The sequence below is a fragment of the Zootoca vivipara genome, chromosome 8, assembly GCF_965207765.1.
Source record: "Zootoca vivipara chromosome 8, rZooViv2.hap1.1, whole genome shotgun sequence".
Lineage (NCBI taxonomy): Eukaryota > Metazoa > Chordata > Lepidosauria > Squamata > Lacertidae > Zootoca > Zootoca vivipara.
This window is the reverse complement of record NC_142591.1, coordinates 64,340,245-64,411,919: the sequence shown is the minus strand read 5'-3', so window position 1 is coordinate 64,411,919 and position 71,675 is coordinate 64,340,245. Positions and strand designations below refer to the sequence as shown.

Sequence of the window (71,675 nt, the reverse complement as noted above, 5' to 3'; positions counted from 1 at the left end):
TAGACAGCGAGGGATTAATAGACCATTAATAGGCTCTTTCTTAGTTCTTAGGTTCTGAAAAAATTATTACATAATTGGGAAACAATGCAGTCCAGCGAAAGAGATATAGAATGAAGACAGCCAAGTTACAATCCCAATTTTATTCACTGAGTGGAGTAGAAACAGACGTATCTGTTAATTTCTTACTTTCCAGGCTAAAGTTCAATTCTCCACATTTGTGCATCAGTTTTTAATTATTTTATTTATTTATTTATTTGTTGCATTCATACCCACACTTTTCCCCACGGAGCGCAAGGCGGTGTAGATGGTTCTCCCCCCTCCTCATTTAATCCCTACAACAACCTGGTGAGATAGGTTAGGCAGAGAGACAGTGACTGGCCCCAAGGTTACCTGCGGCGCATCATGGCCAAGTGGTTCCCAAGAGGGCATCCCAGGGGCAACAGTATATGATGGATCTCCCTCTTGTGGGTGGAGAGAGAGATCCATGGGAAAGCAGGAAATCTACCCATGGAGGCATCCTCTTGCCAGCTGCACAGACTTCTGTGGCCATTGAGCCTCCAGTGCCAGTGCTCCATTGGAAAGGGCAGAGAGGAGGCACTTTGGTGTGGGTCGGAGAAAGATTGGGGAAGGCTTTTGATCTGCTGGATAACCCTTGGGATCATAGAATCATAGAGTTGGAAGAGACCACAAGGGCCATCCAGTCCAACCCCCTGCCAAGCAGGAAACACCATCAATGGGAGGGGAAATTGCAACATAGAACTGATGGTTAAAAGGGGGGATCATGTGCCTTCCCAAATGTCCATCCTACTAGCACAAGCTCACCAGGACTTATGATGATGATGATTAATTAGATTTATATACCACCCTTCATCATAAAATCTCAGGGTGGTTCACAGAATGAACTTAGGCAGGTTGTATGCTTTCAATTCTTCCTCTCCCACCCTCTCCTTAGATTGATTTGCCCATTGCCTAAGAAGGTGTCCCCAGTTAATCTTTTTATTTATTTATTTAAGAAAAATATATTGTTTTAATGCAAACAAGTCTTCAATCTACAGATGGAAAGTATCTTCTTGAAAGAGGCATACTCCCTGATCCCTGACACAAAGAAACGTCTCTTCCAGAATACACATGTGGATCGCCTAAACACAAAAATGCATATGTTGTTTTTTTTGTTTCCAAACTATTGTGTTTCCCTTAATTATATGCAGAACTAATCAATCGATTAGTTAGTCCATTAAGGCTCATACAACTTGTTTAAAATTGCTTCCATCAGGCTACAGCCATAATTCATCTTTATTTTTACATTCTTATCCCATCTTTTATTCAAGACGCTTGTACCCCTTGTCTTAATCTCAGAACGATATCAGGTAGGGTGGCTGAGGGAATATGATAAGTTTGGGTCATATGGTGAGCAATTAAACCCAACTTTAGGCCAAACTAAATGTGTTTTTGTTTTTGACTTCTTTAGCCCTAGTGTGCCAGATATTTAAGGAGCAAGCTGGGTCAAAGTTGTGATATCGGCGAAAGTGGGTTTTAATCATTTGCCACCTACACGATCCCCACCAGATCCCACTGAACTGGATTGGCTCTGCCACTGATACTAGCAAGCCGTTATAGCCATTAGTTATTTTTCTGCTGTTGCCGGTGCCATTGGCAAAACAAAAAGGGCTTTGAGGTCTGAATCAGGCCTTCAGGCCAGCAATTTGTCACCTCTAGACTAGACGGTTCCCCTTGAATGCATCCTATTCCCACCTTCAACACATCACCCATGAGCGGATGAAAACTGGAAATAATACTGACATTTCAATAGTACTAACATTCAGCTATAGTTTAAGCAAAAGGTCATGAGAGAAGTCATGCATATTGCGAATCCAATAATCACGATAAATTTAATATGTATGTGCTAAGCCAAGAGCCAAGGTAAACTCTTTGAACAATTGGCTCCGCTTCGAAGTCCAGCAATATAGTTTTAAAAGAATGGCAATATGGTTGTAAAACTTGTTGTGATAAGGAAACCCTATCGATCAGAGAGGCAATCTCTTCCCCTTGAAGGAATATAAGCCAATAAGCAAATTCATTTGTTTTTGGAAAGTTAAATAGAAAGACCTCAAAGGTATGTAAGAAGCGAGCTGAAATAATCATCTGGATCAGATTGAGCTAAATCTATGACAGAGGCAATGGAGCATTTGCTGCCTTTATGATGGGCCAGGCATTTAGTTTTGGAGGGAAAAATGAAACTGTGGTAAGACCACCACTCTGAGGGGGGGGGGACCACTAATAGCCACCCTTCTGAGGAAACGAAAGAGGGGATGTAGTGATTAGTGTCAGATGAAGACTCAGGTTCAAATCCTCACTTGCTCATGAAGCTCACTGGGTGGTTTGGGGCCATAAAGTATCTCTCTGGCTAACCTACCTCGCACGCTTCTTGTGGGAACTAAATTGGAGGACAGCAGGCTAGTTTAAGGGGTTCAGAGCAGGCTCACCAACACACACAGCTCTTGCATCTAGTAGAGGGGAATACCTCAAACTACCCAATGAAAGGACCGGCCCTGCTACTACATCACATTGGTTTCTGCTGCTATCCAATAGCGCATTCACACCCATCGACACTCTGCTATGCAATGCTAGAGGAGAGCAAAACACTGACGACTGGTAACATTTATTTATTTTATGGTTTATCATTTACAATCTTCATCTTGAGAGTCTACCTGCTACATGAGCCTGCTTGTACACACAACGACAACTTGATTGAGGACGATGTGGTCCCCCCCACCCCCCACCCCAAAATGCAGTTCATTATTTATACTAATCCAATTGGGTTAGCTCCTTCTCGGATAAGAAACTATTTTATTTATTAAATGGAAGAATTAAAATAGCCCACTCGGCCCCGTGACTCCTGCCTGCTTTGTTCTGCTGTAGTGTTTGATCGGGAGGCTCAAGAAAGGTTTTCCAGAGCTGCTCGCTGTGAGAGAAGCAAATACACAGCAAAACAGCTTGCTAACAGCAGCCTTCAAGAACTCCTTCAAGGGGGGTGTTGGTGTTGGATGGGAAACAAGGTACAGTTCTGTATGATCAAGACAGACAGACAGCTGACCATGTCTATTATTAATAATCTCCACCCACCCATCCAGATTTCAGTGGATACAACATTGGAAGGAGATGTTATAGCTTAGCCAGGTCTCTGCCTGAGACTTTGCGGACCTACTACCTGCCAGAATAAACCAGGGATGGGGACCTGTGACCCTCTAGTTGTTGCTGAACTACAACTCCCACCAGTCTCAGCCATCATGGCTATACCTGCCAAGTCTTCCGCAGAAAAATACAGGATCAGCAGCAGTAGCAGCACCGGAAGTTGTCCGGTGGCCATCTTGGGGGTGGCCACATAGGTGGTGGCCACATAGGTGGTGGCATGCATAGAAGCTATTTCCGGCGCCAGCGACGGCCATTTTCTGGTGCCCATAGATGGGCAAACTGGCACCAGAAAAATGGCTGCCGGCAGGAGCGGATTTAAGGGAGATTTATGGGAGAGGAGCTCAAACGGGAGACCACCGGGAAATGGTAAGGAAAAACGGGGGTTTCCCGGGGAATACGAGGTACTTGGCAGCTATGAGCATGGTCAATGGCCAAGGGTAATGGGACTTGTTGTCCCTGAGGGACCAGGGACCTGTGTCCCTCCAGTTGTTAGCGGAACATAACTCCCATCATCCTGGACCAGTGGATATACACAGTGAGCTGTGGCCAGTGTTTTAGTCCAACTGGAAGGTCACAGATTCCCCATATCTATCTGAAGCTTGAGGAATAAACCTTTCCCATCATTGCTTCCACTCACAGCCATCACAACCCACCACTGCCTACTGTGTATTCATTGTCATGTGTTGTCAGCCATCTTGGAAGCAGAAAGATGGGATATAAATATTTTAAATAAACAAACGCAACAAAACCACTACCATCATCCCATAGTTTATCTAGACCAGGCACGTCCAACAGGTAGATCGTGATCTACCAGTAGATCACTTGATGTCTGTGGTAGATCACTGGCTCCCCCCCCCAACAATCTCAACAACTTTGGCTCCCTTAAAAAAGTTCAACAGTGTTGGCCTGCACCCCCAAAAAACGGGGCTTTCCTTCCTATAAAAAAGCTCAGTAACTTTGACCTGAACCCCCAAAAAGAGGGTAGATCACTGCCAGTTTTTAGATTGCAGTGTCTTGGGAGTTGGCAACCCCTAATCTAGACTATGAGAGTACTGCTTTCCATAAGTTTTCTCTACAGTCTTTAAAATAACCCTGTAAGGCAGACCAGTATTATTATCCCCAAAACCCAGATGAATGGCATCTCAAAGACAGCCTAGCAAGTTCAATGCTTCAGCAAAATTTGAAACGGGGTTTCCTGGTTCCCGGAACCATTTTTCTCCTTTCAGATTGGATGAGATCCTTCCCTATTTGTTGGTCATATTTATGATCCTGTAGTTGTCTGTTAATTGTTTTACAGAGAGGCACATGCTTTGGTCTTCTCCCTCTGCCATTTTCAAGATGGCGATGGCTCATGCCGCCATAAGTCTATTTTCAGTGCTCATTGAAGGCCTTCGTTGTCCAACAAGCACCTTATGTGGAAATTTTTATCCAAGTCTGTAACTGTCTTGAAAATTTAATATATGATTTTTTAATGTTTTTATTGTTTGGTTCCTTTGAGATGCTTCATGGGAAGTGATTCGTAAGTGGGAAGAAATATACAAAATATTCTCTTTCAGCTTCCTTTCATAGGTTTATCTATGCAGTAACAACATTTAAAAAACAAACAAAGGGCATTTGGAAAGCCACTCTGGGGAAACTAACAAATATAAGCATGGTGATGTAGTTAACATTGGTTAATTATACATCTTCCGCTTGTCTTTGTTCTATGCATCTTTTAAGATGAGCGTTTTAATGAGTTAATGTGGCTGCTCTAGAATTAGAAGAAAAACATTGATCCCTTCCTCTCTTTCTTTTTTTTAAATTTATGTGCACTGTAGTTAGAAGATTAGTAGCTGTTGTAAAGGGATTATACAACCGTTAATCCTGTTCGGCAATGATAAAGTTCTTTGCTTTCAAGCAAGAAGGTTTAACACTTTTCTTCGTCTGAAATTGTCAAGAGCCCAATGAAGACAAATTATTTCCCCCCTTTCGGTATCAGAAAATAAATGAGCATATCCATTTATTTGCTGGTTTTGCTGGAAATGAACTCTCAAAACAGACACAGGTGAAACACACAGCACTACTAAACTGTCCTTGGCAGAAACTCAGCTTGTAGCATTTACAATGGGAAAGCTGGTGTCATGGGTTCAATAAACCAAAGACATTCTGTGCACAAGCCACAAACTTTTGACAGACTTGGTCATACCCTCCAACATTTCTCCAATGAAAATAGGGGTGTCGTGAGGAAAAGCAAGACATTCCGGGATAATATCAGAAACCAGAAAGGTTGCGTGCCGAGGTTGCCAGACATCCCCCCAAATAACTCACACCACACACAGAATTTTAGTTTGGGTTTTGGCATTAATTTGGCCACAACTTTATTTAAATACAATTAAATGTGAGTGTTGGCTTAGGTATTGGTTAATCCATCTGTCACCTGCCTATGACAGATCAGCTCCAACTTCCCTAGCAGTATAGGGAAGTCAAGTAAACACCCCATGGGAGAGGAGGTAGCTGTGTCCAGGCACTTTCCCCTCAACCAGAAATGCTCCCGAAGGCTCGTGCTCTGTAATGGCCCCAGCCCCGCCCGTTGCAGGGGTGTATGGACTAGAGCCCTGGAGCCCCAGGATTCCTTTAACGGAATACTTCTATGTGGAACAGCATTTTAATGAGGGGTAGGCACCTCCATACCATACCCCTCCACCAACCAGACTTATTAACCAATCCTAACCGCCAACCTAACAAGTTGTGACGATTTGCTAAGCAGTAGGCAAAAACCAGTGGCAACAGCCAATCAGCCAAATGGCAAAATTCCTACTGGGGCCTTGCAAAGCAAGCGACCCCATGAGAGGCAAAGCAATGTCAGGCTAAAACCATTAGGAAAAGGCGGTGGGCGGGAGGGAGATCCGAAGCACTTTGCAAAAGTGAAACTAGCTGCAGGACGCTGAGGTTTTAAGGGGCCCTTCCTGTCAATCAAAAATTGCTACATGCTTTTTACCCAAGCAACCCAAAGGGTTCCAATCACACACACTCCCTCTCATCCAACACCACCCCCAACCCGGGAGATGTCTTTTAACCCTTCCGCAACTCTCCCGGATCAGAGAACGCGCTCTCCTGTAAAACAGGGGCGCTTGGAAGGTCTAGACCAGGCATGTCAAACCTGCGGCCCTCCAGATGTTTTGGCCTACAACTCCCATGATCCCTAGCTAGCAGGACCAGTGGTTGGGGAAGATGGGAATTGTAGTCCAAAACATCTAGAGGGCCGCAGGTTTGACATGCCTGGTCTAGACTCAGGCTGCTATCCTAAAAACTACTGGAAGCAAATTTGCTAAACTCAATGTGGTTTACTTGTGAGCAGACATGTATAGGATTGTACTGTCAGACTGCAATTCTATGCACATTGACCTGGGAGTAAGCCTCAGGAACTTAATGGGGCTTGCTGCTGAGTAGACATGCATAGGATGGCCTCGGCCCAGTATACCTGAAGGAGCGTCTCCACCCCAATCGTTCAGCCCGGACACTGAGGTCCAGCTCTGAGGGCCTTCTGGCAGTTCCCTCACTGCCAGAAAAAGTAATTTCTTCTTCTGCATTCCAGTAAACATTTTGACCTTGGAGAAATGTCACTTGGTTCTTGTTTACTTGCAAATTCAGTTCAAACAGAAGGACACCGGAGGAAATCATCTGGTGTGCATAAGGAGCACTTGGCCAACATTTTTTTAAAGAAAAAATACACAGAAACAAGAGGGCCTTGAATTATTTGTATCTATGGCAAGGCAGGACAACAGCCAAATTGTAGACAGATGCAAAAGTTTACCATAAGCAGATGCCAAGAGGAAATGTGCCCTGTGCTTGTAAGGAGCAACGATAATTCAGTTTGCGAGAGAGCCACTTATGTGCAACAGTATTAAGTTAGTTACAGAAAGGGAATAATTCATGCTGCTGCTAAATTACAGTGGACACAGGCCAGCGCTTTCTTGAATCGTGGTCTCTGCATGACTGTAACCTACCAGAACTGTCAGCTGAAGTACTGGCGCAGGAAAGAGACTCTTATCACATTCCAAATGAGAAGCTGTGCAAAGGAGGATTTGCATCACAAAGGCATCTAATCACAAAGTCAGAAATCTCTAAAATTCTTTCATGCTTCATGTTCTAAATAATGTAATCACACAAAAGAACATTATTAGAAGAATGCACTCTGTCAGTCATCCGTTGGGTGGCTGCGGAAGCATTGCGTGTGTTCTCATGCATGGGCTGAATGCGAGTTTCTCTGCTTCTGCAACAATGATTGGCTCGTGCAGGTACACATCCAGGTGAGAGATGCATTTGCAGAAACACAGCACATGGAAGGTCCGTGCTGGTGTGGGACATGGGCTGAATTTTGCATAAAGTCCCATGGGCAACACCTACTCCAACAGAGTGTTGCATACATCTGCCTGTTACACAATAAACCAGTTAAGGAGGTTAGAAGCCAGCAAAAAGTATATAGAACCAGATTTTGGGGGCAGAATTCTGAGGGTCCAGTTTCTGCTAATAAATTTCTAATTGGACCATGAACTTTCTAGAGCTTGAACCTGTGTGGTATATGGGGGCATGTATGGGGTGTTAGGAGAGGGGTAGTACCTCTGGTGGGAGGGCACGTCGTACTCCTTCTGGGGTCATTTGTCCACCTTTGGTCTCCATCCTGCACTCAGCTCTCACCTGTGGCTCCTAGAAGCTGTCAGCACATACCTGCCAAGTTCCTCTCTGAAAAATAAGGGACCGGACCGAAAGTAGCATACCGGAAGTAGCGCGGTGGCCATTTTGGAACTGGGCAGAGCATGCTCAGAAGTGACTTTTGATGCTGTTCTGCCCTGTTCCAAAATGGCCGCCGCACCAGAAGTCGTGCTGCAGCCATTTTGGAACTGGGCAGAGCAGCATCAAAAGTCGCTTCTGAGAATGCTCCGCCCAGTTCCAAAATGGCCGCCGCGCCAGAATAAACCGGGGGAAACAAAAAAATCCATTTTTTCGGCTGGGGACAGCTGGGAAAACGGGGGTTTCCCGGGGAAAACGGGAGACTTGGCAGCTATGTGTCAGCATGCGACAGCGGCCACATCCCAGGAACAGCTTCGACTGACCAGCTAAAACAGAGGGGGGTAGCTGATGGGTTAAGGACTTCCCCTGCATGCAAAGAAAGGCTCCAGCAGATTGAGTGGACAAGACAGTGCTGTGGGGTCAGTGGACTAGGGGGCTAGTCTAGTCTCCTAAGTGTTCCTGGTAAATTTGAGTATTAAAGCCTGGCGTCTGCTTCCCAAAGCTCAGGAAGCTTCTGCATAATGAGGGAAGCACAATGCTCCGTTGGGGTCCAAGAGCCCTCCTGCCACCTTCCCCCCGTCTTTAGGAAGAAGGCAGCAGGGCTCCAGTATCTTATCCTCCTTCCCAGGAAGCTTCTGCCTGGCTTAGGGAGGGAGGTGTGACGCTCACATAGGCAATCATCTCAATTATGGATCTTCTCAATTGGCACCCCCTTTGCTCGGCACCTTGTGAGGGGGAACCGCCTGCACTGCCCTGAATCTGGCACTGCTGGGAGGTTGGCTGTAACCAGTGCACTGCATGCTGTGCTAGCCTGCTGAAAATTGTCATTCACATTCCTTTGCCTTCCATTCTCGTGTTGCCCTCACCCTCTTCTTGCAGGCAGCTAGACTGAAGAGGCAACAGTTCCCTGCCCCCTGCTCTCCTAGGGCAGGGCAAGGGCTGCACCCCTGTGGGCTAATTCAAGGGGCTGCATGGGAGTGGTGGGTGGGACCAGGAGCAAAAGGGGCGGGGACAGAGGGAAAAGAGGGCGTGGCAACAGGTCTGATTCCTGCATTTGTACAGTACACTAAAGTCCAACTGCACACAAGCCATTCAGCCAAACAAGAAGCACCATCAAGTTCAGTGGCACATTCCAGCCCAGGAAACGCACTTGAAGAGGGTGCAGAGGTAAGCCAATAAGGGTTTGTGACGTGGGCAGAGTCCCAAGGGCCAAGTAAAGAGGCCTCAAGGGCCACATTCAGGCCCTAGCTGGATGTTCCCCATCCTTTTCCTGCAGAGCCCAATACCTCTCTCCCTGCTTCAAAACTCAAGCTGGCAATGAACTTCAAGAAAAATATTTATTAATTCTAACCAGCAGCTCATCCTCCATATGCTGTAGCTAGTGAGGGAAAGAAAGCTGATGCAACTTGACAATACAGCTGATTGTTTCTGGTACTCAATTGGACGGGCTTCTCCTTCCTTTTCTCCTCCTGTGCTCATTTTCTTTTCATTGAGAGGGTAAAAATAATCTGAGATCTTGCATTCTTTGCAAGAATGGGAATCAGCTCAGCTTGGAAGCTACGGAGCTGAGAAATAATACCCAGGGGGAGCTCTGTTATAATCCTTCTACTCTACATCAGGCTAAGGAAACTAAAGGAAGGGAGTACTGGGTTGCCCTCTGCCAAGATGGGAGTGGTTCCCTTTTTGCCCTACCTCCCAATGCTAGAGTCATTTGAAAGACCCAGGCAGCACATGTACCATACATTTAAAGTGCACTCACACAGAATCCCAGAAACTGTACTTGACCCATTGCAGAACCATAGTTCCCAGCACTCCCAGCGTGCCATGCTCCAGTGGGCCACCAGCCATGCCCCTGCCTGCTCTCCACCCCCGGTAGCGGAGCATTCAGCTTCGCCACGGTAAATGGCCACTTCCAATTGGCCGTGGACAAATGGCAGCTCTCAGAACCTACAGCCTATTTGCTGTCAGGCTTATGCCCTGCTGGTTAGGCTTAGTAAAGGTAAAGGTAAAGGGACCCCTGACCGTTAGGTCCAGTCGCGGACAACTCTGGGGTTGCGGTGGTCATCTCGCTTTACCGGCCGAGGGAGCCGGCGTACAGCTTCCAGCAGGGCAGTCTCGAGCAGGTCGCACGCCCTGGCGCTGAGGGACGGAGATTGCTCTGGCGCCCCCGGCCTCGCAGGGCGCAGCATGGTTTCCGCGGTGCACCGTGCCACCGGGGGTCTACCTAGAGCCGGCCCTGGCTTCCAGGTCATATGGCCAGCATGACAAAGCCGCTTTTGGCAAACCAGAGCAGCGCATGGAAATGCTGTTTACCTTCCCACCAGAGCGGTACCTATTTATCTACTTGTACTTTGACGTGCTTTCAAACTGCTAGGTTGGCAGGGGCAGGGACCGAGCAACAGGAGCTCACCCCGTTGCAGGGATTCGAACTGCTGACCTTCTGATCAGCAAGCCCTAGGCTCTGTGGTTTAACCCACAGCACCACCCATGTCTCTGTTAGGCTTAGTATTAGCTCCCATTCCTGTGTTAGCTGGGGCTAATGGGAACTGAAGTTCAAAACATCTGGAGGTTGCCAGGTTGCAGAAGGTTGGTCTAACACTAACCGGCAGCAGCTCTCCGGGATTTAGGCTGTGGTTTCTCCATTGGAAAGTGGAGACAGGGACTGTGTGCAAACCCTGTATTTAAAAGCACCCCCTCCACACACAAAGAATCCTGGGAGTTGTAGTTTGTGAAGAGTGCTAGGAATTTTGGCTCTGGGGGAGCCAAGGTAGGTCTATTAGTACTAGCTGTGTCTTCTTTCATGTCAGCAGGGCAAGATGGAAGAGAGGAGGTTGCTGCAGCTGCAGCAGGGAAAACAAATCACATTAGCATTTACCTTCGGATTCTGTTTTGATGCTCTGCATGGCTTTGTGCTCATCCCAAACCTAATGCATGTTCGTTTTCAAACCAGACCTCCAAAGCCAGCTTGCCAAATGGTGCCAGCCTACGCAACATAATTCATCATTGCAGAAGTGCTTTAAGATCCTTCAGTGAAAGTGCCCAGTGAAGTGTGCTTTAAAATGGTATTTCATTATAGCACAATGGGACTGCCCAGAAAACCCATGAGATTCTAACTGGAAAGCAAGGCTCCTTTCCCCTTCATTCCAGCGCCTGGTGTGCTGATGAAATGCGGGACATTTCAGGGTGGCTGAAATTTTCTGGAGATGCAAAAAGGACCTTATTTCAAAGACACAGGAGACAAGCGGGTTTCGTTGTTGTGCCTGCAGAGATATTTACGTTTTACAAAGCTACAGTTCCCAGTGTCCTTAAAACTACAGCTCCCAGGATTCTTGGTATGTATGCAGCCATAGACTGCAGCAGTGTCTGCTCTGGAAAGTTACCTGGACACTTTGGCAATATTTCCATCCCTTTTCCCGCCACTCCCTTCCTTTTCCCGATACTTTAGAGAGGGGTGGGAGATTGTTGCACACGCGGTCTAAGGGAATGCGCTGGTCCCAGCACTTTCCAGATGTGGCAAAACAAGCTCCGATGTGCAAGTATGAATTATGAACCTACAATGTTTCCTTCCCTGGCACAGTTTCCGCACCTTCTGACGCCGCCTGCTTTTACAGCACACGCAGCAGAAAGAAAACACCCAAATCATAACATAGATAGTACAAAGGGAGCATTGAGGAACTTAAGGACAGTTCAAGCACAGGCCACAGCGTTTGTGCCAGATGGAGGAGTTACTGTATTGTGTGGCCTGCAGCCCTAATACCAACTAGTGCCACTGAACAGTTTTGCTACTGCAGGAATCTGCTCACAGGTGCATCTCTAATTCACACAGTACACCCCTCCTGCTGTCCAGTCGCAGGCAAGCATGGAGCTCAGAAGGCCTGTGAACTAGCAGGTGGTAATTCTGGAAGCTTCTGGCTGCAGAAGAGGGTTCCTCCTCATTGCCCTCCTCAGCATTGCCCCTACAGCTGTTATTAGGCCCCATCCACACCATAAATTGAAAGCACTATGATGCCACTTTAAAGAGCTGTAGCTCTCCTCCCAACCCAAGAATTCTGGGAGCTGTAGTTTGTTCACGGATGCCAAGAGTTGCTAGAATACCTTTATTCCCCTCCCAGAGCTGCAATTCCCAGAGAGGTTTAACAAGCAATCCCTCTTCGTAGGGAACAGTGTTTTGCATTGGACAATAAGGAGCTGTCATAACGTGCTTTGGGCACAGCCCACTGTGGAAAAGCAGCATATAAATAAACTCATCGTCTGAGAGCCGCTGAATGCACTGTATAAAATTCATAAGTAGAGGTACCACTGTACTTTTCTCGAGTTTTCTCTTTTCTTTTCCCAGTCACCATAGAATGCTGGCTTGACTGTTGGAGGGTGAGCAGGAATGAAATGGAGTACAGTGGTACCTCGGGTTACAGATGCTTAAGGTTACAGACGCTTCAGGTTACAGACTCCGCTCACCCAGAAATAGTACCTCGGGTTAAGAACTTTGCTTCATAATGAGAACAGAAATCGTGTAGCGGCGGTGCGGCGGCAGCGGGAGACCCCATTAGCTAAAGTCAGGCATCCCCAAACTGCAGCCCTCCAGATGTTTTGGCCTACAACTCCCATGATTCCTAGATAACAGGACCAGTGGTCAGGGAAGATGGGAATTGTAGTCCAAAACATCTGGAGGGCTGAAGTTTGGGGATGCCTGGCTAAAGTGGTACCTCAGGCTAAGAACAGTTTCAGGTTAAGAACGGACTTCCAGAACGAATTAAGTTCTTAACCTGAGGTACCACTGTATCCTGAAAAGGGGGGGGGAAGCTGACTGGCTGGTATCCTGAACAGCAGCACTCCACACTGCAGCATTCTGTTGAGTGTCCTCTCTAGTTTCTTTTTTTTAAAAAAAAAAAAAGCTTGTGTGTTTTTTCCCACTGATCTGACTCTGATCTCTAGCCTAGCTATGGAGGAAATGCCTTCACCGACAACTTTCCCCGGGGGTTTCTTTAACTTTTATTTCTGACTGCAGTGGTACCTTCCCTTCTCTCCATTTTCCTGCATTTTTGTTTGTTTTTAAAGTCAGGGGGAGCTGCCAACAGTGTGTAATGTCTTTTCTTGTCAAGCAAGGTCACCAAGACATTTTGAAAAATGGGCACGATGCCACACTTACCCTTATGAGTCAGCTGTCACTGGGACAGACAATCCCAAGTGAGACTGTCAGCGCTGCAGTAGGACACCGAGTGAAGGAAAAGGTACAATAAACATTTCTGCCAGTGCTTGATGTTACTTCAGAAAATTGCAGTATCCAACAGCCTGTGTGGTATTTCATTGCAAGTGTTTGCATTCACATGCTAGTAGGGGTCATAGTTCAAAATATCTGGAGGGCACCGGATTGGGGAAGGGTGATAATAGAATAAGGGAAGAAAGGAGCACTCTGCAGTAACAGGAATTAACTCACAGCCTAATGGCAGCAATTATGAGCAGCAATAATGGGATGTACTGTAATGTGGGCTGTACGTTACATACTCCATACAAAATGCCTTGGAACATCTTGGATAGAAAACTTTTCTGTGCATGGAAATTTGAAGTAGCCATAATGATGGGTCTGATTCTGCACACATGACTTAAAATCTTAACACGAGACTCCGTCCCAAACCATTCTCTCTTTAATGGGGAAGAGGTGTGGGCTTTCTGTACTGTATCACAAAGCAGCCACTCATGAACCACTGCATTAAAGCTGAAACTAGCTCTCATGCCTGTATTGATTTCAGTTTCAACATCGTTTTAAGTCCACTCCCGACCCCAAATGCAATTTAATATTGTCAATTGAAAGAAACCGCTGGGCTAAATGATCCAGCAGGACTCTTCCTGCTTTTAGGTTCTTGTTTTTCCTCTTATTAACCCCCCTCCCCCGCCTTGCTCCTTGACTCCCAGACCTTCGCCTTCGCCTCTGCCTTGCTCATTGACCCTGCAACTGCGTGCTGCTGGACCCTCAGCCCTGCACCTGTTCCTGCTTCTACACCACCATCTTGCCTCTGGTCCTGACGCCCGCCGACCGGACCGTGACACTGTGGCTACTTCAAGCCAATGGATTCTTGTCCAAGCAGCTCAAGAACTGTTTAGTGCAGCTTGTCAGACACTTGGCTCGGTCCAAAGCCCTTCCTATTCCAAATCAGATACTTCAGGTGATTTTTCTGAAGAATAGAAACTGAGAATAGAAATCAAATGCCCATAAAGGGCAGGTATTAAATACAAACTCACAAAGACAGTGCAACACAGAAAATGTGCAGAAAACTACCATATGCTTTATGGTAGGAACTCATTATTGCTCCAACATTGATTTTGTATTTTAAAACAAGGAGAAACAAAATCAGAGTTAAAACACTACATCCTGGAGTATTTTTCTGAATTGTATTGTTCAGTCTGCAGGCAAAGGGTTAGAACCGATCCTGTTTGGTCATATGGACCAGACCTTTTATCAAGAGACAAAACAGGAAGTGACAGAAGTTCTGTTGACAAGCAGAATCTATTTTCACAGAATTGCATGGATTAGAACCCATGGATTTTATACTAAAAAACAACCAATTACAGATAGCAAGCAGTCTGTCACACAGGGATAGGGAGCCTGTGGCCCTCCAAATCTTGGTGAACTATAACTCCCATCATCCTTGATCATTGGCAATGCATGCTGGGACTGATGGGAACTTGGGAGTCTAACAAGGTCTTGGAAGCCACCTGCTTTCTATGTCCAGTCTATTCCTCAAGTTTCCTTCCCATACCCAGATTTCAGGGAGACCTCTGAAACAACAATTATAGGTCTGCTACTTTGATTTTTTCTGTTCAACTATTTTGTTCTGAATAAACCTCTTTTGGTGAAAATTTAGTCTTTGTTCTTCTTCTTGTTGTTGTTGTTGTTGTTTAGTCGTGTCTGACTCTTCGTGACCCCATGGACCAGAGCACGCCAGGCACTCCTGTCTTAGCTGTTCTACTCAGCTGCAATTATTTTCTTAAAATTTCTGTCATCTCATTTAACACCATTTTCCAAATAACGCAACGTTAAGGGTTTTCTGTGTCCCATAAACACACACTTGAAGTTATCCTGCTTTCATCTGCAATCTTATGCAAAAAATTTACTTTCTACAATGCATTAATTCCATATGAACATTGCAGTACTTGGCACTTCGATACTAGTTGATAAAAGGAATCCAGTGTTTATAATTTTCATTCCTTCCCATGCATTTGTTTCCCCAAAGTGAAAAGCTAAGGATTACAGCCTTATACCAGAACATCAATCTGATTCTTGGATACAGAATGAGCTAAAGTGCTCCCCCTTGTGGGAGCAAAGCAGCCAGCGGCACCCCAAACTTCAAGAAGATATTTGAACTAGCCAACTATGGGAGTACATTAGAAGCAAGAAGTCTTTTTGTGGGTCAGATTTTCAGTTTCATCATTATCAAGCCTGCAGTACTAGAGATTCCGATTTCCTTTTTATTGTGAGGGGCACAAAGGGGTGAAGCATGTCTACTTCTAGTAGGGACAATGGTAATTCACACAGCATAGCCTTATTATCTGCTTAAATATTGTAGACAGAAGAAAAACACACAATCACAGCTTTAACTAAAAAAAAAAAACACCACCACCAAATTTATCCCAGGTATTCGGGGCTTTATTTTTCACAGGCGAGTAACCAAAAGCCGAGTTGAAACCAGATTCCATGTGTTCATTAGATACTGTCTTTTTATACATAACAGTGCTCCACCCAGGTTTAATACTGGCAGCTAGCAATAGATTTACTTTGGGTGGGTAACTTTTCTGTACTCTTGGCCTCGAGTGGTGTGTGTATATATGTATAAGCTTCTTCGCATCAGAGCTTTTTTGCAAATGCTATAAACCGGTTGCCACTGTTTGGGCTGTGCCACAGGAGGTTAGGGCTCCCCCATCATTGACTGATAATACAGCAGAGTCTCCAGCAGAACCAGGTCAACCTCTCTCTCTTTTCCAATAAGCACACAGTAAATGATTAATTTAAAAACAGCCACCACAAACTGGAGTGTACACAACTGGTGTGTGTGTGTGTGTGTGTGCGTGTGTGTGAACAGTGGGATGAGGGGGACATGAAGAAGGCAGAAAGCAAGTTTAAAAGCATATAAATGGGAGCAAATACATTCCTTCCAGAATTCCCAACTCAAGGGTGAGAGTGCTACAGCTCTGGTGTAGAGTTCAGTGGTTATGGGGCAAAACATTCGAGTCTGACCACATCGCATATTGGGACCTGATCAAAACCCGCTTTTTTTCTAGTGGTCCGGGTTCCATTTCCATAGAAAGCACAGAGCACACACATCACTCTGAACTGAGTGTGTACGTGCCACTTTGAGATAGGATAAGCGATGGCTCTACAGAAAATGCCGCATTTCACACAATACTTGAAGACTTTTACATAACCGATATTTATCAATAGGGAAACAACATTCGTATAGGGTGCTTTCCTTTCTATGGGCATTAAAGACTGTCCACCTTCCGAGTTCACTCATGGAAGGCATTTTTAAATTCCTCCATGGAAAAAAGTACAGAGCCCAGGATTCAAAGTGCGCATCTAAAGTACATCTGTGTGCACACAGATTTATGTTTATGATGTTGGCTTCCCCTTCCAGCAGCAGTGCAGCCTCCACAGGATGCTACTTCACATGGTCCCTGGATCTTTCGGAGCAGCATTTTGGGAAGGGGGGGTGCTAAGTGTGTGTCAGGGAGTTACTGCTGGAAGAGGGAGGCTGAAAAGCCCCAATGAACACAAGGTGCATTGTTTTCCAGCCACAGTAAAATATTAACACAGCTTCTGATTCTGCACTCTTATCTATGGATATAATTAACTGTGCATGTGAGCACTAGTTTCAGCTGACAAACATGGCTTTTGGCAGCACTGGATTATAACTAGGGCCACATCTCTACCAGTGTGAGTGGGAATTTTATTACTGACTCCAGCAGTCATATTTCTATGTGTTGCAGGCTCTGAAAAACAGGAAAGGCTCTTTGGGAGAATGGGCATTATTAACACTAAACTGAAGAGTGTGAAATGTTCATTCAGAACAGCCTTAACATTTTCTGACTTTGGTCTTGAATAAATAGAAAAACACACACATACACATTGGTCTCTCTTGAGTAACTGACTCTAAAGGGATTAAGACAGAAAACTAAGTGACCTTGAGCATCAACCAAAACAAAAACAAAAAACCAACCCATTTGGAAATTATGCAGCATGCTAAGAATACACGGATGTAAAAGTACACATATTTCAAAATATGATCCAGAAAACAACATTTGTCAACGGGGAAAGTTCCAGACATGTCTATTTTCCCCAGGCTGGTAACATTTAGCACAGTTGCAGCAAATAGGATATAGCAGCTTTTGATGCAAGAGTTTGCACATTCATGATTGAAAAGAAAAACAGAGCTTTCCATGGATTAGCAGCTGCATACTGAGCGCATTCAAAAAGCTGATCCTTTGTGGCACATAAGAAGTCATGGATTATGGTGGTCTTTTTTCTATTTACAGTCACTTTGCTTGTACGCTGAAGTTCTTTACAATGCTTCATATCTTGCAGTGCGTATCCCATGACATTATCACAGCAAGCAGCTCTTCCCAGCTGAAGCGCGATGGAAAGGATGTGGGTTCTCACTTAACCGGTCACCTTAGCCATGTCTTTTGGAGTAAGCAGCCCCACAACTTGATTGGCACACGCAAATAAAGACCAACTAAACACAGAAAGCAGAATCTATGCAAAACTGGCTTAATCCCAACAGCTTTAAGATTTGGGGGTTCAATACTTCATTATTATGATTATTTCATTTCTTGGGAGTGATGCTGTGAGACCAATTTTCCAATGGGTGGGGGAATTAAAAAACAAACAAACCAGGGAACAAAAACTGCTGAAGCATTCTGTAAAACTGACCCCTGGAAGAAGAGGACTTGGTTTGTATAGATGTGGGGGTTTTTTTAAGTGTTACACCACAATAATACAAGGGACATTGTATCATCCATGGGTAAGCTGCTGTGTTAGGCCAGGCAGAGATTTGCAAAGCTTTAAGTATGAATTTTGGTTTATAATTTGGATCATTTTGCTGCTGTTGGGAGCTTAGGCCTTTCAAGAGAAAAGAACAGTGTAGCTGCAGTGATGATAAACATACAGGAAACAGTGGAGATGTTAGAAAATAAACTATATATATATATATATATATATATATATATATATATATATATATGCGCCAATGGCTCTGGGCCTGTCTTCCTGCCCATAAGGGCTGACATAGCCCTGATTGTGTAACAGAATGTCGTGAACACAATGAACATTTAGCAGGGTTACAAAATTATAAAAATGACCTGAACAAAAATCATGAACGTACTTTTTAATACTTAGCGCCCTGCTGACCGAAATATGGAACTGTTGATTTTCCTGGGGGGGAAATCTAACAGCACAGAAAAGCTTAGGTGTCAGAATGAGAACAAAGGAAGAGCATCTTTTAGTCAAAAAGGTTCTGTTGAAAACAAACAAGAATGTAAAAAGCCCACAACTGAAAAACAAACAAAAAACAACAACTGGTTGCCAGTTAACTTGGAGTTATCGTCCTCAGTTAAAGAAAGGCCTTCAGAAGGCATCCACACACTACTTGAACAAAGACTATCACAGGAACCCTTCAGGAACAAGCAACTATTTTGCCTTTAAACATATTACTACAGTTTGGAGTGTCGAGTGCAGAAGATTTGAGCCAATGGATGGCAAGTGACGGCAGCGAATGATTTGCGATACACAGGTGAGCTCCATGTTAACAAGGTCCAAGGACTCTGGTTGCTGAAGATGTTGTCCCCGTCTCCTCCGCCTATTCTCTTGTCGACCTTCAAGCAGGGATTTCAGAACCAGGCCCAGTTTTGCTTCTTTGCTCTCAGAGGCACACTTCTGGAACAAATCTAGAAACTGATTCTCTCTCTTTCTCCTTCTCTCTTGTCTGCCTCTCTATCTCTTGCCAATTCCATTGGTTACTTTTGTTTTTGAATGGCGATTCCTCCTCCTAGATGAATGGCTCTCGCTGTTGCTTGAGTGTTTGGGCGGACTGTCTTCCATTCCTAACAAGCAAGTCACACACACACACACACACACACACACACACACACACACACACAGGTGAGATGTGGTTATTTTAAAGAGCATCTTTTCTTACCGGCAAATGTAAATCTCTGGATTTATTAACGCATACTACGACATTTTAGTTGAAACCGGTATGCCATCTAGTGGCTTAACTCCCAAATTATATTCCCCCAATTATATCACCTGTTAAGAAAACTGTTTACCTACAGTGTAACATAGCTGTCTCAACTCTTTCTTCAGTCTTGATATTAAGCTAGCTAGCAAGTGGAAACACTAGGTGCTGGAGCAGGACTCTGGGGCAGAATAACTCTATAGACCAGTGTTTCCCAAACTTGGGCATCCCGCTTTTTTTGGACTTCAATTCCCATTTTCCCTGCTCACTGGTCTTGCTAGCTAAGGATGATGGGAGTTGTAGTCCAAAAACAGGTGGAGACCCAAGCTTGGGAAACAACGACCTATAGGTTTGCAAGGCAGAAGCTGTGGGTGAGATCCTGGTCCCCACACTCTGCTTCCCAAACCCTGTGAAAATCTAGTGGGTGTGCATGTGAACTTTTGAGGATCCTCAAGAGTGAGGGGTAGGAGATGAGAGCAGGGCACAACTGTAGGCAGACGGGACACTGCTGTTGGTGGGATGGGGAAGAGATAAAGAGAAAGGCTGAGAAGAAAGAAAGCAGAACAAACTCTTTACTCAGCCAACCCCCAGGAACTGCAGCGAGCTTCTTTGCAGAGGCATCAAGCAGTAGAATTTTAGCTGTGTGATTCCACATTTAGCTGTGTGATTCCACCAAACTAACAGGACACATTTATCATGCAGTTGAGCGTGCCTACCTGGACACCTGCATGGAGAAGTCTGGTCGCCATGAGAACACAGTTGCTTTGGCCACTTCTCTTGGGTGAGAAGCAGCTGCATGGATGTCAGATCAGGACAGGGATGGGAATCAGCTGGGACCTCTTTCTCAACACATGGCAGCGCTCAACCCGTGTGCTTTTTGTTTTTTTTGTCACCCTGCAGTGCGTAGCATAAGGAGGTGGCTAGGTTTGAAGGCGAGACTTTCTCCTTGGGCTGCCAAAGCAGCCGATCAAACCCCAGGTTCCAAATTTAGAAGCTTTAACATTGAGAAGCTTTGGGAGGAATTCAACGCAGAGCTAAAATTTCTCCAGCGGCATGGGAATTTCTGCTTGCCCGGTGGAGCAATTTCCCCTCTCCTCCCTGCACACTGTCCTGGAGATTCTTCTGACAGCCCCAAAGCCAATTTGGGGGGGGGTGAAGAAGAGGAAGGGGAGCCCCGCTACACCAGCAGAATTCCTTGAGCACGCTTCTGTAAGTGTGGGGGGTCCGTTAGTTTAATCCAGGCATCCCCCAACTTCGGCCCTCCAGATGTTTTGGACTACAATTCCCATCTTCCCTGACCACTGGTCCTGTTAGCTAGGGATCATGGGAGTTGTAGGCCAAAACATCTGGAGGGCTGCAGTCTGGGGATGCCTGGTTTAATCCAACCCTTCATTAAGATTAAATAAACCACAAAGAATGGCAAAGGAAAACAAGGAAGGAGTGGATGGTGGCATTAACGGACAGAAACGTGTAGAAGATAAAACAACATAATTTAACACAGATGATGCCGGGAAAATTAGGGAACAAGGGAAAGGAACACTGGAGCCAAAAGTGGAAAAGGAAATAAACTCCCCAACAACAAAAAAAACTTATCCCCAACATCCAGGCAGCATGTTTAATATACCTTGGATGGGGTGTCAGAACAGTATTTGGAGCAAGAATACATTTTTTAAAAATGGGAGGGCGGAGAGAGAGAGAGAGAGAGAGAGAGAGAGAGAGAGAGAGAGAAGGAAAAGGATTCTGTGGTCACTAAGCATGTTCAGCCCTAACTGGGCTGCTTCTTGGAGGGCTCCTCCCTCTTTAGAGTTCCCTCACACCTCAAAAATATTTCTTGAACTTTTGCAAACGTTGTGGTTCCCCCAAATCTGCCCCCTTTGTGTGGGTGGTGCTACGTCAGCTGCGATTCAGAGAACTGAGATGCCCGTTAGCATATACGATTCAGTTTTAGACTATTTTAATTCGATCCCCTTAACAACTAAACACAAGAAAGAAAACATGCTGGTATGTTTCAAAAACCTAAATAAAATATACAAATGATCGTCATTTATTAATTTATAAAACCACTTGCCAAAATGGAATAGGCCACTAAAGCTGAAAAATATAAAGAAAAAAAAATGTTTTCAGCACTGTAATATTTTGTAAGAAAAGTTTATTTTGTTTAGAATTTTTATAGATTTCAAGGAAGTTTCTAAAAGATGGGGGAAAGGAATTGCCTGGAAATTGTATTAAGGGATCATATTACAGAAAAAAATGTGTTTTCATATAATGTAGAAGAAACACGTGTATAGAAAAAAGATTACATAGAGCTTTAAAAAGTATGTTGAAAATCAGAAGGAAAAATCTGTGTTAGTAAATGTTCTCTCTCTATATGTATATAGAAACAAGTGTTTCACTTACAATAAAATTTCAATTTTGTGACAAAGAACAACTGCTATATAAAGTGTGGGCTATTAAAATGCTCAACAGCAATTTTGTTTCATCCCCCCACTCCATATTGATGTAAGGACGGAGGGGCCTAGATCCAAGGAACCAGACAAATGTATCTGCATGCCAAAGAGGGCTTGAACTTGGGTTTCACAAACGGCAGCCCTACCCTGTAGCATCCCAACTCACAAAATGGGATGGGGATGCATTTCTTCAAAGAAGAAAGTCAAACTTCCAATGGGCATGAACGTTAGAGCATCTGAAATAGCTCCTTCAATCCCAGCCAATTTCACTATACAGCTGGGATGGGGATCATGTGGGCCTCAGAGGACTACAGCTTTCATTGTCCCTCACCGTGGACCACGGTGGCTGGAGCCGTCCAACAACAAGTGGTACAGGTACTCCACAGGTACTCCATCCCCCTGATTCAGAAGAGAGAGCAAGCCTCAATGCATAAGCAGGCATGAAGAGATCAATGAAGACCCAAGCCAAGTGTGATGTTCCCTTTGTTCGTCTCTTCTCTTTTGAGCCACTGTTTCCAGCGTGAATTATTTTTAATGTTAAACACAAGGCCACTGTTCACGATCCTTTACCTGCGTGTCTTTGAGGTGGCTTATAAGTGCCGGCGTTAGTACAGTGGTGCCTCGCTAGACGAATTTAATTCGTTCCACAGGTCTTTTCTTATAACGGAAAATTCGTCTAGCGAATCCCATAGGAATGCATTGGATTATTTTTTTTTGATTTTTTTTTTTGCCCATAGGAACGCATAAATTGAATTTCAATGCATTCCTATGGGAAACCGCAATTCGCTAGACGAATTTTTCGTAAAACGCATTCGTCTAGCAAGGCAGCCTCCACTAGAAAAATCCTTCCGTTAAGCGAAAATTTAGTTAAGCGGGGCATTCGTTAAGCGAGGCACCACTGTATAAGGGCGCAAACCCTCAGAGCATCTCTGGCGCGTGACCCTTTCCCCGTCGCCACACTCATCGGTGGCGCCATGGTGATGATGCCTGTCCTTGCTGTGGTGAGGCTCCTGGGGACCTTGTAGGCTGGAAATGCCACCTACTTACCCTAGAACCAGGGAGAATGCTACAAAAAGCACTGAGTGCCCCAGAATCTTCAGTGCCCTAGAACTAAAGTGCCCTGGAATCTTAAGGCTGACACTAGACCTATGAAGCCCAGTTGCTGCTTCACACCACTTGGGGTGCCCATTTTTCTAGGCATCGTGTACTGGCATGCTGCTGAAAAGTGGTCTATTAAACCAAATAAATAAATAAATAAGAGGGCCATTAAAAAAGCAACTTGGGAATTCAGCCAAGAAAGCTGCTGAAAAGGAAACAACTAGGGTGGGTAAGGGAGGGAGATGTTTGTATATCTGTGTGTGTGAGAGAGAGTGGACACCCACACCCATATATCTCCAAGGACTATTTGGCTGGGACAGAATGTACCATACAAACCACCAGTACCTCTAGTAAACTTAGAGTTAAGCCAGGAAGCATCTGGGATGTAGGAGCTGTCTTCACTTTCTGACAGCGTCTGTGGAGACAAAGAGGGATCATCGTGGGGCTTCCGCCTTTGCAATTATCTATGCTTATTGCCTCCAAACTCTATTAAATGTGCTTTATGCAGAGTCAAACACTATACACAGGGCATTTCCCTCTTGCCTTCTTTCTAACGTACACACTGGGCTATACAGGTCTAACAGCTAGGAGGGGAGAGAGAAAGGTCCACTGCACTTTGTTATGTAACCCAAACCTCCTTCCGGTGCTTGGCATTCCCATCTGCCCTTCCGCCCAGGTGCAATGACAATTAAAAAAAACTGCTCTTCCAGCTGTAAGACTGCAATGATAGGGATGGCTACACAGCAGGGAGTTAGTTGGGTCTGACTTCTGCTTAAGCAATGCAAGTCTTCCTGCAAAGAGTGGGCTTGTTAAATTTATGCATGGAAAAATGCCATGTTTCCCCTCATCTACATGGTGCTCAACACCATGTCAGCAGGGGTATGATAGAAGGGATAATTTCCATCCTTTTTTGGCAACAGAGCACCCACGTAGGATTTATTGAGGTGCACGAAATCATGAGCCAAGAGCACCCGTTTAGTGAGGAGGGAAGGTGTTGCAAGATCAAGTTACTATTCTTTGGGAGCGTAATAAGACTGGCTAGATCTACAATTCAGAGCTCAAGAACCCTGCTGCATCACGCCAAAAGGACCACTGAATTCAGCATCCTGAGTCCACTGGACCAAAAGCCTTTCAGTCTGCAGAAGGCAAAATCCGGACCCAACCCGTTAGAAATAACCAAAATCAATGCTCTTATAATAAAATGCCTTTTTTGGTCATTTCTCCTCTATATCAAAGAGCGGACCTTAGAATCTTGACACCTTACCCTCCCCAAGCTTTGGCAAAATAGACTTTTAACATGGCTTCCACACCAGCAGCTTTCAAAATGTGCCTTGTGCCCAGTTAAGCATTACCTTTTCTCGCTGTCCGTAGTGGTCTGCATACCAAACCATTCCATATAAACATAGGAAAGTAGTAACGGCCTACAACATTGGGGGAAAGGAATGAAAAGGAGGAAGAAGAGTCAAAACCTACCAGCTTCTACATTAATTCCTTTATTATTTCAGGGCACCACACTCCATTTTCAACAAGTTCCCTCAGGATGACTTACAATGCATCGCTGGCCCATGGAGGTGAACAATGTTGATGAACACTGAGCCTCTCTTCCTAGTGTATACATAGTACCTATTTATACCGTACTACAAACATTTTTATTTTACACTACCACCATGAACAGGGAGGGCTATCACCCCATAAAAACAAACAAACCGAAACACAACTATGTATATGAATTTTAGGACTGAATTCTATACTGGAGGCCTGCTGCTTAAGAGGCTATAGCAAATATTTGGAATCTCTGGCCTGCGAGGTATACTCTCATCTGTGAATGCTTCTTTTCTTGTCTGGATGGAGGATAGAGGTTACTGGGTAATGGTAAAATTCACATCGAAGGCTCTGTCCATTTTTCCTCTGGCCCCACACACCATTGGCATGTGGTCCCCGAAAGGCTGCCCAGAAGAGCGTGAGAAAAGTCCATCCCTGGCTATAGAATTTGGCAGAAGCTTCACTATGTCAGCAGAGCACCAGATATGCCACAGCTGGGATAGATTTCTTGGTGGAGGAATCCGCCACTTCAATTGTTATTTTTAAGCAATTCGTCTAGGTTAAACATTGCAGCCCTGGTCACAAAATTGTGTTAATGGGTAGATTCCCGCTTACATTTAGCCAATGGCCAAAGAGACATGGCAACTAACACGGTTGTCGTACCAAAGAGGAAGACCTAAGGAGCAAAGCATTGTGCAAAATAAAGAGCCACTTACCACACAAAGGAGCCAAAACACAACATATAATATCTGTGTTTTGGAGAAGAGGTCTTGACCAAATTTGATGCACACAATAGCTTCCAGGAAACCAATAACTCTGAGGGAATGGCAAAAGAAGTACAGACTGGTTTTAATTTAAGAGCATGCTATAATATCTTCATTGGGGGGGGGTCGGGGGTGTTTGCATGATTTTGTGAGCTGGTTTATAAATTTCTCTCATGGGTGGGTGGGGGGAATAACCTTAGAGCATAGCTGCCAAGTTTTCGCTTTTCTCGCGAGGAAGCCTATTCAGCATAAGGGAAAATCCCTGTAAAAAAGGGATAACTTGGCAGCTAGGCCTTAGAGGCCCATCCATAAAACAGCTCCCTTTTGAAAGCCTTTAAAATAAATCCTCTACCTTGGGTCAGGCTCCGTCCCCCTTTAACAAAAACTCCTTCCATTTTTTTGTTACAACTTTGCTCCACTTAATAAACAACCCCTTTGAGCATTTTTATATCTTAGTCAGAGCTGCTTTGTAATGCAAAGAATATACATGGGCTAGAATGGTAATTTGCATTATAAATGCCTCCATTTCTGTATTATCAGCAGGCGAATGGCAACATAAATAGTATGTTGTGAATGTGTGAACATGCCATGAGAGGAAGAGACTAGCTTCTGTTAGTCAATAAAAGTGGTATCTGGTGGCGTCATAGTTCAATAGTAGATCACATGCTATGCATGCAGGGAGTCCTGGGTTTAATTCCTAGTATCCCCCATTATAATGGGGGACCCAGGTGGCGCTGTGGGTTAAACCACTGAGCCTAGGGCTTGCCAATCAGAAGCTCGGCGGTTTGAATCCCTGCGACGGGGGGAGCTCCCGTTGCTCAATCCCTGCTCCTGCCAACCTAGCAGTTCGAAAGCACGTCTAAGTGCAAGTAAATAAATAGGTACCGCTACAGCGGGAAGGTAAATAGTGTTTCCATGCACTGCTCTGGTTTGCCAGAAGCGGCTTTGTCATGCTGGCCACATGACCTGGAAGCTGTACGCCGGCTCCCTCGGCCAATAACGCGAGATGAGCGTGCAACCCCAGAGTCGGTCACAACTGGACCTAATGGTCAGTGGTCCCTTTACCTTTACCTTTTATCCCCCATTATAATAGGGATGGAGAACCTATGGCTACAGTTAGCATGGCCAATGGTTGGGGTGACGGGAGAACTCCGGGTATAGGGCAGTATATAAATTCAATAAATAAACAAGTAAACATTTCAACAACTTCTCGAGGACCACAGATTCCCTAACCCTGTTTTAATTTTTTTAAAGAATGCATAAGTTTCTAATTCTCATGTTTATGATGATTTCAAAAGCCAGAGGGGTAGCTGAATAAAGTTTCTAGCGATGGAGGTCTTGCACAGAGCCTTGCCTCTCTCTGGGATGATCTAGTACAAGTGGCAGGATAAAATTATGCAAAACAGGAGAAATTTGCATGATTTATATGGGTTTCAAAATCCATGTTTTCTTAATGAAGAATTTAAATTATGGAATTTCATTTTTCTTTCTCTCTCTTTCCTTTTTAAGCATACTGTGTGCACACATGCATACCGGCCATTATTTCTCTTAGAGCAGAGGTCAGCAAACTTTTTCAGCAGGGGCCGGTCCACTGTCCCTCAGACCTTGTGGGGGGCCGGACTATATTTTGGGGAAAAAATGAACGAATTCCTATGCCCCACAAATAACCCAGAGATGCATTTTAAATAAAAGGACACATTCTACTCATGTAAAAACACCAGGCAGGCCCCACCAATATGTAACCCAGAGATGCATTTTAAATAAAAGGACACATTCTACTCATGGAAAAACATGCTGATTCCCGGACCGTCCCCGGGCCAGATTTAGAAGGCGATTGGGCCACATCTGGCCCCCGGGCCTTAGTTTGGGGAGCCCTGTCTTAGAGCTTCCTTTTTTTTCTTCCTTGTGTATTTTACAAGGATTTCACTGGATGAGCAAGTTCATTTAACTTACGATTTAAGATTACGCTTAAGGAAGGGAGCCTAATCCTTCTGGCAAGACACTAAGCAGCTTTCGCCAGATAGATGAAAATTCAGTTTACCACATAAAAAAAAACCCCAGTGAGATACCAGTAACTTGTCTGTTACATTAACTGTCTCTGATTATATTTGTGTCTTGAGCTCCCTGAAGCAAGAGACGATCTGAACTGATGCAGGATTAAAATCCAACTCCCTGCCCTTGCTTTGTAACAGAGAGCATCAGGCAATCAAAGAGCTATGGCCAGTAGTAAAAATGGGAACTGTAGTCCCATTTACTTCTACTAAGCATTGCGCAAGTATTTACGGGTGCATCTTACTTGCACATCTTTATGTTTTTTTAAATTCAAAAGCCATTATTTAGAAATAAAGACAGACCTCTTAATTCAGACCTTTCTCATATTCTCTTTCCTCTTGTCTGGTTTTTAAAAAAACCATTTGCCAATTGCTTTCATTCCCTCCCCTCCTGTCTTCCTCACACCACTGCCAAAATTTAGACCTTTGGGGTAAGGGATCTGTCCCATTCCCACCAACCTTCTGTTAACATATTAAGGGGCACACACAGTGAAGGTGTTAAAATAAAAAAGAAACGGGTGGAAGACTTGCCCCCAAATCCAGGTGCCAGGCTATTTGTTCCACTTCTTCTCTAAAAGTTATGGCTGTAATCCTTATATACTACCTGAAGGTCCCACTGAACTCAACAGAACTCTGAGAATACAACTACAACAGGCATGTCAAACATGCGGCCCTCCAGATGTTTTGGCCTACAACTCCCATGATCCCTAGCTAGCAGGACCAGTGGTTGGGGAAGATGGGAATTGTAGTCCAAAACATCTGGAGGGCCGCATGTTTGACATGCCTGAACTACAACAATATACTATTAAAGGCTCCATTCAAAGCATTCTAAAATGACAACAAAGCAAACCTTAGTCTAGATATACTACAGTCTATCTTTCAATTTAGAAATGAGGGATCTGGCACAAAATAAGCACGGAATACTGCCAAGTAAAAGCAAGTTATGTAGCAAAGGTGGTTCTCAGCCCTTAGCTCTGAATTTCTCTAAGGCACTTGCAGCAGAATGGATGTTTCCTGCATTGGACTTAGTCACACCTTGCTTCAGTCCCCTGAAGCGTTAGCTGTATGCAGCCTGGATTACTGTAATACACTCTATGTTGGGGTTGCTGCTTTACCTGGTCTGGAAGTTTCAAGCGGTGCAACATGCAGCAGCAAGAACATTTCTAGGAGCTGGACGCTTCAATTGCACCTATGCTGCACTAGTGACTTGGGCTGCCTATCATAGCTGCCAAGTTTTCCCTTTTCTCGCGAGGAAGCCTATTCAGCATAAGGGAAAATCCCTGTAAAAAAGGGATAACTTGGCAGCTATGCTGCCTATGTCTTTCCAGGTCCAATGTAAGGGGCTGGTAATAGCCCTTAATACCCTAGAGAGTCTGGGGGCAGACTGGACCTCTCCAAGCTTTAAGAGTGGCATACGGGGGTCCAGCTTTTTGGTCCACCCATGAAAGAAGTTAAGCTAGTAAATCCTGAGACAGGGCCTTGTACTTTTGGAACACCCACTGTAAGGGTGACCCCCATCATCCTGACATCCACCTCGTCAAGTACAGAGAGCCCCAGTGGTTCTGAAGCAGCCAGAGGGGGAGGGAGAGACTCGGAGGAGGAGAGAAATCAGAGGGAGCAACAATGGGGGCAGAGGGATGCAGGCAGACACTTAGGGATGCTGCAGAGCCAGGGAACCGACCGCTGAGGGAGGAAGCTGAAAGGACATCACTCCTTCCGGTGCCAGAAGTAAGGAGAGCGCCGCAACGCAGGTCAAGGGGGCGGCGTTTTGGGGTGCCCAGACTACTTTGCTGGCGTAGAGACAGACGTACGCCACTGCCGAATTCTGATTCAGGATGAGAGGCCATGTTTTAAGCTGTCTCTACACTGTAAATAAATAGCACAATAAATGTCTTTGAAGACAAACTTGACTCCGGCGGAGTTACTCCAGAGTAGCCACGACGACCCTCTGACACCCACCCTCAGAGAAAGCACAAATGAGCCTTTAAGAGACCAATAAAGACTTTTCTGTTCCATTCAGCGTTTGGATGATTTATTTTTGTGCTGTGTTTTAATAACTGTTTTATCTGCTGCTCTGATTTTGGCTTTGTTTCTTTCATGTGATTTTAGTAACATGGTTTTAGTATACCGTTATTATGTTGGGCTGCGTTGGAAATGAAACGACCCTAAAAAGGTGGCCTACCCTTTCCTGTTTAATTTTAATGCCAGTGGTGTTGTTCAACAAATAGTACATAGGAAAGCAGGCTTCTTCTTCTTCTTTGCCAAAAGTGGAGCAAAATTACGAATGAGACTTGGAGGATGGATCTGGCATGAAGTAAGTGATGACATGGGAATGTTCCTAAGCATGGCCAAGTCAACTGATTAAATTAGCCTGTTTAATTTTGCCAGGGGCATAAAGCAGCAGTTTAGAAGTCCCTCAGGGCCTATTAGCTCAGCGTGACCTTCTCCACAAGGGCAGACTATGCTGATCTGAACACTGCTATTTTTGTAACCTCATGAGCTGGAAAACTTCCTTTGAAAGGCTTGGATTTCTACACCAATTTGTTTCCCTTTCTCTTATGTTGTGTGCAGGAGAGAAAACAATCGGTTCCAGAGGATCACAGAAAGCTGGAAATAGCCTGGGGGTCATCTAGTTCATACCAAACCAGATTTCTTCACACACCAATATGCTCTGCCCCATTCCCCCCCCCAAGAATTCATGTGACAGAGTGCCACAAACAGAACCAACCGAGACTGTGTGCACACTGTCCATTTAAGGTACATTTAAAGCACAGGACTTCCCCCAAAGAATTCTGGGAAATGTAGTTTCTTAAGGGTGCTGGTTCTGTAGTTTCTTAATTGATGCTTTTGAATTATGGTGCTGGAGGAGACTCTTGAGAGTCCCATGGACTGCAAGAAGATCAAACCTATCCATTCTGAAGGAAATCAGCCCTGAGTGCTCACCGGAAGGACAGATCCTGAAGCTGAGGCTCCAATACTTTGGCCACCTCATGAGAAGAGAAGACTCCCTGGAAAAGACCCTGATGTTGGGAAAGATTGAGGGTTGGACAGTGTTCTTGAAGCTACCAACATGAGTCTGACCAAACTGCAGGAGGCAATGGAAGACAGGAGTGCCTGGCATGCTCTGGTCACGAAGTCGGACATGACTAAACGACTAAACAACAACAAGTACTTTTAAGCTCAAAGACCGCTCCAAGGCCTATCTAGTCCAGCATCCTGTTCTCATAGTGGCCAATCCGATGCCTATGGGAAGCCTTGTTGTTTCATCATTGACATAAAAGTAAAACATAGCTTATTAAATTGCTTCCATGTGGGTCTAATATTGTCATTTTTTTAAATATTTCGTATTTGATATTGGATCAGGACCTGTATAAAAATCCCCTATTGTATTGTTTATAAATGATTTAAATTTGCCCCGGTGATAAAAAAAGTGGATGATTTTTTAAAGTGTCAGGGAAGACGCTGGAAGTGTCATTCATTTTAACTCATTCAGTCCAAACCTGCCAGGCATCCTCATTTTGGCTAAGCTATGCTTACCTGCCAATCACCTGATGCATAGGCAGGTAGAAAGAAATACAAAATAATATGTTTTCTCATTTTGCATTTTTCTATTGTGAACTGCCCTGGGATCTTTGAATGAAGGACTGAATAATAATAATAATAATAATAATAATAATAATAATAATAATAACAACAACAACAACAACAACAACAACAACGATGATGATGATGCAGGGCCAAAAGGGACTTCAGAAGCACTGCATACTTATCCCCTATTAGTGGGACTTCAAAGTGCAGTGCAGGGCTGTTTGCAACTCCCTTTGAAAATAGTCTCGTGCTGTGCTTTAAAGTCTTGATAATCAGCTGACTATTGGGGCTTCAAAGCACCACACCAGTCTCTTTGCAATTCCCAGGGTGGCAATTTGGAGTCCCTATGATCAGCTGATTGTTGGGACTTCAAAGCACCACCCTGATGTTGGGAAAGATGGAGGGCACTAGGAGAAGGGGACGACAGGGGACGAGATGGTTGGACAGTGTTCTCGAAGCTACCAACGTGAGTTTGACCAAACTGCGGGAGGCAGCGGAAGACAGGAGTGTCTGGCGTCCATGGGGTCACGAAGAGTCGGACACGACTAAACAACTAAACAACAACAAGGGTGCTGGGAATGGTCAGCTCTGTTAGGGCTTTGGGAATTTTAATATCTATAGAGCTTTGAGAGAGACTGCCTCCCCTCTCCCCCCAGTGTTACGTTATGTTTTTCTATTAAATACTGTAATTGTTGAAATATTACTAAAATGCCAGCATGAACGGCCATGGTTCCTGCTCCCTGGGACAGCCTCTACATGTTTAGCAGCCTTCCTCTCTGCATTTGTGTCCCCTAACGTGGATGATGTGCTGGCAGAGCTGCCAAGGGATGCAGCTGGGGACAGCAACTTGGATGAAGTCAACCAGGCTTGGTCGGGGCCAGGATAGGAATCTGCCTTGCATCCCTATATCTGCCACCTGGAGTTACACAGAGAGCAAATAAGAACAACAAATAAATAGAAACGGAACCCCCCACGGAGCGTGTAATTGAAAGCTTTCGGGATGCAAAGTTGTTCTTGTCAATGAGTCAACACTACAACGGTCTCAATGTTTACAACTGCCACAAAAACTTACCCAAACACCCAGCACTGAGTTCCTACCCTTTTGCACTGTGTGTCTGTGAGATAAGCATAGTATTGCCTGGAAGTAAAAACAGAGGAGAAAATGTCAATGTAACAGATAGTTGCACATATAGGTTATAGTTAGCAAAAACAACTTGGGCCGGGGGGGCGGGGCGGGCTGATATTCAATTTTTGGAGAAAGCAGCTCAATTACTTGGAACATGGTAAAGGCTCAGCCATATTCTAGAACTCCAAAACCGTACCTCAAACCTCTCTACTGCTATCTTGGAGATCGAGTAAATGTGACATTTGTAAACCAATGACTGAAACTTGGTCAGCTATAAAGAGGGATGTACAACTGAGGATGAGAAAGTGGGCAGAAAAGTCAGCTAGCATGTCAGTGGAATGTCTGTTTGCCTGAATGCAGAGGGGCACAAAGCAGCCACAGCCCTAAGCTTAGATCGGCATTTCGGCATTTTCTGCCAACTGTCTCTATTTTAATATTTTAAGTTGTTTCTCCTACTTTTTCCCTTTTCAAATTGAGCTCCTGTGAGATTTGACTGAGGAAAGAAGGAATCAGAGTTTAGAAATTAAGAAGCGACTCAGGACAGAGATCTTTTGAACAATGGGAAATAAGACTTGTAATCCTTTGCACCCTTACCCAGAGGAAGCCCCACTGAATACAAGTGTGTTTTACTTCCAACAAAAAAACTGCACTGCATGGAAGTCTGTTGAATGGGAAACAGAGTTGTGTTAAAAGCTTTTCATGCTTGTAGCCGGGGGGGGGGGGGAGGAATTATTGAACACCTGGAATATACATTTGCCTAACACACTTGCTGTCATTTGACCTGCTGTTTTACAGGTGATTTTACATTCTCTGACATGCTTGCTGTTATTTAATTGTATTAGTTTTTAAGTGAGCAATGGGGTGGAATGCCCTATGGCCCTTTTAGGACATACCAAGCCAGGTTTCCCTAACCTGGCGCTCTCTAGGGATTTTGGACTACAAGGGCCACCATATCTGACCATTGCCCATTCTGAAAGACTGATGGACAGAGCACCAGGTTGAGGAAGGTTGCCCTAAACTTCAGCAGCAGTGAGCCTGGGGCTTATGTGCTCTCCGCTTCTCCTTTGGCAAAGCTGTGAGGAGGAGATCAGAAGCGCTGCTTCCTGTTTCCAGACTCTGGTTAGTTTGAACTATGGCTTTTTTCAAACAAGTCAAGATCAAACGGTGGCTTGTTTTAAACTAAGCAGAGTTCCCTGGTTTGGACATAATGGAACACCCTGGTTAGTTTAAATGCAGAGGCAGATGTTTCCAATCTCCCTCTCATTCGGGAGGGGATGAAGACATGAACACGAAGCTTGTTGCTGCTCATGTGTGTAGCACTAAATTATGGTTTAGCTTTACGTCCAAACCAGGTTTTTTTCCCATCTCCAAAAGTAAATGGGCTGGAGAAAAGGCAAGGAACCTGTGACCACCCAGATGTTGTTGGATTCCAACTCCAACCAACCACAGCTAGCTTGGTGAGCAACATCTGGAGGGCCACACTGGCTCCCCATCTCTGAGCTAGGCTTTTCAAGGTCCCCAGCTGCTGGCCAGCAATTTTACAGTGAGGAAGATTAAACAAACAACAAGTACCTCACAGTGGGCGCTGTGATAATTCCAATGAAGAGGATCCTACCCCAGCTTAAGGGGTGACTTGCATGGAAAACAAAGATATGTTTCAAGAAAAATGTGTTCAGCTCAGTCAACTAGAAGAAGAAACAGAAAGAAGAAAATAAGCTGGGAACCTTTGATATCCCAGACAAATAAGACAGATGCAACTCCTTAGCAACTGCTTACGGTCTGCTCCAGGACAATAAACACATGGCACTCCTGGTGGCCTGTGGATCAATATTGTCCCCATTAGGAACAGTAAATTATGAACTCCACAAAAAGAATTAAATTCTTTGGGAAGGTAATCAATACATTTAAATGCCTGTGTTTGGAAGCTAGATAAACATACTGCTTTGTTCTTCTCTCTGTGTGTACAACTATGGAGTCAATTTACTTTTCTTTGCAAAAGCAACGTTTTATTGCATCCGGCCCTACCTTTATATAGTGTGAGAAAGCAAATTTTTGTAGTACCAATAAAAAGTATCACACTTGTCAATGATTAAATTGATTTGTCTTATTTTTACCACCGTGAGGGCTACATCTGGATTTTCTGTGTCAGGCACCAGGCAGTTTTGGCATATCATATAATTTTATTACAACATTTTTTATGCTACACTCCCTCAAGGAAGCGAAGGGCAGCACAAACAGTTCTTCCCACCCATGTTATCCCCATAACAGTTCTGTGGAATGGATTAGGCTGGGAGACAGTGACTGGTCCAGAGTCACCCAGTGAGCTTCATGGCTGAGTCTGGGTTTGTTACCTGGTTCTCCCCAGTCTTGGTCTTACACTCTTAACACAGGTATGGGGAACTTGTGACCCTCCAAACATTGTTAGATTCCAAGTTCCATAAGCTTAAGCCAGCATGCCAACAGCTAAAATTTGGGAAGTTTAAAAAAATATTTCTAGCCTTTTTATAAACATGGGTTGTTGTTTTTTATCTTTTACTATTTAGGTTTCATGCTGGTTTTACTTTATGTTCTACTTTTTTTGTAAGCCGTTTTGAGTTACTTTTCATAACTAAGCAATTAATAAGTGCAATTAATGATAACAATAAATTGTGGTGAAATAAAAATTCAAACACATCTTTTCATATGGATTTGTTTAAAAAAACAACGCATTGCTGCAGAAAGGAGAAGGGGTGGATTTGTGAATGAACACATGTGAAACTAACGCAAAAAGGAAACAGCCTGATTCAGTCAACCCTAGCTGAGATTCCCGGGCTTTCTTTTCAATAGCTTTGCTGTTGTTGTTTTTTACCTGCCAGATAATCATGAAAAGGTACACTCCAGCTACTCTTTGAAATGAAGACTTGGGATCAAACCAGCGAACGTAGGTCCAGCTTGCTGGAGTGAACTGTAACACAGCTCTCTTGATTTTACCTGTGGTGGTGTGAATGTCCCTGAAAGCAGATAAGGACAACAGTAAATAAAGAAGGAAATCAACATTGCATTGCTATGTAACAAATGATGTAAAATAACACAGCTCTATCACACTGGGGTTTGTAACAAGAGGTAGTATGCCCGTTGCGGAGAAAGATGCATTTAAGAAGCGGACCGATTGTAATTAAGCAAGCAAACATTTGCGATCAGAAGAAACCTGCCCCAAAGCAAACTTTTCCACATGCGTGATTTGCTCCTCAAATGTAACAAAGCTGAAAATTGGGGGTGATAGCTTATATTAGTCATAGAGTAGACCCATTTAAATTAATGGACATGGATAACTTAAGAGTCTGCTTGGAGAATAACTTAGTTGGGAACATCCCTTAATTTCCAATGCTATCAAAACACCAAGCTTTCAAAAAAGCAAAAAAAACCTAAACAAATGCTTTTTTGAGGGAAAGTGTTTGAAAGATCTGAGAGTCTAGGCCAGGCATCCCCAAACTGCGGCCCTCCAGATGTTTTGGCCTACAACTCCCATGATCCCTAGCTACAGGACCAGTGGTCGGGGAAGATGGGAATTGTAGTCCAAAACATCTGGAGGGCCAAAGTTTGGGGGTGCCTGGTCTAGGCCTCCCTATTTAATTTAAATAATTGAATTATCATGCTTCTAATTAAGGGCAAATTAGCATAAAACCACACATTTACTAACCAGAACCAGCCAAACAATTTTTTTTTTTTGTATTTACGGTGCTCCTGAAGGTTGGGAGAGCATCTGGGGCAGCAGCCCATGAGGTGAAAGAAAGCGTAAGGCTCTCAGAAGCACCAGATTAAGAAGCTTAGAGTTGCCCCAAGCCCCATGATGTTCAGAGTAATTCTCTCCCTCACAGCTAGAGCTGAACACAAATCAAATTAACAACAACAAAAAAACAATCGTAATGCTGTACTCATTTCAAAATAATAACTGGGAAGTAACGCAGAAAGTGACTTCCAATGTTCTGGTAAAAGCAAAACACCATCAAATTAATTTAGATTCTTGTGTAATCAACTGTTAGCTGGATAAATGAATCCAGGAGTGTGTATCAGAGATTAGGAACCTGTGGCCCTTTGTCTATTGTAGGACTCCAGCTTCCATCAGACTCAGCCAGCAAAGTCCAAGAATATCTGGGTCACAGGTAGTGAGGTGCATCTGGAAAAAACAGTCCTACTTTTCTTTCTTTCACCATTATTGGCCATGGTGTGTGGCAAACACTAAGAGGTGCAGCTAGGATGGGGAACAGGAAACTTAACTGCGCATGAATAGAGGTACTTTCCTTTCATTCATGGCGTTCTTTGAATGCTGGCTTCTAGCAACAAATCCAGTGGATTTAATTATATTCAGAGCCGAGTGCCGGCACCGGCTTGGGGAGCGGGACGCCGGGCGCTGCCTGTTCAATGCAGTAATTCAAGGAGGCGGGCCACACCCGCAAATAAGCCTTGAATTTTAAAGGTGCAGCTTATTTGCGGGTGCGGCTTATAGTCGGGCCAATATGGTACTGTCAGCAATGATAGCGGGTTTTATTTCCTTTTTCTTCCTGCAAAAACAGCAGCGCTGAGTATGTAAGGCATGCAGAAAGGACAGCTTAGAGACTAAAGGTCCCAATCACATGGCTAAGTGCAAAGCTACAACATTCCTAACCCCCACTCCTAAGGAGTACAGAATCAAAGTTTAGAATGGAGGCTCTTTTCTCAGAGAGGTACACAGAAAGAAAATTGTTTTAGGAATATGCTCCTGGCAAAAGTTTCATAAGGAAAACAAGCAGGTGAAATGGGAGGCCTTTAAATACAGTTCTCATCTATTGCATCATAAAAAGAAATATCAGGAAACGGTTTACTGTTCAGAAGTTTGGCCCTCACACTCCAATTCTGAAATATTAACTATATATTATTAAAAAGCATGGGGGAGGTTTACTTGGATTTTATCAATATACAGTGGTGCCTCGCAAGACGAATTTAATTCGTTCCGCGAGTCAATTCGTTTTGCAAAAAATTCGTGTTGCGAATTGCGGTTTCCCATAGGAATGCATTGAAATTTCTTTTTTTGCCCATAGGAACGCATTAATCAAATTTCAATGCATTCCTATGGGAAACCGCGATTCGCAAGACGAATTTGTCACAAAACGAATTCATCTTGTGAGTCACACATTCGTCTTGCGAAAAATTCGTCTTGCAGGGCATTCGTCTTGCGAGGTACCACTGTAGTAAGATAACAGAAAGAAGGTGTAGGTTGCTTACTTATATGGGTGTCACTTTGGAGAGTTGATCCATACACTGTATTTTGGTTACACAATGCAATCCTACAAATGCTTACTCAGAAGTAACTCCCACTGTGTTCAGTGAGGCTTATTTCCAGGTAAATGTACACAGGATTGCACCATGAGAGGTAAAATCAGAGGCTGATGGAAATCAAATGTGAGCCCAAGGGACCATGAACAATCAGAGACTCTTCCCTTGCTTATTAATGGAAATAACATTGTAACACATTCATAATGTCATGATCCACCAACGTTGTCAAGGAAATGGATTTAAAAATAAATCGCAGCAATGATACCGATTTAGGAATCAATCACCCAAGACAGTGAACATAGAACATGAAAGCAGCCTTGCCGGATTAGACCAAAGGCCCATCTAGTCCAGCATCCTGTTCTCACAGTGGTCAACCAGAGGCCTATGGGATGCAATAGTTTTTAACAGTTTTTCCATGGGATCCAGAATTAACAGATTTTCCATGGGATCTGGCAGGTTGAGGTTACACACTCATGTTCCCCAGCAAGTGCAATGCAGATGCATGCTACCTCTAATACACTGGGGCTGGATCCAGACACCTCAAAGAAGCGTTCCAGTTAAACGCATTGTAAACTTGGTATGAGGAATCGGGTTGGCAAAAACAGAACTCCACAGCGCCACCTGGTGCCACAGTGTTATAATGCATGTACAATGCATATGCCAATATAGCTGAGTCCTGGGTCTATAGCGCCACATGCCTTGTGATTTCCCGGCTACAAAATTAAATCTAACATGAGGTTTTAGATTTGGGATAGCCCTGTATTACAAATTGTCACATCCAAGTAAATATTCAGCATTTCCTATTTAGGGATTCAGAATTATCGGCATGAATCTATTTTAGCAGCCTGCAATGGGACAACCTCCACAATTCACAATCTACCAAACATTACATTATATTTCAGAGTTTCCATACTGCAGGATCATTAATATAATGCTTATTTGCTTGTACTTGAGACCTACTTGAAGCTGGCCCAGTGATAGGTCCTCATCTCCAACCAACGACAAACTACCATGCCCAACCAGATGCCACCCCCGTTACATAGCAGGATGTCCAAAATGACTTGATCCCACCAGCATTCAGCAAAATTAGGCAGCAGGTGCATGAAGAACAGCTACGGAATACAGCAAAAAAGATTCTGGGTAAGAAATTCATTCAGAAAAAAAGGTATCTTATTAACATAAGAATGTGACTTTTACATAAGTTGCAGGTGCTGAAAATACAGGAAATATTTCCCATATGACAGGTGAATTCGACCAAAGTCTATCAACCTACAGCTTCAGAGGGCTCTAGATCAGTTTGCACTTCTTGGTGAGAAAGCATTATTGCACTTTCCCTCTGTGTGTTTCCAAAAGCTTACTGAGTTGCACTGTAAAATCAGTGTTGCAAATATTGCCTTTTCACTAGACGATTTAATATTACAGAAGGCACAAATTATAGGAGGAAGAACTACATGACTGGTTTTAATATAGGGAACATACTGAGACAAGCTGCACATAGGGTACTATATAGTAATACTGAAGTCTATATTCATCCAGTATATTTCCAAGTAATTGAGTAAATAAACTTACTTAAAATAGGCTGGCTTAAACATGAAATAAATCTGATTTGGCGATTCCAGACACTCGTGTGCAAGAGGAAAACTTCACATCTCGCATGTGTGTCAAATTTAAGTAGCAGACAATAAACTTGTGTCATGTTTGCAATGTGGACAAACTGCTAGGAAAGCCACATCAGTCATTCCCCACCCCAAGGATATTAAAAACTCCACACTGAGAAGATGCAACCTACCTCGGTTAGCTCCCAGGTGATGCTAATAGTCCAGCACAGCCCATAGCTACGGATTAACAAAGCCTTCATTGCCCAGCCCCAGAAATGTCCAAAAGCAAATATGTCAAAATGGCTGAGGATTCGCTCCCAAGTAATAACATGACAGTTCTCAGCGTATTCCTGTTGTTGGTTTGGAGAAAGGGGAAGGTGTGTGTGTGTGTGTGTGTGTGTGTGTGAGAGAGAGAGAGAGAGAGAGAGAGAGAGAAGCGGAAGTTACAAGTCTATTCTGGAATCATTTCGGAAGAAATAAAACTGCAGACTACAATATCAGAGACTATCAGATAACGTTATTTACTCGTCTTATGGTCCGCTATAGCTTAGCCTTGTATTATCATTAGTTTATATACCATTTAATGCCAAAATAGGTTTTTATGCACGCTGCAGCATAAAAACGAATTGCACAAGCATTAAAACATAAATATCCGTTAATTAAAATGCACAACAGAACAAAAGATAAGTGCATGCTTTTATAATGCTGGGTTGTAATAATGGACATGCCGATCCTTCGAGAATGGCTAACAATGTAACTCTGCACATATATACTCAGAATTAATCCCCACTGAGTTCAAGTGGACTTACTCCCAGATAAGTCGAAATAGTATTGGAGCCTAATTCTTTTTATATATATATTCTACTGGTCCTCATCACAGTACATGAAGGAATGAAACACCATAAAAACTCTGTTTTCTACATCATTAGGGATCATTACTGCCAGATATGGAATATTCTATGTTTTAACCAAAAAGGGGGGCAAATTCTGCAACCTCAATAAATTATACAAATAAGCATTCATTTACCTGCTCTGATTTATTTACTCAAGGAGCAATACTGAACACCTATAAATACCCCACTCCTGAAACACTGCCTTTGGTATGAACGAGTTTCGTTTGCCCTCAGTGACATGGAGTGATAGTCAGCTACATTTTATTCAAAGTAAACCCTCTGAAAATAATGAACATGACTAAATTGGGTCAGAGTAGGACTTAGCTCAATACCCCCCATAGTCACCCAGCCAAATTGAACAGACTGCACATTGATGTCACTGTTCTCAGGAAGAAGGGCTGTTTTTCAAACAAAACAAACTGCACTTAAGCTGCAGCCAAGAAGGCCGTGAAGAGACTCATAAATGAATATTCACACCACTGTGCAAAAACGTGGCAGGCAGGTTATGCCATTTCTTTGCGACTCTCTCACAATTTGGAAAGCGGGGAGAGATCTTCCTTCCCAAGAGAGATGCATTTTGCAAGGAGAAAGAAATGTTTGTAAGATGCACCCTCTCATATGCCTCATCCCTGCTAAAAAGGCCACAAAACTTTAAACTTCCTGTTAGAGAAGATGCTTCAACCTCTCAACCATATCCAGTATCTTTTAGTGGTGCAGCAATAAATCTGCTAATCCATTTGCATAGCTAAGCAGAGTCCAGTATGGTTTCAAATTGGATGGGAGACATGTTGAAATTCTTGCATTGCAGGGGATTGGGCTACATGACACTCTGGGTCCCTTCCAACTCTATGATACTAGGATACCATGTTTCCCCTATTTTAAGACACCGTCTTATATTTATTTTACCCAAGAAAATAAGACTATGGCTTATTTTCGGGGGGTCTTTTTTATTTTATTACTGTAAGTACCTCCTTACCGCGGCCAGCGTTGCTGCTGCTGGGTCCCGCAGCAAGCCTCCTCCTCCTGCTGCCGTGTTGCTGCTGCTGGATCCCGGAAGCGGCCTGCCGGGTCAGTGCCCAGCAGCGCCGCACGAAGCGCCCGTTTGAGGAGGCGGCCTGCCAGGTCGGCACTGATTAGTGCCGCATGGAGCACCACCTCCTCAATCCACCATGGCGCTGCTGGGCGTCGACACTGCAGACCGGCTCCTCGATCCGGCGCTCCGTGCTGTGCTGCTGGGCGCCCACCTGGCAGGCCACCTCCTTGATCCGGCACAGCACTGCTGGGCGCCGACCCTGAAGGCCTCCTCCTCCTCCTGCCGCGGCCGGCGTGCTGGGTCCTGCTGGCTGGGGCGCTCGACGGTCTCGCTCCACGCGGAAGTATGTCTTATTTTCGGGGTATGTCTTATATTTCACAAATCCTTAAAAATCCTGCTACGGCTTAATTTATGACCACGTCTTAAAATAGGGGGAACACGGTACTATTGCAGGATATTTGAACTTTCTTGCAGAGAGGACTGGAGAATTCCTATCCCTTTCCAAAGGGATAATGCATGCTATTCTAACACAGCAATATGGTAGTGCTTTATCCACTCTGGAACAAATCTATTTTCTTGCAACACTATCAATACACACCATGATGTCTGCTTCCCTTGTGGCGTATCGAAGATTAGGATCCAGCCAGTACATCACGGATTTCACCTGCTCAAAGTTAAGGAAGAGCAGGAAGGCCAGAAACAGAAAATAGAGAACACTCAAACCTGTAGGAAAACCAAAGTCAGATGTCCAAAATGTTTGTTTGAAGAGCAACAGCAAAAAATCACAGAAACAAACCATGTTATATCAATGTCAATGGACCAATTCAGATCAATAAAATCAAAGTGAAATAATAATAATGAATTATTCATAATTAAGCAGCTTCCGGAAGATTCTTCTCATACAATTCCATATGGCTGGAAATCTCCCCCGCCCCAGTGAGGTACATGTGTGAAAATGTGAAATGTTGCATTCACATGGAACAGAAAAAGGAGCAAAACAAATGAGTACTGGACCATGACCAGATTCTTCATATAACTTATCCACCATAGTTTATTCACAACCCTCCAGAATGTGGCAGTTCTTGATAAGTTGTTACTGTACTTCATTCTAACCTCGCCGTCATGGAGAGACCAAGCAAAGGTTAAAGAGGTCACACTCCAAGAGGAATTTAAGCATCCTGTGGCAGCCAAGAGGTTTATTAATCCATCAGTCATAAAACAGATGCAACCTTGGGAAGGTTTTTGAAGGGGATCCAAACTATTCATGTTGGAAATTCGGCTGTAATCATAATAGCTACAGCTGCTCCACATGCCAGCAGATTATAGTTGTACAGGGTGACATTTTTGAGAATACTGCTCAGTGCCTTAGGAGGCCGAGTCCCATTTTCCAAAGCAATTCTGGAACACTTGAGAACTGTCCCCAATTCTTTCCATATATTAAATATTAACATGGTTGTGAAATGTTCATTAAGATGGTGCAAGAAGGGAGGCTTGCTGTACCCTCCCACCACCCCATTCTTGAGAGCCCTAGAACTGCCATGATGATGATGATAAATAATAATAATTTATTATTTATACCCTGCCCACGAGCGGAGAAGTGATTTGGTACCAATGAATATTTGCATCTTGTTCTCCCACTGTTGTTCAATTCTCAATTTCCCTTTTTCAAAACTCCAGTATATTTGCATGCGGATACAATTAAGTCGAAATTGAGTTTACATGACCAAGTGCCCTTTGCAATACCAATTAAATTTGCAGTCACAGGAATTCTGATCAACATCAGAGGCCTTGATCTTAGTGCCATCTCAGGAGATCTGGTGAGTAAGCACTAGAGAGGGAAGCCTTCTTCTGTAATGATTCTCTGACTCGGGAATGTTTTCCAAATTATTTATTTGTTGAGCTCACTCTTGGCGTGTCTTTTGCCAGAAATTGAAATCACTTCTGTTGCAACAGGCATTTAATGCATACCACTTAGTTTTACTGTTGCTGATTTTAATTTGTAACATGTTTTGTTCTTGCTTCTCTTAGGTTCTTTCTTTGGTGTTAAGGGCTGGTTAACACTGCAAGTTCTTTGTCCTCCCTTTTTCACTGATTAAGTTATATGGTTCTATGATTATGCTGTATGTCAGTCACCCTGGGTACTTTTAGCAGAATGGCAGGAAAAATACAGCATTACTATTTTTTTGATGCTCTGGAACAGTGTGAAAGCACCTCTTTAAAAGCAACTTACCAAAAACCATACGCCATATTGCAGGGTGTGGGCGAGTGAAAGGCCCTGTAGAGAAAAAAGTTTTTCAATAACAGCAAACTGATGGATCAGAAAGAATTGCAATAGGTCATCTAAACATAATATGAAAGAAATGCAACCATGCCAGCCAAGAATCAATACTGAGCAAGCTTTATAACAAACCGAGTTTTCTATTTAAAGCCATTAAAGGAACTACTGAGACTGATCCTCAAGAACTTGTTGTTGGCGACACTGTAGAAATTACCATGGTATCCAAAGAACAAGGGCTCCCAATGTTGTGAAAACGGTACATAGAAAAGTAAGTGCCCAACTTCATACCGCAAAGCAGATGAGGATCTGCAGGAAGATCAGTGCTTGCCAGCAGGAATTCCCAGGTAGTGGGAACGTTAGTGCTGGCATATCAGGAAATTGGGATATATTAGCAATTGGGAAAGGCAGAAGTGAATGTGCAGGCCTGAAAATTATGAGTTTACAAGTGAAATGTTTGTGAGTGTGATGGTTCTGTCGAGGAGGAAGGGAGATACTGTGAGGACTGTGTGCGTACAAGCACACACAAATACACACTGCATGTCTTTTTATGCGCAGAAATGCATTATACACACCACTACAGAGGCCCTTGTCAAGAAAGCCAGGATTTCCAGTGTTGGGAATGTGGCCAGGGGTTGCCATCCCTTCATTTACTTTCCATGTTCAGATTTTGTGTCCTTCCCATTCGAGTCACACCCCCAGCTGTGGCCCACATTTACTTTGACCCATGGAATGAAGAACTGGGCTAGCCCCTGCCTGCCTGCATTTTCAGTGGAAGCTCCATTTCTTTGTCTGATGTGAATGTATCTAGGAAACTGTTTTTACATATACTGTACTATGGAGGCTGCTTAAGGAACACTGGGGCATTTAGCGCCATTATCTTAGGATCCAAGCCAATAACTCACTGAAGTTCACAGAACGAAAGCTTCCTGTCTTCCCGGTGCAGGGAGCTGCTGGGGGAGAGAAGAATTGCCCCAAACTGGGCAGACCTGTACATAGTTTGGATAATTCGGACCTCTCTCAGCAGACCCTGTCCCTCCTGTCTAGGGACACAGCTGATTGCAGGGGAGAAGAGGAGCCAGAAAACTTTCCTTCTGTGAACATACTTATCTTGGGATCCAAAGCAATTATTTCCAACATCTTGAAACTTGTTGTTAAGGACTTAACTGGAATCTAACAAGGAATTCATCCCATAGGGGAGGCAGCTAAAAGTCATGGGTCCCTCAATAAGGAGTCCCCCATCTACAACTGCTTGCTCAAAGCTTGTCCAAGGAGAACCCCTTTTTGTATCTCCAGATGTTTAACAAGCCTTGGAACTAGTTCTCCTTTTGCAACAGTACTCATCAGTATTGAGTACTGCCACCTCTTTTTTGTTTTGCTGCCCATGGCAGCCATTTTGTGCTGGCACCCATGACACTTGTAACAAGACAGGAGTACCTGTGCCTCATTTTTTAACAAAAAAAACCCCACTGCTCGGAACAAATCTAAGCGCAACGACTTTAATCAACCTATCAAATTTTAGGGACTTATGGAAACCAGCCAGCCAACTAAGATTACTGGAATCTGCTAAGAAATGGAGAGAATGAACAAGCATGTATGTAGCACAAGATTGTGATAAGGACAGTTCAAAGCAGGTTACTAATCTAGGACCCTCATGAAAGCCTGGAGGCCCAATCACATAATATACGTACCATTTTAAAGCTGCAAACTTAAACACAATTATTTAGGAGTTAAGTCCCTGTTAAGGAGTTAAGTCCCTGAGACTTACTTATGAGTAAACATGCTTGGGATTGTGCTGCAAGACTGACAGTACTTTTGTCCTGAGCCCTCAAATTTTATCTCCCCCGTTTCTGAGGTTTACTTTTAGGTCACTTTGGAAAAGCTAGTTTTCCTATTCTGACATTTGTTCCAAATAGGGTACACAAGAGCTTGAATGAAAATAGTATGAATTCATGTAGCAAAGGAACTAGGTGAATGGCAAAACTGGAGGAAGGGCACGCCAGGCAGGCCACCTAAAACTTCCAGCAAGCCCGTCATTAGATACCACAAAGGATATCAAGTGCCATGCACACAGGTTGAATTCGGGTGGAAAATCGTTCCTCTCGGCTACACCACTGAAATCAATACCTTTTAGAGACGCTACTGGGATCAAATACAAATCCAGATTATATGGCTCAAAGCAGCTTGATGTGAGGTGTCCGAAGGCACACATCTGCTCAACTTTGCAGTCTTTGCATTCGAGTTATTTATGTCTGCATTTATCAGGTGCCTGGCTTTGTAACTTATAGCTCAGTGCCCTCTGTGTAAAAATGTAGCCCAGTGCAATCCCAATTATTCCTAGAGGGTATCAGACATCGTTTGATAAATCAGCAGTTCAGATGATGGAGTGGATGCTTCTCTGAACCCCCCCCCCCCCAGCAACAGTGCACACTGGGAAGGTATTCTGGCTGCTGCTAAATGCTTCTCCTGTAACCTGGCTACCAAGGCAACTGGGCCAGTCTCAGAGGAGCGGGAACAAGTCCTCTTAGCAGCAGCTCCATCTCCCTGTGCAAGCGTTCCCTAGTATTCTGCCTCTTGCCAAAAATGCCCAGGACTGAATTCAGCTATAGCTTCGGTCAGAGAGCGCAATCAACTTTACTCACACCAAACAGTTACTATACACAGTTGCTTTTACTGGAAGAAAGCCAGTCAGCATCTGTTGCAGATAATGACCACGGCTACTATCTATTCCCATACCAGACACAATGAGATCACTCTAATGTTTCCAGTAAGAGAGGCAGGCGCAAGGTATTGAAAAACTGAACACTGGGATTCAGCTAAGCAAGATTTATGGGATGCCACTTCCCTTTCCTCTCTCGAGCAGTTTACCTAGGTACAAACCACCCTCTTTTAATCGAGTGTTAATAAACAGGGATAACAGTTGCAGTATGGACCTTCCGATGTGAACCCAGGTCTCAAATGAAAAAACAACAACAATGCTTGTGGGATGAACTGCATAGCAAGTTAGCCTAGTCCAGAGGTGGCTAACCTTTATTTGGTCACATTTATACTTGGAGAACCTTCTGGGGCTGCATACCAGACACGGAGGTGGCCAAAAGAGAGTGCGCCCAACCCCATACTTTTGCACAGGTGTTCTCTGCCCCAGCTCAGCTAATCCAAGTTATCATTCCCTCCCTGCTCTCCAAATGATTGATCCAACAACCAGGGTGGGGTGTTTTACATCCCCATTCCCCTTTAGGGTCCTTTGTTGGGAATAGAAGTGTAAACCTCTCTGCCCACCCCAGTGCTGCGTCTACTTTATTATTCCCCTCCCCTTTTTGTTTCTGCCACTAAAATAAGTGGCATCTTGAGGGATACATTTGCATGGGGGCAAGGGCTGATCAATCACTGTCCGGTAGAAAAGGAAAACTGACGAGAACATCTCAGGCTGCTGCAGTCCTCACTGAATATAGTGAGAGTCACTTCTGAGTAAGCATGTGTTTAAAAATCAAGCTGTTAGTGTCTCAAGGCTAATAGGAACATGCCTTGAGCCTCTTCAGTTTCAACTCAGAAGTTGCCACAGTTCAACAGTAGTGTACATGCTTTGCATATAAAATGGTCCCAGTTTTAATCCCTGGCATTTCCAGCTAAAGTGCCAGTAGGTGCAGAACGGAACTCTGTTGGAAATCTTAGGAGAAGTGCTACTATTAATTTAGATGGACCATTGACCTGATTCAACATAAGGAGTCCCCCCCACATTATAAATGAAAATGAAACACAATTGTTTTGCTCTGATTCTAAACATATTTATTTTGAGCAGGGCATTATGGATTTGCAAGGAGGCTTACATCCAGATAGGCATGTGTGTGATCACACCTATTATTTGCATTTAACCACCCCATATCAGAGCACCTCCTCGATTACCATGCAATTATGTGTAGCTTTTCCCCCTCTTTCTTTTTAAAATTCATTTTCTTTGCTGAAGAGGTCAAAGAAAGGGCTCACATTGTTTCACACAACTAATCAAAAGGACAAAAGATTTATAAATTTTAAACTCATTTTCTTTAGCTGGAAAAAAAAGTTGCTTCAATTTTAAAATGCCCTAGTTGGAAATCTTTTAAAGGTAGCAATAAAATGCATGTTATTTCTGTTAAATATTATTCCAAACTGGCTTTTGCTGGGAAGTAGGGGGAAAGTTGACAAACACCTTCCCCACACCCAGAAAGCTGTTCCCTACCACCTCTTTTTCAGGAAAGCAGCACTCACAGCACAGGAAGGGAGAAAGCAAGAACATCCCCTTTTATAAATTAAAGCATATAAACATGCACAATTATAACTAAAACACATCAACAGAAGACAACAGAAAAGGCTCTATCTCAGCTTTTCCTAAACTGGGGTCATCCAAATGGGACTCCATCAGCCACAGCCAGTAAATAAATTAGGGCAGTTACCGTCCAAATCATACTGTAGTATTGGAAGAGACCACAAGGGTCATCTAGTCCAACCCCCCTGCACTGAAGGAATCTTTTGCCCAATGTGGGGTTCGAACCCACAACCCTGAAGTTATGAGGCTCATGCTATACAGCAGGCACCAGGTTGGGAAAGGCTCTTCTATGGGAGCTGCCTTTTCTACCCTGAAACTGCATATGCTGTGTCCGTCAAGAGAACTATAGCATGCAAGACTTTATTTATTTACTAACTGCAATTGCATGGTTGCCCAACAACGTATGTTCTACTAGTATCTCATGGAAATTAGACCCATCTTGCGTTCCTTTACAAGAGTATACTCTGGAGTACATGTTACTGCCTTGTTTTTGCAGCTTGGCACTGCACAAGATGCTCTTCCAGGGACCATCCCTTATCAAGGTGAAAGTCTAAGAGAGACTGGCACTTCCGGTTCCGCCTGCAGGAATGGCTGACCTTTTTTCCACCCCTCCGACCTTCATGAGGAATTTGGCGGTTGCTAGGGGAGTAAATGGCAACCCCCCTACCTCTCTGGGGGTTACGGAGAGGGGCCGCTGGCCCGCGATGCCCCCAAACCCACTCCGACTGTTCAAGGAGTGGGGGGGCTTGGGCCGAGAGCACTTATGAGAAGTCGGAACTCCCGGACGCTAACCTGCATGGCGGGATCTCCATGATTAAAGAAGATAATTAGGTTTAAATTCATGGACATGCTTCAGAAGGAGGGGCAGAAGCTCTGTTTACTGCCAAGGAATTTACGCTGCTGAGGGTGAGAAGTTGAGGCTGTTTTTTATCTGGAAGAAGGATTGATGGGGACGGAACGACAAGGGAAGTGAGCTTTTTAATTTTTTTTTTCATATACTCTACGAGTTACTCCATACCTTCCCGGACGTGATGTCCTTGTTTGTTTGGAACAAACGAGAAATAAAAGATATCTGTGTGAGTAATGAATTTTATAAACTGTTGATATTGAGTATATTTTCTGAAGATGTAAAACTGTTGAAGAGAGAAGCCCCCCTCTAATTGGATAGTAGGAGTGCCTGGAAAGCGTTTGGAGGATTTATGAGGTGTGACGCACTTTGAATTTGAACAGCGACCTGAAGCTAAGTTCAGCTATAGGGCAAGGAGAGCCACTAATTTATCAAGAGTTTATGCATAATGTGATGGCTGGGTCCTTTGCCTGGAAAAGCTGTAAATTTTATAAAGATTGTTAATCTACAAAGTTATGAGAAGAAAGCGAAAGTGATTTGAGTTTTCTAAGATGGTGCTGCTCCGTGTTGAAAGACCGATGCAACAGGGACGCTCCAGATCAAGAAGATTTATGGGGAGGCCGGACTGATTAAAACTCACACAGGAGAAAGAATATATGTGAAATCTCGTTTGATACTTATCTCAGCAGCTGGGGAAAAATCGGATGAAAGAGGAAAACATCTTTGTGATTGTAGGGGAAAGATCGGGACTATTATAGACTTTGAGTGACGATTTGGACTTTAGAAAAAGACGGCAGTGGGCAGTTGCGAGGAATCCCCAATTTCTTGAAGCATGGGAACCCCGAAAATTTTAGATGATTTGGCATAACATTCGGTTTGATTGATATGTATTTGTATAATTTGAAATAATGGAAATGATATAATTGTTTTTTAATTGGAAAATTAATAAAAATAGATTATAAAAAAAAGAAAGTCTAAGAGAGACTGGGACTATTCTCAGAATACTCATAAAACAGTTTGCTCCAAAAGTCCCCAAGCACCTTAGTGTTTACCCTGCTCTCTTATCTGCAAAAGGAGTTTGGGGGGGGGGGGGAGAAACGGCACAGAAAGTTACTTACCATTCGGAAAGGCTAAAACACTGATGATTAGAAAAAAGAAGATCACACAGAGGATGCCTTTCCAAATATTATCTTCTGGGGTTGAATCATCCCTAAAAAGAAAAAGTTTGTAATTAAAACAACAACATAGGAGATTCAGGCATTATCTGCGAGTAAATTCCACTGAACATAGCAGGCTTGATTTAATCTTTGTAGGCTACTTTCCCAACAATTAAATTGAGCTCAAAGTAGCTCACAGCAATAAAGCATAAAATACAAACACTTTCTAATAGAGTAAGCCTGCAACTTCTGCACATTTAACTTGTGCTCGTTCAGTTTTGAGCTTCGAAAAAAAATTAAAAAATTAAAGAGGGTGGGCGTCTAGGAAAAAGACTTTGGCAATCCCACCCACCATTGTACGCAATGCATTTAGACCATATACTGTACAATTTTGGCTCTAGGTGCAGTTCCCCACCCCCACCCCACAGGTGTTGCAGGCTTAAGTTGTGGGGGCACTGTTTTACAGCTATTCCTTTCTTACCTGAAGGATCAGTTCCAGAGAGTAGCACTGGAGAAATGCCCTTTAGCACCCTTGCATTTGTATTATGGGGTCCCTTTGCGGCCTATTTTGTCCCCAATGCTATTTAACAGCTATATGAAGCTGCTGGGGGCACTGGGAGATTTAGATCAAAGTGTCACCAGTAAACTGATAACACGTTTCATCTGAACATCTGAATCAGGACTGGCTTTGGATCAGGGTTTGGGTACACAGGAGGGCTGGATGAGGAACAGCAAACTGAATTTAAACCCTGGCGAGACAGAGGCCCTGTTGGAAAGAGGTTCCCATGACTGGCAGAAAGGTGAGTTACCTGTTCTGGACAGGGTTGCACTTCCTTTGAAAGAACAGATACACAGCCTGGGGGTGCTCCCAGACGCATCTTTGTCCAGGCTAAGCCCTTTTTTACACCAGCTTTTGTTGGTAAGACAGCTATGGCTGTCCCTGGGCTAAAACAGTTTGGACACTGTGGTCTTAGCACTGGTAACCTCAAGACTGGATTATGGGACTGCAGTGCACTTTATGTGGCGCCTGCCTTGGGCTGAACCCGGAAGCTGCACCTTGCGCAGAATGCGGCAGCCAGGTTGTTGATCGGGGTATCCCATTGACACTGTGTAAAACCTCTACTGAGGGAGCTGCACTAGCTGCTAATATGCTACCAGGTTCAATTCAAGGTTTTGCTTTTAGCACTTAAAAAACAACTTGGGACCAGGTTACCGAAGGGACTGCCTCGCCCCAGGAGTATTCCTGCCTGGTCACTGTGTTCCTCATATAGGGCTCTTCTGAGACTTAAGACATGCCACAGAGGTGCACTTAGTTTGTACTAGAAACTGGGCTCTTAGTATCACAGCTCCAACTCTCTGGGCTCAATTACCAGCTGAAATTAGACCCAAGTGTCATAATGTTCAGGTGCCTACCAAAAGTTATTTCAGATAGGAAGGCTTTCCCTGGGGTATGACCCAGTCATTTGTGAAATATTAATAGTACATCTGTAGAAATAGTTTTGTTTTGCTTTTTAGATTTTGTGTGTGTGTCATTTCCATCTTGTTGCATTCCGCTTCAATGTTTGTAAGCTATGGGGCAGTTCATAAATTTGTAAAATAAACAACCCCCATAATGTTTTGGACAATTTGCATCATATGTGCCAAAAAGACCACTGAGTTAGGCAAGGGTAATCCAGCACTTGAATTTACATTCTCCCCTAGCTCTTCTCTATAGAAAAGTATTGTGGCTCCAAGCAACCCCAGCTTTGTGTTAAATCAGTATGCAAGATATAAAACTTCTTTTTATAAATAACAAAAATGGGGACTATCTTTATGAGCTCTCACACACTTATTCAGAAAGAGCTGTGCTCCAAATGCCATATTCCATGGCAGTCAATTCCAGTGCTTTCGATTTAAATAAAAATGCAAGGTCCAACTTTTCTCATCTGTGTTTCACACCTTGAAAGAAGGAAAAATAAAAAACGACTGCTTTCAACCTGTAGCTTTATTCTATTTTGATTTTTCCCCCTTCTGCTGTTATATTTTCCCCACTAGGTTTGGCTTTGCTTTATAGTTTTTGTATGATTTTGCAAACCACCTCAAGCTGTGTTAAAGGAAGAATATAGAGGGTTTCAAAGAAAACAAAACTATTACTGTTATTAACATTAGCACTTATTTTTGCCTTGAAAATTCTCACAGAAATGAAGGCAACCAAATTGCTTTTAACAGTAACCAAGGGATACAGGTTCGGGCATCTCAGCTACATGAATAGATAGAACAATGGCACATATTTAAGCTCTTTGAAGCAACGTGTGTAAGACATAGGCAAGATTTTAAAATATTCTTAAAAAGAGGTCATGACCATGGCGGCATTCGTCTTAAGAACACTTCTCTGAATTTCTGCTAACACACTCGCTGTGCCACGTCCCTGTTTAGCACCGAATGTAAGTAACCTGATGTGGAAAAGGTGATGCAGGGCCAAACTAGCATTACACACAGGTGTTGGTTAACATTTCCTTTGTTTTAAAGGAAAGCAGCCTCAGGGCACTCCAACTGGGAAGCAAGCAAAGCCAATGGCCAGAGGTGATGGGTGTAGTTCAGCGGCATATGCTCTAGGGCAGGGGTCAGCAACCTTGTTCAGCCGTGGGCCGGTCTACCATCCCTCAGACCATGTGGTGGGCAGGACTATTTTTTTGAGGGGGGGAGGGGAATGAAACGAATTCCACAAATAACCCAGAGATGCATTTTAAATTAAAGCACACATTCTACTCATGTAAAAACATGCTGATTCCCGGACCGTCTGTGGGCCAGAGTGAGAAGCCGATTGGGCCGCAACTGGCCCACGGGCCTTAGGTTGCCTACCTAGGACCACAGAAGCAGAGGAGATGGCAAAACAGGAACTTCAGGATTACCAAAGAGCCTGGACATGAGGCGATTTAGGAGGATGGGGAAACACATGGAGGAACCCAGTTCAAACTGTTTCAATGCTGAATCATCAGCTTTAGATTATCATCTTGATCTACAGAAAAAAACAACTCTCCCCTGCTCCTCTTCCATAACTGATGATGAATCAAAACAGAGGATAACCTTGATATGTGGTCATACCATCACATCAATACAGGTGTGGCTGGAAGGGTAGCTTTGTGCTATTATAATGCACAATGTAAGTTAGCTTGAAATATCAACCTAGGCCAGGCATGGCCAAACTTGGCCCTCCAGATGTTCTGGGAATACAATTCCCATCATCCCTGACCACTGGTCCTGTTAGCTAGGGATGATGGGAGTTGTAGTCCCAAAATATCTGGAGGGCCAAGTTTGGCCATGCCTGACCAAGGCACTCTCAGCTTCCAAAATTAGAGACAAACTAGGTAGCTGTCACAATGACCATGCATCTGGTAAGTTAGCAAGTTGTCATTGTCGTCTCTGCTCCATATTTGGTTCATGAGGCAAACACAGCAAGGGGAACGTATTCCCAGCTCTGCCTTTGGCTAATGCCCTTGTGCTTCTGTTCTTCCGTAATCGTGCAACCTCTTTGCCGGGGATTCTGTGGCGCATGGCACAGGGTTGGAACAATAAACATCAGGAAAACTTGTTGCGATGGAACAGAATTGTCCTCTGTAGCTCCAAAGCACATGACCAGAACTAGTGGGTGGAAATTGGAGAGAAACAGATTTCAACAAAACATCAATAAATACCCTCACAGTACAAGCAGTTCAACAGCAGAACAGACTTGCTCAAGAGGTAATGGGCCCTGCTTCACGGAAGGTGTTTAAACAGACGCTGGACAGCTACCCGTCTGGGAAGGCAAGTAGCAGAGGGCATCTATGGTCCTTTGCAAATCTAAATCTAAGCTTCTAGGGATGCCCGACAGGCAGATCTGGGCACAATTTTTAAAAAGTGTCCTACAAGGTATTACCAATGGTCCACCCAGTCTAGCATTTTAGCCATTGGAAACTCAGTCTTCTTGTGCCACCAGATCCCTGCCCAACTTAATCAAGGTATAGCAAAATATTTTCCCAGTTTCATTCATACAGAAAAGAAAAACAGGCAAAAATTGGCCACCCCTATTATTAACACTAACAAGTAGTGACAACGAAGCCGTGACAGTCTCTCTGAAGTACATAGGAACCGTATATCCTAACATCAGCAATAAAGTAAAATCCAAGGAATCAAAACACACATTGTCACCAGAAAGGTGAAAATCCACTAGGAGAGGATGGTCTGGAAAGTTCATTTGCATAAAAGGATATCACTAGAATTGCCTTCAACAACATTCTGAAGAAGGTTTGGTGTGGGGTTTTTTTGCCCAGAGAAAAGCAACAGACATTTAAAGAAATTTCAAAAGGGAAAGGGCAGCAACGGAGAGAAAGAAATGAGCAAATAAATGAGGTAGTTTTATGACCTTACATCTCCAGCCTGATCACTGAGATCATCTGTAGGAGCATCACTGGTCCCCCAAGTTGGCAAGATTCATCTGACAGCAACAATAACCAAGCCGGCTAATTCCTGTGGAATCCTCTGCCAATAGAGCTTCAGCAGGTGCCTTCTGTGTTAACCTTTAAATGCCTGCTGAGAAGTTTTCTATGCCAGCAAGCTTATGCAGGCAATTAAGAAAATATATATTCCTGTAATAGTAATTTGACGGTATCCAAATTCAATTTTTTGCGTGGTTTTATTGTGTAAAGATACTGTTGTAAACACTTTGCTATTTTTTATGATATAGCATTATATAGTTTTTATAATTAAATAAATGTAGTTGGTCCCAGCCGGGCCAGTGAAGGGGGGCTCACAGTATCATCTCTTTATATGATGTTATAGAATCATAGAATCATAGAGTTGGAAGAGACCACAAGGGCCATCCAGTCCAACCCCCTGTTGTTGTTGTTTAGTTGTTTAGTCGTGTCTGACTCTTTGTGACCCCATGGATCATAGCACGCCAGGCACTCCTGTCTTCCACTGCCTCCCGCAGTTTGGTATGATACAGCCACATAAAATGGTTGTGAACTGAGACACTCTGGAGTTGTATATATACGCCATACATTTAAAACACATTGTTTCTTCCAAAGAATCCTGGGAACTCTAGCTCATTCCTCAAATTCCCATGACCCTACAGTCCCCAGGATTTGGGGGCAGGATAATGTGCTTAAATGTGTGTTTGCAGCCCAGGACTAGGGGAGCCAATTAACTGTTGGCCTTAGCCAGACTCATGGAAGGAGTCTCTGTATCTCACCTGTACCTATGATGTAAACTGATGATGTACTCACCTTCTTAAACTTACGCTTAATTGAAACGAACTACACCAACATAAAGCAACCATGCACTGAAAGTTGTGTCTATACATCCTTCTTTCTTTTTTTTTGGAAGCAGTTCAGCTCAACTATTTTCAGAAAGGTGCTACTGTATATGGGCAATGCACATCCATTAGGATTCTTAATTAGCATCTCCCAACTCTCCTGCAAACTGATGCCTACTATTTATAGTCACGTCATCCCAACATTTTAGTATAGTATAGCAGCCCCGAAACTAGCACAAAAGGCGTACGCACAGAGCACACGCATTCATGGCTTTTTCACTGCATTATGTATAGGATGAAACTGCGATTGGTCACAGCAATCCATTGGCACACAAAGCTACATAAAGAGATAGAAAACTCTCATGTGCTATGGTCTTACACTCTACATGCTGCAGTTTGACACTAATTCTAATATGAAAGGTAACCACGTTGGAACTTTGTGAAATTGAAAGGGCCCTAAAACCACCTCAAATTATAAATGAAGAGTTATAATTTATCCAGAAAGCTTGACAGCTCAGTAAGTGACCAATACTTTTGTATGAAGTGTATCAGATGTACTTTGCCCTAGGGAAACAATTCAAAACACCTGCCGCTAGTACTGTAAGATACTTAAAAAACAAACAAACCTCTTTCCCATGAGTAGCTTTATGAATTTGAGAGGGAAGTAATCGCTAGAAGCATGCTTTGACAAGAACAGGGTGGGGAATGAAAACTTCAGAAGGTTCTCTATTTACTAAACCTATCCCAGCATATTTGCAAAGTTACATAAAGGAAGCCTACATTAAATTACCATGTCCAACAACGCATGAATCTAAATGAACTTATTGATAACTGGCCAGTTTGAAGGATATTTTGTCATGCCTAGCTTGGTATTCTGATTCTGCTCCACATATTTTACTCTCAGGCCTTTCTCGCCTAGTCTACTGGAGCCATGGTTCCCAACCTGTGAGCTGCAGACCACCAGGGACCACAGTTATCCCAATGGGTCCACAAGTAATGCTCCTCTAACCAGCGATGATTTCCTCAGCCTCCCTCTTCTTTGCAGTGGCATCTCCACATGTGCTACAGTGAATCAGGTGCTTTGGCCTGTAAGCTTCCTTGCTTTCCTTCCTTAGTGATTGGTGTATTTAGAAGAGCCCAACGGCAAGGCATAGGAATGCATTAGTTTTCTATCTTTGCCTTCCCAGCTTTGTCCGCAGAGACTCATTGCGCCTGGGGTTTCTTGGTCTTCTACACATAGGACTTATTGATGGGCCCTTAATTTGATTTTAACAGGCTCCATGAAGTGGACCATTAGCAGGATTTCTGCATCCTAATTCATCATTGCATTCAAATTCCTTAGTTTTAGCATTATTGGAGGTGGTTTATAGTGCTTTGTTGGGATAAATTCTGTGGATTGGGGTTGCCTAATTATGTTGTGTGTATTCTGGTCATTTGGTGTGCAGATCTTTTGGAGCTGGCTGTTGTTCTGAATAGCATTTGTTGCTCATGCTCACTGCCTTATAAAGAAGATAGATAAATACAAATAATAAATATAAATAAAAAACTGCAAACAAGTTAACTGTACAGTATACATAAAAAGCTTTACTTCTAGGGATTAGGGATTTCATTGAAGTCTACAGCTGGTAATGCTGATTCTATACATAGGAATGTATTATACTAGCAGGAATTAAAATTTTCATTTTAATTCTGTTGGGGATTGCATCAACTGAGTTTACTGGGGGGGAATCAATTTTTATTTAGTTCAATTTGATTGGCTGGGTTGTTGATCATTGGGTATACTGGGGAAACCAATGAATGAATTCTTGATTATAAACAAATTCATCTTCCATACCTTTCTGAATCAATTAATTGGGTTGATTGCATCTGGGGAAATGAATGAATTTACATTTATGAATGAATATGCTACCTATTTAAATACCTTTCGGAATTCATTACTTGAACTGTTGATCGATGGGGGGAATAAGAAAGCAGATAAACACCAGGGGGGAATAAGTAAAACGAATTTCTGCTGCTTCCATTGATTTTGACACGTTTGCAAATTCATCAGGAAAAGGGTACCAGTACTTTTTCGCGATTCTGTGTTTTCTCAGATAACGGAGGGGGGGGAACTTGCCTAATTTTTTGAGTGGAACTTACACCTCGGTAAACGTGCATAGGAAGAACCGATGGCACCGGCAGCCCATCTTTCTTCCCTGGAGGAACATAAGGACTCGTGAGAGATGTCCTCATTCGGGTGGTGAACCGGACCAAGCCCTTCTCCGCCCGCCCCAGCAGGGCTGACCGTCGCCATCCCCACCCACCGCAGTCCCTACTTTGCCCCAGGGGGGCTCCTCTTCTTCTTCTTCATCTTCCCCCAATGGAGCTGCTCGCTCCCCTCCCCGCCTGCCAACCCCTTTCTCCCACCTGGTGAAGGCGAAGGCCATGAGGCTGAGGATGGTGAAGCTGAGCAGGGTGATGGTGTGCGGCCGGTAGAAGAACTCCAGCGTGATGTCCTCCACTTGCTGCTCGTTGATCATGCGGAAGTGAAGCCGGTAGTTCACGTCGTCCTTGCTCAGGGTCCGGCTGCCCATGTACGACGCCATCGCCTCGCCGACCGGCGGCCGCCTCCGCCGCCTCCTCCGCCGCCTCCTGGCCTCGCCGGCGGCCACCGCGGGGGCGACCCGCTCCCGCCGCCTCAGCCCGACCGCGGCCGAAGGAGCCGGCGCGGGGTGGAAAGACGGCAGGGAGCGCGCTGGGCGGCTGGCCAGGCTGCTGCAGCGGCGCCGCGGCGGCGGCCCCAGGAGGGGACGCGGGGGGAGAGGAGGCGCTGCGGAGGGACGGGCCTTGCTGGGCCGCCGCAGGCCGCGGGGAGGAGCCGGCTGGGGAGCCTCGCCTCCTTCCCGCGCGTCAGAAGCATTCGCCCGAGCGGGGAGCGCGACCGCTGCAGCGAGTCCGGAGCAGGCGAGGGCCTGCATGGCTGAAGCGAGCCGGGGACTTTCCTGACAGGGACAAGCCGGCGCCGGCGGGACACCAGGTAATCGCCTCGCTTAGGTCTTTGTCAGAGCCGGGCCTCGGGGCTGGACCCTGCGGACTCAGCGCTGGTGCGAGTTCATCTTCCCCTCGAGGAATCCCCTTTGGAACGGCGGCTTCTATTGTTGCGTCCCCGAAGGGCCTCTTGATTCGGTTCGTCTCGATTCGCTTCTCTGCCCCAATCAGTTTGCATGCTTCGCTCGGAAGTCAGGCCCGGTCTCTGGGTTCAGTGGGGTTTGCAACCAGAAACGTGGGAAGCTGCCCTATATACAGAGTCAGGCTGCTGGGTCCATTTAGCTCAGTACAGTATTGTCTACAGCAGCTTTTCTCAGCTTTGGGTTCCCAGAGGTGGTTGGACTAAACTCCTATCATCCCCTAGCTAGCAGGACCCAGGGGTCAGGGATGATGGGAATGGTATTTGCAGAGCTGGAAGGGACCTTGAGGGTCATCTTGTCCACACACACATCCACACACCCGCAATGCAGGAATGTTTCTCCTAGCCTGAGACTCGAACCCACGACCCTAAGACTGAATCTCATGCTCTACCAACTGAGCTATCATATCATACAACTTTTAGAAGACATCTGAAGGCAGCCCTGTTTTGGGAAGTTTGTTTTTTATGTTTGATGCTTTATTATGGTTTGTGTATTCTGTAAGCCGCCCAGAGCGACTGGGGAAACCCAGCCAGATGGACAGGGTAATTTAGTTGGCATCCAGCTGTCTTGAGAGGCAATGGAAGAGTGCGCCATCAGGGTAAAGTCAAACAGTTTGAGAGTTACAGCGCCAGACCAATGGGAGAGACATATTTTATTGCAGCTTGGGCAAATGAAGGCGTCTGGTTTCAAATACACCATGGGGTTTATTCTCTCTGCACTCCTCCCAGCAGTCATTTCTCCTTTGGTCACTGCTGTGGATATGCAGTCCACCTATCTGTCTCTAGGCACTGTGGTCATCTGCATGAGATAATATTCCTGACAATATCTGGGGACTCAAGGTTGAGAGCAGCTGGTCTACACTCTCCCAGCTCCGCCTGGAGAATGCAGGGGATTGAATTTAGGGCCTTCTGCATGCAAGGCTCTACCATTGAGCTAAGGCCCTTCTCCAGATAAACTGCATAAGGCTATGTAGCCGTGTGCTGGGAGAATGAAGGTGGGATCCTGTGCACACTGCCTTGAGAGCAAGGGCCATTGAGCACAACAGGATATGTGTAGCCCAATTCTGTCCATATTTACATAGAAGTTAAAGCTGCAATTCTGACACAAGCAGTTATCTACGTAGATTAGTTGTGCCCCTCTTTGGAACCTCAAGCGTCACTTACAACAGTTTACAAAAAGACACTCAAATTAATATCACACCAAATCTAGGGATTTTTTCAGACGGCATTTTTCATGTTCTTCTCTGATACCATACCAGGGAGCTGCTCTTAGCACAATCCTGGTGCAACTTTTCCAGTCATCTCCAGCCAGTTTTACATGGGTGGTGGATGATGGGAGTTATACCCCCACAATACTTGCGAATCCAATGTTGTGGAGTGGGGCTGTGCAGGTGGGACTTATGATGGAAGCAGTCTTCTCTTTTTGGCAGCAAGTCATCTTAGCCAGCCAACCTAAATGCACCAGAGTTCATAATTTATTTGTGGCACATAAACAAGCCAGAGAGAGAGAGAGAGTGTGTGTCCTTGCTTGACTACTGAAGTCAATTCTTACTCTCCACGGGGAGATATACCAACCTGAAATAATGGAAAATTGTGATATTTTAAGCTAACATTTTCTTCTGTTTTATGTTCTGTGGTATAGCAGTGTTAGCTCTAGGGGTGCTGTGCGGGGAGGCTTGGGAAAGTTCAAAAGGTACTCATGTCCTCAGTGGGCACTTTTCCTTGAGTGGATCCATGTCCTCCTGCCAGTATCCATTTGCTTGCTGCTGCCTCCTACCTGCTGTGGAGCTTATCTGCATCACCACTCAGAGGAATGGAGGGCAAGTGAGTGGAGGCTGCTATTGCTATTCCTTTTCCTTCCTATTGTTGCTGAGAAAGGACAGGGAAATGGGTAGTGACAGCAAGAAGACGGAGTAGCACAGCCAGGAGGCTCCAGAATTAGCAGTGGGACCCCTGCTGCTGTGTAGGACTCAGATTGTTGGAGTATTCCAAAAACATCTTCAATAAAGTATTGCTACTCTACGCTTATACAGCATGACGGTAACATTACAGTATATTGCTTTATATCAGCTTTCTCCAGCTTGATATGCTCCAGATGTTTTAGACTACATCTCGCATTAGTCACAGGCAGTATGACTAATGCTTAGGGATGATGGAACTCGTAGTCCTCGAAGGGCAGCAGTTTGGGGATGGATGCTTTAGACCTTTGCTATATGTGAAATAATACTTTTGCAAAATGGTACTGAATGCATTTCAGTTCTGCTTAAATATTAATTGAATTCATTAATTGTTCCTGTGTAAACTTTTATGCATACAAAATTGGTTTGAATGTTCCCTTGACCATTTTCTTTCTCAATTTTGACAGAATATTGACTAAGATGGCTTCATTGACTCGACAGATATCCAGATGTTGCCCCTTGCTAAAGAAAAACAGTATTGTGAATAGTGCAAAACAGCTAAGAAAGCAAGCTGTCAAAACATGGACACTTCCTCTTCAACAATCCGGATTGCCATTGTTTTGTCCTTACAGATACTCATGTCAACTAGTGTTAAAGAACTCTAAGACTGTACTTTTTGATAACCATGTACGATGCTGTAGTTCAAGCACTGAACTGAATCGGAGTCCAGATAATAATTCATCCTTAGTTAACAGACCAGAAACTGAAATAATATCCAGTTCGTATACTGAAGCATTGCATGAAGAAGGTATGTAACGAATAAAATATGTATGGAAGTTGTGACCCTCCTAACGCCATATCTAAAATTTAGATTTTAATGCACATTTCTTGTGCATCGCTTGCTTACTTGTAACAAGGCTTGGAATTATTGGATTATGTTTCCAAATTATTGTTTGTCAGTAAACTCTTAAGGGCTCAGTTCTTCCTGAACTGCTGGGATTTAAGTCAATGGTTTGGCTTAGCTTTGCATCCAAATCCTGGTTTATGGCTTATGGCCTGTTTGGAGAGAGACAATCATGAGCCCAGGTTTGAAATGTAATGCTAAGCCAACCATAACTTAGGTCACGACAGCCCAACAAAAGAACAGTTATTTTTGTTCCTTGCACACCAGCATACTAAATCTTCACCTTAGATAAGAGAAAATAATGTTATATTAGGCAGCATTCCTTTGCAGAAATGTGTATTACATAACAATGTGTACTATTATGAGGACTTTAAATAAAAAAAAGCAAACTGATACGGAAATACAGGGGACTTGATTTAAGATTGGAAAATAAGAAACTGAGAGAAATTGAAAATGGCAGATATACCCATCCCTGTTTGGAATACATAGGATAGGACTCCTCAATAACTATGCATTGTCTATTCTTCTATTGCTTTGAACAGTAATATCCCAGTTGCTGTTGAAAGTCAGACAAACAGGAACAATAGGATCAGTGAACACTTGTTAATTGTCCACAATAATGAAATAATGTGACAGTAACTTAACTTAACCCATTCCCAGTTCAGTGTCTATTTTCTGTCCTTATGCTCATTTTTTCTCAGTAACTGTTGCATAGCAGAATATCTCACTGTCAGAAAGCTGATGATCACTCTGGTTCTAAATTTAAATTGTGAAATTTCTCTTCCCTGACTTATTGGTATTATATTCCCACTGGCCTCTGTGAAGGTAAATGCCGCACACAGAGGGAGAGAGAAAATGTTATATCTGTTGTTTTCTCAATGGTTCTTTTTCCTTAATGACCTTCAGGATTAGAAGGCACTTTGCCGCCTTCCCCTTTTGAGAAAGTTTCAGAAGATGAGGCTCTTCAGATCAGGGCTGAGCCACCACTTCCATTTGAATCGTTCTCGCTTCAAGATTATGTTGATCATTCAGAAACACTGCAGAAGCTGGTGCTTCTAGGTAAGCATAGCTGTACTGGGCAGGTTCTTCAATATATGCTAAAGATTCTTCAGCCTTTTCTTCCTATATCATGATGCTGTGCATACAAAGTCATTATTTGCTTTTGATACAGTAAAATGGCAAAAAAATGGTTTTGCATGCACAGCATGATAGCAGCAGAATGTATAGTGCAGAGGTAGCTGTGGCCTTCAGATGTTGAACCTGCAGCTCCCATCAACACTGACCATAGTGCTTGGGCAGTTGCAGTCCAAGCACCATGTTGGCTATCCCTATATTCAAAAATATAGACCACAAAGCAAGAAGGGTATAGTGAGGATAGGAAAATGCAAAGCACTGCAAAAGCACCTTTCACATTTTTCAAGGACAGGAAGCAGGTCGGTGTGAACTGTGAGGAATCGGTGAAAAATGAGAACTTGCTTAGAACGGCTTCATTTTAGCTACGTGGACCTTAAGATTTGCAGCTTCAGGTTTGCAAAAGTACTATGTTGAATTGCAAGATGCCTATGACAGCATTTTTTCTGAATGGCTTCATCTGGAACAGCGATAAGAAATGCATGGCTCTCCAGGCGGGGGTTTCAAATCCCATCAGCTCCAGCCAGCATGGCCAGTATTCGAGAATGATGGAAATTGTAGTCCAACAACATACAGAGAGCCACAGAGAATTGTTCTAGAGAGTGAAACCAACCCATTCAATCAATCCACAATTATATGATTGTTTGTTGCAGATTTTAAAACCCCAATAAGTAAAAACCTGAGGGCAGCCTTTGAGTCCATTCTGCCATTATCCTCAGTAGTTCAGAGCTGCTGTATCATAGCTCCTTTTGGCAGCAATAGATAACATTGCTACATACCATAAAAAAGCATTGAAGACACTTTGCACAAACTTGTACGTTCTTACACTATTAGAAATCCAGAATTTTCCATTAAGCATCCCACTAAATTTATGTTTGAATGTGCTGCAGGAGTTGATTTGTCCAAAGTGGAAAAACGTTCAGTTGCGGGCCAGCTATTTCTCAAGTTGGACTTTGAAAAAGATATAAAAAACATCATCCTGTTTCTCAAGGATGTTGGCTTGGAAGATAAGCAGCTTGGGCCGTTCCTCACAAAAAATCCCTATATTTTCAGAGAAGAAGTGGAAGATCTAAAGACAAGGTAAAATGACTTCTGTATTCTGTTATCTTGTTCTCTCTCATCTATCTATCATCTATCATTATCCACATGCCTGAAATATTCCTATATTTCGTCGGTGTATGCCTGAAATATGTTACTTTGCTTTAAGGATTTTGTACAGTCTGCTTAAGCTGTCCTTCTCAATCAAATGTTGTAGTAGGGGAAGGATTGCTGGTGATCCTGTTCCACAATTTCAAGTGTTCAAGCATCAGCAGGTGCTGATTATGCTATCCAGAAGGTGGTCAGACTCCGTTATTGCAAATGATTATTTCCAAATGGAGTCCCAAAATGAGCAAACCTTTTTAATACATAAGTTTTGCTTTCATTGGTACATTTTCTGAAGCTGGGCATGGGAGATACTTGGTCTGTTTTCAACAGAAATAGCAAAGTATTTTGAATCATAACCGCAGAATTTTGTTCCAGACATTCTTCTGAACATGGCAGTTGTCAGAACAGTTTAGCTTTATGTAGACACCAGCTAAGCTAAAGGACAGCTTTCTCAAGTAAGGAGGATTAGAATCAATCTTGTGTCGTAAACATGAACCTAGGTGTAGGGGAAACTACACAAAAAATAGTATTGTGGGAGTGGAATTCAAATTCAAATATTCTTTGTCATTGGAATTATTCCTAGAGGCTGTTGGGCAGGGTGGAGTGGTAGAAAATAAATGGGGAAACTAGGAAGTTGGTTAGAAATGCATTTCTCCTGTCTCACCCTTCCTCTTGAAGGCTTGTTATTAATTGACTGTTCTGGCTGAAGATTACTGCATCCTAAAGATAGGTCAAGGTAAAGGGACCCCTGACCATTAAGTCCAGTCGCAGACGACTCTGGGGTTGTGACGCTCATCTCGCTTTACAGGCCAAGAGAGCTGGCGTTTCTTCGCAGACAGTTTTTCTGGGTCATGTGGCCAGCACGGAAACACCATTTACCTTCCCGCCAAAGCAGTACCTATTGATCTACTTGCACTTTGATGTGCTTTCGAACTGCTAGGTTGGCAGGAGCTGGGACCGAGCAATGGGAGCTCACCCCTTCGCAGGGATTTGAACCACCAACCTTCTGATCAGCAAGCCCTAGGCTCTGTGGTTTAGACCACAGCGCCACCCGTGTCCCTTCATCCTAAACATAATGCAGTTAAAACAGAATGAACAGGAGCATAGATCTATTTGTCTAAAGTGAAAGTGTCATTTTTGCAATTGCCAGTATCCGCTTCAGAGAGAGAATGCAAAGCTGAGCAATAAAAAGCTTTATATACCAGATGGGTTGAGTAATTGTATTGACCCTGCATAGGCCTCACGCAATAATTTGCTCAGACAGTCTGGAGCAGTGAAATGATGGCTCTTAAAAATGAGGCATCAATACAATCTCTTCATAAATATGTATACTAATCATTAAACATTTTTCAAGGCTGCATCTTTATGTAGCCAAAAGAGTACCATACCTGTGCTTGACAGAAGTGTTTGCAGGCTTGGGTGAACCCCAAGATCTGCAGAAGAACAAAAATTATTCAAGGGTGGGGGGAAACTGGGGTGGGAAACACTGAAAAGACCCTACAGTACTAAGGAATGAGTCTACTTAGTGGCTATGAAATGTTAGGTGACTGTTGAAGGGAGACGAGTCGGGGGAATATAATGGAATATCTCAAAAGAAGACAGTGGTGGGAACCCTGAAGAGGAGCACTCCACAATGCTCTGTTTTGTTGTAGTTCCTACATGCCTCTCCAGAACATTGAATGCAATTACCGTAACAGGAAAAAAGGATTCAAAATTGGCTGGGGCATCTGAGCATTGGGGCATCTGAGCAGGTTTAAAATCTAGTGTGCAATTGTACTTGTGCTGCTGCAAAATGTATTCATGTCTGTTAACTACCAAATTAATAGTTAACATTAGGATCAGAGGAATCTGCCTTATACCAGCTCATACCATTGGCCCATCTACCTCAGTATTGTCTTCATGGACTGGCAACTGCTGTCCTGCCAGGGTTTCAAAAGGGGCCTTTCTTGCTCCTGTGATAACAGACCCTAAATGATGTTTGCCTGAACTCAGATAGCTTTTTAGATAAGTAGATGCGGTAGTATGCAAATGTTTTGTATCTTCCTGTAGTGGCATAAGCTGATGCAACAGAAGCAGGATGTGGTATTTTGTAAAGCTGGGCTGAAGCAACAGCTGGTAGACTACATTGAAAATAATTTGTTTAGCATTGCCTAACTTAGTGTATTTCTCTAGAGCAGGCATCCCCAAACTGCGGCCCTCCAGATGTTTTGGCCTACAACTCCCATGATCCCTAGCTAACAGGACCAGTGGTCGGGGAAGATGGGAATTGTAGTCCAAAACATCTGGAGGGCCGCAGTTTGGGGATGTCTGCTCTAGACCCTGTGCTCCCAGTTAGATGTGCACAGGCTTCCTAGTCTTGTGACTGAGCCACCAATGAGATATTGTATGCTTTGTTCTGTACTGCATCTTTTGTAAGCTGCATTGAGACATATGGAGAAAAGCAGGGTATAAATTTATTAAATGTGCAGCTCTGTCCTATCTGAAATAAACCCCTTAAATTAATAGGTGTTACTTTATTTTATTTGTATCCCACTATTCCATGGGGTCAGGGTACCTAATATACATTTCGTCAGTATTTCTGTCTCTGTCCATAGAGGAGCTCACAATCTGAGCATAACGTTAAGATGTGGGGGGGGGGGCTCAGGCCTAGGGACTGGTTGTGCCCTCCAGAGCTCTCTATATCTGGCCCTCAGGACTCTCCATAGGACACATTCCTCACTGTTTCTGCTCTTCATGGAGTGATTTTGCCCTGCTTGGAATGTGTCTTTGAACTATGTAATATTTCTTGCTTGCCTGAATGAAGAGGCAGCAGTTGTAAATGCAAACCACTGATTTTTATATAGCTGGAAAGTAGCCTACTATATAACTATAGAAGGCTAGAATAGAGTCGTCTGTTCCAACCCCCTGCAATGCATGAATCATTTGCCCAACATGGGGCTTGAACCCACGACCCTGAGATTAAGAGTTCCATGCTCTATCAACTGAGCTATAATGTACCCTACTATACACAAGTAAGAGTTGCATGGATTGCTGCATCCACATTTTGCCTCTGGCCTTGCCCACCACTGATACACAGCCTGCAGAAGGTTTCCCATAAGGCAATGTGGCCCTTAGGCTGCAAAAGGTTGCCCCCTACTGGTTGGAGGGAACAAGTCATAGGAACATAGGAAGCTGCCTTATAACTGAGTCAGACCATTTATCCATCTTGCTCTCAGTATTGTCAGTACTGACTGGCAGCAGCTCTCCAGGGTTTCAGATAGGCAGTCTCTCCCTGCTCGACCTGGATGTACTAGGGGTTGAAATTGGGACCTATGTTCAAGGCAGATGTTCTGCCACTGAGCTCACATTATCTTGCCTCTGTGGCTCCCCTTCTCCCCGGTTACAGGGAGAATTTCACAACATACAACTTGTTCCATTCAGCTCCCTTCACCTTCTCAGTGGAAACAAAAAGACACGGCTAAGAGGAGTATACTGTGGTAGGGAACCTAGGATTATATCCCTCTGAGATCTTTTAAGTAGGCATATCATAGCCTTTAAGGGCCTAGTCTTTAGCAGGCAGGATTGGCAGTAGTGGCAGCTAACCTGATTTGCTTCTCTCCTTCACCTGTATGTCGATGTAGGATGTGTAGATGTTTAGGATTGTTCCTGTGATTTCTTCTTCTTCTTCTTCTTCTTCTTCTTCTTCTTCTTCTTCTTCTTCTTCTTCTTCTTCTTCTTCTTCTTCTTCTAAAGATGCCCTTTAGTTCATCAGATCACCTTCATTAAATTGCCAGTTTTGATGGTGAAAATGGACATTTCTTTCAGTGCAAGCCATTTTTTTAATAATAAGATCATGGGCTGATATTGACATAATTTTTGTTTAAATACAGCTGGCAATCATTAAATTAATCCAGGCATAAAATATTTTGCACCAAGGGTGTTTATTTTCTTTGCCGTTAATTGGAAATCATGGTATTTTGCTTTTGTCATACCTGCAGACTTTTCCACCCTTCTTCTTGGCAGCTTTGCTTGTTAATATTATTACAACATCCGTCATTTTGAAACATACTGCTGAGGAACTGGCAGAGCTGGATAAATGATGGCCTTTCTTATTTCCCTCATTTTAATTTGGATCTTTCTCTCTTCCAGGGTAGCATATCTAACATCAAAAAAATTCAGCAAGGAAGCAATTGCACAGATGGTCTCAGGGGCTCCATATTTACTTCTCTTTTCTGTGGAAAGACTGGATAATAGGCTGGGTTTCTTCCAAAAAGAACTTGGACTCAATGTACAAAAGGTGCCTTCTGTTTTCACTTGGGTCATGGTGGTTGGGGCAGAGGGCCTATTGTTAAAATAACTAAACAAATTCCACAAGCAGGTAGCTAATATCTCTCGCATTACAGGGACCTAAAATGCTGTTTCTTAAATACTATTATCTTCTTAGAACCATATATAAAGTATACAACCTTGTGCAGACAGTTCAAACTAGTTCATCCAGATTTTTGAGGAACACCCATTACAATTTCTTTGCTAGTCATCCTGAAATACTAATTTTATATGGAATAATGCCTAAGCTAACAGATAAATAATTGACTTGGAATTTCAGACAACAAGATCACAGAATGGAGGTTCAGCTGCACAATATGTTGAGAACTTGTCCTACGAAAGCCTTTTTGAAATTGTTCTGTCAAATACACACGCTTATCACAGGTGCAGCATACATAGCTGGCCTGTGGTAGAACGTACAGTGGTGCCTCGGCTTACGAACGACTCGACAACCGAATTTTTCGACTTACGAATGGGGATAATGGGCGCCTGCTTATGAATGTCTCGACATCCGGGGGGGGGGGACACGGCGGTTTTAGATAGGGATTTTTCTACTTACGAATTTTTAGTTAGGGTTGCTTCGACTTACGGATTTTTCCGTTTTCAATGTATTCCTATGGGAAATCACATTTTCAATGGCGTTTTTCGACTTACGGATTTTTCGACTTACAAAGGTGCCTTCGGAATGAATTAAATTTGTAAGTCAAGGCACCACTGTATCTTAAAAGTAGCCCCAGGACCCCAGAATGTTGAGAGGCCTGATGTTCCCTAAAGCTGCCATACCCCACCCGCAACGCAAACAGTGGAAGGCGGTCAGCAGCAACCCAAACAAGATTGGGTAGAGCCAACAACCATACAATCCCAAACAGAACCCCAGAACGTAGCTTTGGAGTTTCTGCTTACAGAGCTGAGGCTTTTAGGCAAGTGGACCCAGCCTTAGGGAAGCTGTCTGAACACACCAGCACTCCTTCCACCTCACTTAAGCCTTTCCCTGTGGTGCCTGGAAGCTGGCAGCATGAAGGGTGAAACTCTGTGTAAAGAATCACCCAGGCCGGATCTGTTCTTTAATTTGGGCTTCCATTAATTAGTGGCATCACTGACTTGGGTGATCTAATCTTTCAGTTTATCCTTGGTTCGAGACTATGAAACAAAGGGGGGGAGAGACTTCTGCCAAGCATTGCAGGGCTTCCCTTCTGCTCCCTCTGGCTGTGAGGTGGGCACTTTGCGACCCCTGATGCATGCAGTACCCTACAGTACACATGAAGGAAAGATAGTCATATATTCATTGATCCTGAGACACAGGCTGAAATACTGTACACACCCAGGAGTATGTCCTATTGAAGAGTGGGGCTTGCTTCAGCAGAGAGGTACATAGCATTGCTCCAATAGTGACCTGCCCAAGACTGCATGTACAATGGAACCTCTACCTGCGACCATAATCCATTCTGGAGGTCCGTCCGGAGGTTGAAACAGGTCGCTGGGAGAGGCGCCGTTGCGTGCAGGTGCAAGTGGCGATTGCCCGCTTCTGCGCATGTGCGAACGGCGATCACCACTCCTGCAACCCCAAATGGCGGCAGCCCCGCTGGATACTTCCAGGTTTGCCGCGGACGTTGGGCGAAATGAATGCAAGCGGAGACGGACGTAAGTAGAGGTTTGACTGTAATCATATTAGAACAAATAAGTCTCTTCACACATTATTGTACAGGAAAAAATCCCCTGTGCAGGAAAAATGCCACATATTGAGGGCCTTTTGCTCACCCAGTGGAAAATGTACGCCTTTTCAAGTAGAATAATTCAGTGCTGTTTTAAAAATGTCCAGTAAAGAAATGCAAATACAAATTTCTTTTATCTTAAGCAGATATTATCTAATACACATTACTTTACTTACTATTATTTTTTTCCTTCCTTGTATTTAAAATGCAGACCAGAGATGTAGTAACTCGTCTTCCAAGGTTACTGACTGACAGTCTTGAGCCTATTAAAGAAAATCTGAAGGTAAGTTAGGGTAGTATCTTAGAGTAGTTAGCCATTTGAGCTCTTAGAAAAGCTTTAAGAGATGTAACAGGAAATATAAGAAGTACAGCAGCCTAGATAGGGTTGCACAGGCGGCGGCACAACTTAACACGTGTCAGGTGGCAAAGTGTAGCGTGAATAATAACTTGGTCTTATAATCTGCTACTTAAAAACGCTGCCAAAGTGGATGCTGGAATCCTAGAGAAGGGTTGCTGCTGGTTCCTTTGCCCAAGCACTGGAGCTCTGATCCCAAACTCTGATACAGTTAGTGTGTCTCCTGATGACGGAAAGCATCCATCAGTGGAATGAGGAGGCACCAGTCAGTTCAGCAATACTCCTTCACTGTATGTGACATGAGATCCTAAGGGTAATCAAAGTATCGGCCAAAACTCCTTGTGCCATTTTATTCGGGTTTTTGAAGAGACAAATGATAAAATGGCATTTTAAAGACTTACGCACAAGCAGGGGTCATTAGAACTTTTTCATGAGTGAAAATGGCAATTTTAGACTTCCAATATAATTTAGTAGTTACACATGTTCCTCTAGCACAAGAGAGGACTTCAGGTTTTATTGAAAAGAATTGTGGTGGCCTCGTAAGCATGAGACTATGGACTTCATACCTGGCAGTTTGCGCAAATGTGATGGAGGCTTTCTTCTCCTTCTCCTCCTTCTCCTTCTCCTTCTTCTTCTTCTTTATAAGCTGCCTGGGCAGCTTCCAGGTTGCTACAAAAGTGCCTCTCCTTCTTTTAATCTGAAATTCTATTGAAAGTTTTCAACCTACAATACAATAAAAATAAGTGCCTCTCCTGTGTCTCATCACTTGTCAACATATTTCCCTCTTTCCTGATGTGTTTTAAGCTACATCAGCTGACTTCATCATAATCACTCTTTTTCAGGTGTATGAGCTGGAACTTGGTTTTAGTCAGAACGAAATTCGGCATATTGCACACAGAATCCCCAAGAATTTAGGTATAAGCAAAAGGAAGCTAACAGAGATCTTTGACTACGTGCACAACGTCATGGGCATTCCCCACAGCATGATGGTTCAGTTTCCTCAGGTGAGACTCTTGGATGCTACCTAGTTAACTGCAGTCATAGGAAGAAGTTTGAAAACGGGGAACTGTATTGAAGGGAAAGTTCTGTAGTCTACAAACTGTGTGATGGAAAGGCATAGGTTAATATACTGTAGAATGGCATCAATTTGTAGCTATGATTGTTCGCCTTAAATGCCACATAGCAAATGTGGGCAGGTTTGAGCTAACAGGTTAGTCCTACTGTTTTCAGTAGGTCTTACTAGCAAGTAAGTGCACATAGGAGGGCAGTCTTGGCAATTTCCGTCATTAGCATTGATTTTGTTTTTATTTCAGGTTTTTAATTCAAAGCTGCTGCGCATCAAAGAAAGACACATGTTTCTTAAATTCATTGGAAGAGCACAATATGATCCCAAACAGCCCAATTATATCTCCTTAGAAAAACTGGTATCGCTGCCAGATGATGTGTTCTGCGCAGATGTTGCCAAAGCAGAAAAACAAGACTTCTGCATTTTCTTGAAAACACTGTAAAAGAAAAGAAACAAACTTTGTTGATAAAATAAATCTGAAGGTGTTTTTCTTAATTGCACGTTTTGTGGCAAAAATGACAACTTGTGAAGCTACTTCATCTAATCCTACATCTTGAAAATATACAAACAGGCATATTTTATACTGCTGACAAAATACCAAAAGAAGACCCAAAATAAAGGCAATAATACTTACCGATTTGCTGGTGAGAAAGAGAGGGAGGGAATTTGTTGGAGCTCTTTTCTGTTAAGCTTTGGTATTTTTGTGGCGTTTGTAGAGAGCCCCCGGTCGTTTCACGGACTATTGACCTGTACACCACTACTTTATTCTTCCGCTGCCACCAATTTTGTGGGGGGAAACCCAGGGCTCCCCAGTGAAGTACTGAGTCTTAGTCAGGTAGAGTTAACAATGAAGATTAAAGTTTCAAACACAAACAAGCTTTAAAATACAAAATACAAAAAAGTTTTAAAATACATTTAAAACACTGTCACTCTATTCCAACCAAACTCGCTGTCAAAACCTCTGGGCTGAACCTCAAAATCAGGTAGGCTCCGCCTCCAGGTTTTCTTATTGGTCAACCTATTAACCTTTTCTCTTCCCCAGTACAAACGTATCCCCAAAGAATGGGCAAATGCCACAATATGATTATGAAAACCAATAAAGAAGCCTTTAAAAAATACAAACTTATTTAGAAGAGGGCACAACTAATATATAGGTGCACTGAGTTCAGCCCAGCACAGAAACAGTATTTGTAAAAGGTAGATATTGCCACAAACCAATCAAAGGATAATTATAAAAGTATTTCTATTCTGCCATATCATGAAATATCAGGGCAGTGTGCAGTGTTAAAAACACAACACATCATTTTTTTAAAAAAAATACATTGACTGGCTAATTTAAAAATTATATATAATTCTTGACTTGAAGGCCGATGTTCATTCTACTTGGACATAGTAATAGTGCTGCTTAGACTTAGAATCATAGAGTTGTAGAGTTGGAAGGGACCTGAGGGTCATCTAGTCCAACTCCGTGATGCAGGAATATGCAGCTGTCCTATGGGGAATCAAACCTGCAACCTTG

General features: G+C 43.7%; 2 protein-coding genes across 5 annotated transcripts; one reads left to right on the top strand and one right to left on the bottom strand.

Annotated features, from left to right (window-relative positions):
• Nucleotides 1-15,582: 15,582 nt before the first annotated feature.
• PTDSS1 (phosphatidylserine synthase 1) lies at nt 15,583-57,330 on the bottom strand. 2 transcript variants are annotated; one of them, XM_035124756.3, is made up of 13 exons: nt 56,880-57,330; nt 49,163-49,254; nt 42,850-42,894; nt 41,218-41,342; nt 38,885-39,043; nt 38,056-38,207; nt 34,652-34,793; nt 33,376-33,488; nt 31,750-31,815; nt 24,991-25,090; nt 24,085-24,153; nt 23,078-23,147; nt 15,583-19,053 (listed from the first exon to the last, which is right to left on the bottom strand). In XM_035124756.3, the coding sequence occupies exons 1-13, from the start codon at nt 57,056-57,058 to the stop codon at nt 18,944-18,946; spliced, it is 1,422 nt and encodes a 473-aa protein (XP_034980647.1). In that variant the 5' UTR covers nt 57,059-57,330; the 3' UTR covers nt 15,583-18,943. The 2 variants fall into 2 exon arrangements, with proteins under 2 accessions (XP_034980647.1, XP_088531854.1); XM_088675728.1 differs by lacking the exon at nt 15,583-19,053 and adding an exon at nt 21,320-22,033 and having other exon boundaries at nt 56,880-57,204.
• A 40-nt stretch (nt 57,331-57,370) lies between these two features.
• Nucleotides 57,371-70,651, top strand: MTERF3 (mitochondrial transcription termination factor 3). 3 transcript variants are annotated; one of them, XM_035124752.3, is made up of 8 exons: nt 57,371-57,489; nt 60,005-60,345; nt 61,348-61,500; nt 62,463-62,652; nt 66,847-66,994; nt 68,947-69,018; nt 69,933-70,094; nt 70,404-70,651. In XM_035124752.3, exons 2-8 carry the CDS (start codon nt 60,018-60,020, stop codon nt 70,596-70,598), a joined length of 1,248 nt encoding a protein of 415 aa, XP_034980643.1. In that variant the 5' UTR covers nt 57,371-57,489; nt 60,005-60,017; the 3' UTR covers nt 70,599-70,651. The 3 variants fall into 3 exon arrangements, with proteins under 3 accessions (XP_034980643.1, XP_088531855.1, XP_060133679.1); XM_088675729.1 differs by lacking the exon at nt 57,371-57,489 and adding an exon at nt 59,251-59,459; XM_060277696.2 differs by lacking the exon at nt 57,371-57,489 and adding an exon at nt 59,282-59,463.
• Nucleotides 70,652-71,675: the final 1,024 nt, after the last annotated feature.

Excerpts from the sequence above, each read along its gene's own strand:
- PTDSS1 (XM_035124756.3), bottom strand. The coding sequence starts at position 57,058 with ATGGCGTCGTACATGGGCAGCCGGACCCTGAGCAAGGACGACGTGAAC. Across the intron at positions 38,208-38,884 it reads TCACCTGGGAGCTAACCGAG|CTGTTCTTCATGCACCTGCT; the intron begins GTAGGTTGCATC and ends TGTATTCCGTAG. Across the intron at positions 24,154-24,990 it reads TGTTTTGGCTCCTTTGTGTG|GCCGTTACTACTTTCCTATG; the intron begins GTAAGTGGCTCT and ends CCAATGTTGTAG.
- MTERF3 (XM_088675729.1), top strand. The coding sequence starts at position 59,266 with ATGTTCTGTGGTATAGCAGTGTTAGCTCTAGGGGTGCTGTGCGGGGAG. Across the intron at positions 60,346-61,347 it reads TGAAGCATTGCATGAAGAAG|GATTAGAAGGCACTTTGCCG; the intron begins GTATGTAACGAA and ends AATGACCTTCAG. Across the intron at positions 66,995-68,946 it reads TTGGACTCAATGTACAAAAG|ACCAGAGATGTAGTAACTCG; the intron begins GTGCCTTCTGTT and ends TTTAAAATGCAG.